Genomic DNA, 72089 nt, shown 5'->3' with positions numbered 1-72089 from the left:
AGAACTCAAATTTTGTATATAATATAGATTTAGCATTTGCCTATGTTTTTGTCTTACTTCTGAGTTTTCTGTTTTTGGATGATGATAGAAAATTGGCTGAGATTTCTGAACTTTCCATTTGCTATAGAACTCAATTTTTGTATATATATTTATATATTAGCTGAGATTTTTGAACATTCCATTTACTTTTGGTTCGAGCCAGAGATCTATGATAAATAAAGTTATAAAGGGCCATCGATTATAAGAACAAATCTGAGTTTATAACCATTTCTCAATGGTATGAACTAATGAAAAATTTATACATTATATATAGATTACAGTTTATGCAATTAGGGTGTTTGAATGAATGCCTCAATAGCGAATGATTCAGTAGATTTGTGCTGTTTATTATGTGTGTGATATATTGTTTTTTTCTTCATTATTTATATATTTCCATAAATTTATTTGTAAGACATGATGTTTATTAATCAAATCAAAGCAATTAAGTCTTGGGTGTAGGCTATATGCAATTAAATTCAAGTTAAATTTATGTCTCATGTCATATATAGGCTATTCCATATACTCTGTAGTTTCATTGAGTGAGGTATTTGCTCTTCAAGTTTGTTGATTTTGTTTACTTTTGAAACCTGCATCTTGCTTTCCATCTCCAAAATCAAGATATTCATCACATTCAATTAATGCCAATGTTTCTGTAACTTTCATGTTTTTCATCACTTTGTTTTAATAGGCTTTATGTGTATTGAGCTCCACTAAATACAATTCCAGATAATGATGTAGCAAAGTTGCAAAGAAAACCCCTGTTTTTGGTGGGAAAATTGGAGTTTATTCACAAGTTGATTGCCCAATTTGCACAAGCTTGATGTACCCCAATTCATCAGGTGTGTTGACAATTTGTAGTTTTGGCTCACAATGCTTAAATCTTGTTTATTTTTCTTTTACTAGTGATCTGAATAGAGATAGTTATTTTATCATTTTATTGGAATTTAATAAAGCACTAATAAAAATTAGGAAGATTTTCTTGGTTGCAGAATACTTAAGCACAACCACCATGAGAGCTTGGACAGATGAGAGTCCTATAAGTTCAGAATGGGAACCCAGGTTAGCAAGAATATATACAGAAAATGCATATTGTATTTTACTGTTCAGAACATATATATTTTACATGGAAAAAGTAAACTATTTCTTACTTTTGAACTTGGGAGTGGTACAAAAATACACACATATGTTTAGACTGAGATGTCTGAGTATCAATGAGAGCATTTTCGTTTTTTTCAAATGTCAAAATTCCTTTATACCTTACTGGTAGAGAAGTTGTTCTTGGTCATTGAAATTTACAAAATATTCTATATATATATTTTCCTATTTACTCAAGGATGAAACTTGTGTATATAAATTTATCTACTTGAATCTCTGAGACAAAGCTTAGAAATTCGATCATTGTGATAATTTTGCTGAAAGCTTTTATACAAATAGTATGAATATGTATTTAAGTTTGATAATGAAAAGTGTATTTATTTCTTTCCGTGGTATCATGATCCAAGCTAAAATTTCTGTAATTTTGCACCCATAACCTCAATTTGAGATATTACTTTGTTGTGATATGACTTATGTGCATCAAAATACATCTCACTTATCAATAGAAGCAAACCACTCAAAAAATTTATTTTGGAACATTGTATGCGGTGTCCTCTCTTGGAAATAATTTCCATAGCATTTTTCTTGAAGTAATTTGTGATGCTAGATAATAACAATAAAATATTTCTTTGTTTATTTTGCAGATGTGACAAGCGAAATAGAAAATGATACTTAATTTTGAAGGCTTTGTGTTGGACAGCTGTAGAATATTTTGTGCTGAAAGTAGTAACTTTTCAATATGTTGAATATTTAAGACTACTTGAATACTTAAAGAACATTTTGTTGTTGATGACTTTGTTGAATGTTTTAAACTAATTTGTGGATTGTTAATACAATGTTGAATGTTTTTACTTTTTGTTATTTGAAAACCAAGTTCATTTGATGATGCTAGTATATATTAGAAAGCTAATTTTAATTATATAAATAAAAAATAAAAATATAATAGAATAAATTAGTGTTATATAAATGAATATATAATGAGAATTTAAACATATCTAAATATTAAAATAATACAAAAAATGTGTTATAATATCTATTACAATAACACTTTTTATAAGTAAAGAATTTTGTTATGCAAACTTCATTATATAACACAAAAAATGTGTTATACTAAAGTGTAGTATAACACAAATTTATAAGTATTGAAATGTGTTATATAATCGACTATAAATAATATAATTAAACACTTATCTGTTTATTAAAATAACACAGAAAGTGTGTTATCGTTGACAGTATAATAACACATATGGATAACAATGATAAAGTGTTATGTAAAGTACCCTGACCTACGATAACATAGTCGGTCTTAACACGTCAAAAAGTGTTATGGTATGTTTTGATAACACATTTTTGGTCTTATTAAAAGCATTTTTTCTTGTAGTGCCATTAGATTCTATTCTTGATTATCATCTCATTTCTTGTCGTATTTTTGACTTCGTGTCGTTGGCCAAATCGAGGGTCAACATTCTGGTGCTTTCATTGAGAGTTTGATAAAAAGCTTTAAGAAAATCAAATGGCAAAGACATCTAAGAAAGCTGGACCGGCTGCTAGCGCTGCATCATCTCAACCTCCTCCTCCTCCAAATGTGGCAGAGAATGAACCACATTTAGAATTTGAAGAGGAGGAGTTGGATACGGAAACACTGAGGGCAACACTGGGGGTGTTGCAGGATGAGTTGGCCAATCAGGAGAACGCAACGGAGACAATGGCACTGTAGCAGAGAGAAATTGAACGTCAGTGCTAGGAGCTGAGTGAGCGGAAGGCGGGCATGGACCGTCAGCAGAGGGATGCCATGGCCGCTCTTGAAGCATCCATTCAATTGGCTCGAGGACAGGCAACGCTGGCCTCTCAGCCGGATCAGCCACCGAGCGCACCACCACAGTGGGCTCCCAATCCAAGTCCTCCGCTCCAGCCAGTAAGCCCCTAAAGGTCGAAGCAGCCATTTGTGGCTCAGGATGATGTCTCAACTCGGGGTCCTGAGCAGTAGCCTTCATCTCAAGCTGGTCGAGGTAATCCCCAGCGCCACAGGCAGAATAGGGCCGGGCAACCGCCCTGCAGCCCTAGACGCCCAGGGGACGAAGAGCCAAATCCATCGAGTAGGGGCAACGTCCTTCTGCCAACACAAGGAACAACGAGTCAGGCTCTGTGGTCAGAGGCCCCCCATGACATAATAATGCATGGGGACCCAATGACCAGCGCAGGCCTCCCCCTAACGCTCGGGAAATTCTAGCTCGAGGAGGAAATAGCATGAACAGCCGGTCACGCCATAGTCGGCCACAGTTTAGAGATGTCCATGACTATAATGAAGCCGATTTTGGTAGAGGAAATGCTGGTCGAAGGAATGAGGAAAGAGGTGGAGACAGAAGCCCTCCACCTAGAGAAAATAAGCCAACAAGCCACAACGCTGGGGGGCAGCCCAGACAATACAACGTCTTTGATCAGCTAGAAGTTAGCGAGCAGAGGCGCAGGGATGAAGATTTGAGGGACGTGCTCAATGACCGTCGTGAAAGGCATGATGAGTACGCTTCTCTGGCACCGGTCGCCCCAGCGATCCCAGAAGCGGTTCAGGCACAGATTGATGCTCTGAACTAGACAGTCCAACAGCTGGTCGGGGGTCGAACATCCCACATAGAGTACGATTGGAGGAGGGGCACTCCATTTGTGCAAATGATTGCTATGGTGGAAACTCCCAGCAAATTCAAAATGTCTGTATTGCCAAACTTTGATGGGTACAAAGACCCAGTATCTCATGTCAACAAATTTGAGATACAAATGGACATTCAGAAGGTGTCGGACAATGCCCGTTGCAAGATCTTCCCTACAACATTGTCTGATACTGCCTAGGAGTGGTTCTTTAAGTTCCCTCTTGCTAGTATAGTATCCTGGGAGATGTTCGTGAAGGAATTTTACGGAAAATTCTATGTGGGTCGCGTACACCCCACAGAGGCCAACCAGCTGGTCGAGATACGCCAGAAGGAGGGAGAGCCCTTGAAGGAGTATGTCCAGCGCTTTATGCGAGCAGTGGCTGGAGCCAAGACAGTGGACGATGAAGGAAAAATGATGGCCCTAACTGCTGGGGTTATGCGCCATTCTCCCCTCTGGAGTAGTCTAAGAAAGAATGGGGTAAAGAGTAGCCAAGATTTTTTGGATCGAGCTGATCGATATATCAAGGTCGAGGACGCGATTGCCACCGAAGTAAATCTCCCATGAAAGACAAGGGGCCAAAGGAAGAACCCGCCAAGGCCGCCAACGGGTCGGAGAAACCCAATGGCAACGACAAGGGCAACGGGAACGGAAATGGTAGAAATGGTGGAAAACTGGCAAACAATGAGCCGTCAGCATCTGAGAATAAGCGCCCTAAAGGCAATAGATACGAGCCGAGATTCACCAACTACACGGCCCTTGTCGAAAGTCGAGCAGAGGGTTACCAGGCGACCAGCTCTAATGTTCCTTATAAGTGACCTGCACTTATAAGGAAGGATATCTCCAAGAGAGATACCACAAAATTCTGTCGTTTTCACAACGACTACGGACATGACACCAATGAGTGCAACCAGTTGAAGGGAGAAATTGAGTTCTTGATCAGACAGGGACATCTAAGGAGATATGTGTGAGCCATAGGAGGATCTCAGCGAGAGGCTCAAGGTGGCAGCGAGCAGGTGCCTGCACGCCAACGCTCGCCACCTTTACAGCCAGCTCCCATGGCAGGCACGCTACTCACCATCTGTGGTGGCCCACACCTTGCAGGGGATAGTGGGAAGGCATGGGAATGTTACGCTCGAACCCTACACCATGATCAAGACATCGATATGATGAGTGTGGAGGATCGAGCACCAAAGAAGGCTCGAACAGAGGAGGAATTAATAACCTTCTCCGAGGATGATGCCCAACATGTGCAATTCCCACACTCCGATCCGCAAGTCGTTAACGTTCAAATTGCCAACATGATCGTTAAGAGGGTGTTGGTTGACATAGGGACCTCAGTCAACATCCTATACAAGTTTGCACTGGAACGAATGAAATTGTCCGTCAAAGACTTGGAGGCATGCAACCAAACCATCTATGGTTTTTCTGGCAAAGGGCTCGCCCCAACTGGGTCGATTAGGCTCCCAGTTACAGCAGGTACTGCACCTGCTAATAAGACATTACGCACTACTTTCATAGTAGTTGATTGTCCTTCGGCATGTAATGCTGTAATTGGGAGGCCAATTTTGGTCGACCTATGAGCCGTTACCTTGGTATGGAACCTGGCCATGAAATTCCCAACCGACGCTGGGATAGGATGCGTGTTGGGAAGTCAGCAGGAAGCGAGGGAGTGCTACAACGCCTCGATAACAAAAGCGAAGAAAGGTATATCAAGGGAAGTTGCCGGAAAATAGTTGCGAATGGCGGCTGATGTACAAGCCCAATCGGGTGATGATGTCACCAAATAGGGCGTTGCCCAAAGTGAGGACAGAGATTTAGATCCTCACTTTGGGGATTTTGATGAAGAGATAGGACCCATCGAGGACCTTGAAGAGGTCCAACTCAATGAAGAAAATCCGACCAGGGTTGTGAAAGTCGGTAAAAATTTAGAGACAACAACAAAACAAGCACTGGTGGAATTTTTGAAGGAAAACTAGGAAGTCTTTGCCTGGTCGCACAAAGACATGGTCGGAATAGACCCTGCAATCATTAGCCATGTCCTGAACATAGAAAAAAGTTTTCCACCAGTGCAACAGAAAAGGAGGCTCCTCGACAAAGATAGATCAAAGGCTCTAAAGGAGGAAGTCGAGAAGCTTAAGGAGAATGGATTCATCAGGGTAGTGTTTTATCCATCATGGGTCTCTAATCCCGTACTAGTTCCCAAGACGAAGGGAAAATGATGAACATGCGTGGATTTCACAGACCTTAATAAAGCCTGCCCAAAAGATTGTTTTCCACTCCCTAGGATCGACCAACTGGTCGATGCCACTGCAGGGCATGAGATTCTCTCATTCATGGATGCATACTCTGGGTATAATCAAATCAGTATGCACCAACCCGATGAGGATCACACTATCTTTTGGACTGACACAGGGCTTTACTGTTACAAAGTAATGCCCTTTAATTTGAAAAACGCTGGTGCGACTTACCAGCGACTGGTCAACCACATGTTTAAAGAGCTGATCGGGACAAACATGGAGGTATATGTCGATGACATGCTGGTTAAGTAGAAGTAGGCAAAAGGGCATATAGGGGATTTGCAGGAATGCTTTAACGTCATGAACAAATATCAGATGAAGCTGAATCTCCTCAAGTGCTCCTTCGGAGTAGAATCAGGCAAGTTCTTGGGATTTATAGTAAACTCAAGAGGAATTGAGGCCAATCCCGAGAAGATAAAAGCCCTAGTCGATATGAAATCACCAGCAAAGATCAAGGATGTTCAAAGCTTGACCGGAAGAATTACTGCTCTGAGTAGATTTATTTCCAAATCGACAGACAAATGCGTCCCATTTTTTAATCTACTAAGAGGCAACAAGAAATTTAAGTGGACAGAGCAGTGTGAGCAATCTTTTCAAGCATTGAAGACGCACATGTCGCAACCACCGGTCCTATCAAAGCTGGTTGATAAAGAAACTTTGTTGATCTACTTGGCCATCACAGAATACGCTGCTAGTGCTGTCTTAGTAAGAGAACAAGAAGGCGTGCAAAAAGATGTTTATTATGTAAGTAAAAGGCTAATTGGAGCGGAGCTGCGGTATCCACCTATTGAAAAATTAGCCTATTGCTTAATCTTAGCCTCCAGAAAGGTGCGACCATACTTCCAAGCTCTCCTGATCATGGTTTTGACCGATCAGCCTCTACGGCAAGTTCTGCAGAAGCTGCAGGCAGATTATTGAAATGGGAAGTTGAACTTGGGCAGTTCAATATCTCTTACTTGCCATGAGCAGCAATAAAAGGGCAAGCCCTGGCTGACTTCATTGCAGAGTTCACTGGGCTGCCAGATAGAGAGCAGCCAGAAGCACCTGAAGAACCTGAGCCTCAAAACCAAACTCCTTCATGGAGGTTGTTCACGGATGGCTCCTCTAATGAGCATCACGCAGGAGCAGGTGTGATTTTGATAATGCCTGAAGGGCATCGATTTCACTGTGCAATCATGTTTGACTTCACTGCTTCCAACAACGAGGTCGAGTATGAAGCACTACTCGCTGGGTTACGGTTGGCCAGAGACATGGACATAAAGGCACTTGACATTTATAGTGACTCTCAGCTGGTAGTAAATTAGATCATGGGAGAATATCAAGCCTGAGGCTTAAAAATGGTTGCTTACTTAAATAAAGCAAAGGACTTATTGGCGCAGTTTAACAAGTACACCCTCCAGCAAGTATCTTGCGACCAGAATTCAAACGCTGATGCTTTGGCCAAATTAGCAAGCGCGAAGGATCTTGACACTCTAAACATAGTACCAGTTGAGCGATCATATATACCAAGCATCCAAGCAGAGGAGACCTCTTTGGTGATCTAGGCAGCCGATACATGGGTGGCACCATACATGGAGTATCTGACGCAAGGCGTATTACCGACAGATAGAAACAAAGCTAGGACCCTTCAGTGGCAGGCTATTAGGTATATCCTGGTCGATGGAATTTGGTACCGAAGGGAATACTCAATGCCACTCCTCAGATGTATTTCAAAGGAAAAGGCCAAAGAATTGATGAAAGAGGTCCACGAAAGCTTTTGTGGGGACCATGCTGGGGGGCAGAGCTTATCGAAAAAGATCCTAAGGCAAGGATACTTCTGGCCAACAATGAATGAAGACTTGATGGAATTTTTGCAGAGGTGCGACAAGTGCCAGAGGTTCTCTAAAATTCCACGAGCAGCCCCTAATGAGCTAAATAGTTGCAAAGTTCATGGCCTTTCACGGTTTGGGGTATAGATTTAATCGGATCTCTGCCCACAGGAAAGGGCAGCGTCAAGTATGTTGTGGTTGCCGTCGATTACTTCACTAAATGGGTTGAAACCGAGCCACTCGCAACCATAACGACCAAAAAAGTGCTGGATTTTGTGATAAAAAACATCGTATGTCGCTATGGATTGCCGAGGAAAATTGTCTCAGAAAATGACACACATTTTGATAGTGATCTGTTCACAGATTTTTGTGAACGACATGGAATTATCAAAAGCTTTTCTTCAGCCGCTCATCCCTAAGAAAATGCACATGTCGAAGCAGTCAATAAAACACTAAAGGATACTGTTGACCACAGATTTGGCCAGCGACGTGTAGACGTCAAAACTACAATAAACCTTCAAGAGAAAAATACGACACAGATAATTTTTATAGTGGTTCAGCCCTAATGTGTTGGTAATAGCCTAGTCCACTTAGAGTTATGATTATGAATCTACACTCAAGATCAGATGAACCTGAGTCAACTGAGTTTCTTCAGTGCAGATGAAAAGAATACTTCTCTCAAAATACCAAAAATCTCTTAGGAAAATCATAATCCGAATCCTCTCAATGATGCCATGAGCTTTGTATTTATAGGCCCAGGATCGTACAACTGAAAAATCCCTCATAATCGGGATCTCTCTATTACCCTCAAAATATTTAGTTAATAATAATATTTAAAATACAACAATACATAACTTCTTCGGGATAATCTGAGAGATTCCCGCGCAGGCACGAATGATTCTAGTCTAAGTCATTGCTGGAATTTTGCTTGCATAACAATAATCTGTTCAGTAAGTCGGCGTCACTTCTTGGAGAGAAACTGGTCGGCCAAACACCTCACCGGTCAGCCAAACACTTGACTGGTCGGCCAAACACTTAACTGGTCGGCCAAGCACTTAACTGGTCGGACAAACACCTGACTGGTCGGACAAACACTTGACTGGTCGGACAAACACCTGACTAGTCGGCCAAGCACTTGACTGGTCGGACAAATACCTGACTGGTCAGTCAAAAATCTCCACCGGTCTGACAGAAACTCTACCAAGTCGGGCAGATCACTCCTAAGTTAGGTAAGCAATTTCCATGTTAGTAACATCGCCAGACTAATCTCAACCCTCTGACTCAGCCATTCCTTGCCATTTGTCACTTCTATTGCCACGTCATTGTTTTCAAATTTTGGGGATAAAAGATACTCTGAAGAAAAGACTTGAAGAAACTAAGGGGGCATGGCAAAAACAATTGCCTAAATTCCTTTGGTCATACAGAACTTCCCATCGAATAACGACTGGCCATACTCCATTTTCCTTGGCTTATGGATATGAGGCTATGTTGCCTGTTGAGTTAGATCCGTCGTCGCATCACAGAATAACATATGATCAAAGCTCTAATACCCAGCTATTGATGGAATCCCTTGATTTGGTCGATGAAAGGCGAGAGCAAGCCCAACTCCGAGTAGCTGCTTACCAGCAAAAAGTCGCCCGGTATTTCAATTCTAAAGTGCGTGAAAGGAAATTCAATGTCGGAGATCTAGTACTTCGAAGGGTTTTCCTTAACACCCGCGACCAGAATGCTGGAGTACTCGGACCTAATTGGGAAAGACCATACCAGATTGAAGAAGTCCTCCATCCAGGCACCTATAAACTTGCTAGCTTAAATGGAGATCTCATTCCTTGGTATTGGAATGGAGAACACCTGCGCAAGTACTATCAATAAACAATTCTTCTTAAAGAATTGGCTTGTATTAATTTTCCTTTTTACAAGTTATGAAAAAGGGTTGGTCATTTTACGTGACTGATCACTTATAAGTGTAAGATCTTATTGATCACTCGTACAGACATGTTTTGTCCATTTATTACGAGAAATATAAGGGACTGTGCCCAGCCAGTCATTCTTGCCAATTATTGTATTTATTACAAGTATTTGCTCATTACGTGTGTTGTTTTGGTGTATTATCGTTTTAAAATCTTTGCTCCGATCAGTAATGTTCGAACATGTTTTGGTCAAGGCAAGTGACCAAGGACCTAAAGCTCCTCAATCACTTGGGGGGCATATAAGGCATCTAGTAAGCAAAGCATATCAAAAGGTATGTAAACACATGAGCAAAATAAGTGAAAGCATGCTAAGGTACTTAGAGTATTTTTCAAAATTTTGTTATTTTGTTAAATCAATCCAAAGTACTATGCTAAGTTCGGTCATGCGAATAGATATTATAATAATAACATAAAAATATTATAATATCAAAAGGAATTCCTTTACACCGCGAGCAGCAACTGCTCGGATGTAATTGTTTGTTAAAAGTAAAAGCTGCCCATGCAGCAATAAAAATTATAAATTAAAGTAATTGTCTTTACATCACGACCCGTAGGTCATGTATTAAAAAAAAATAATAACAAGAAAAATAAAAAAGACTACGAGCTCGAGGATCTTGAGGAGCGTGCTGGTCGACAGTGGCGCCAGCTTCATTGTTTGCGCCGTCAATCCCCGTTGCCAGTGAAATCTCTGGAGAAGCATGAATTTTAGACCTTTCTTCTTCCTCCAGGCGAATGGTGCATTGGGATATTAGAGTCCGTCTCAAATGCTCAGACAAATTGCTGAAGTCGGCCTTCTGATTGTGCTTCCAAAACTCGTAGAAGCAAAGGTGGGTGGCTCCCTTATACTTCTCCAAGTTTTTGGCATCAGTTTTTTTGAGCTCCTTTACACGCCTATCCAGCTCCTTCGTCTCCTTCATGCTCGCAGTCAGATCGAGCTCAAGCTGTTTGGATTGTTGGTGGTTGGGTTTGGCACTCTCTCTGAATTTTTCTTTATCTTCATTGGATTTCTTTAGGGCGGCCCGACTTTCCAATAGCTCCTCAGTCAGCGTGGCTTTCTACTCGAGCAGTTCATCGTTCTGCTTATTCAGCTCTGTGTTTTTCTCAAGCAGTTCACCGTTCTACTTGGCCAATTTAGTGTTCTTCTTGAGCAGGTCAGCATTCTTTCCCTCAAGCGCCTTCATTGCCTTAGCGAGTCTGGTGTCAAAGTTTTTGGTCCGGGAGACCATTTCACCCGCGCGACGCTAGCTAGCAGTCATGGTCAGCAATCCCTGCGACCAGATGAAAAGAATAAGGTGATGGCAGAAAATTAAAAGCAAATTACTCATTTACAGAAAGAAACTTACACTGATTATATCATTCAGCCCTCGATTTATTATTTGGTCGGTTTCCATGGAGATGGTACCGTCAATGGCCTCTTGACTACGTTTGCATTTGGAGAGTTTGTATATTCTCTCCCTGGCCGAACTGACCACGGTGCTGGACAGAAAGCCTTCAGGCTGAGTGCGATGTGGCTGGTCGGAAGGCTCTGGAGGAGTGGAGTGCTGATCGACTAGTGGAGTTGAGGCCGACTGGTTGAGTGGAGATGGAGGTGGCGTGTTTTCCTTTGAAGGAATAGCTGCTGAAGGACCCTCAGTCCGGGCCTTCTTTGAAGCAGTTTTGCTGCTCTCCCCCCGAACCCTCTTGCTGTCTTTCTTCCTGCCTGAGGAAGCAGCAGCAGCCTTGTAATGTTCGAACACGTCTTCAGACAACATATCTACACAAAAGGAAACAATACGAGCAGTGAGACAAAATATATAGACGGAACTAAAAAAGAAAGTAAGGAGATTATAAGTAAAGTACCCGTGCTACAACTAGTGGTCACAACATTACTTACTGAACTACTTCTACCCTCACTTACTGCCTGGAAGAAATCTGAATTTAAGTTTGGAGTATACTTAAAGTTGCCATCCCCGTCAAATAAGTTATAGAGAATTGGAAAACTATCTAAGAATGAGAAAACATTCGTTCTCATCTAAGGACTCGTCGATGGGAGCAGAGGGTTCAGTGATTTTCTTTTTTCCCTTCCCTAGTGGGGTAGGGGGGAGCAGCAGCTCGCGGGGTACTGGAGGGCTCCCTGATTGTCACTCCAGTCGTCCTCCTCCTTTGAGGTTGCGACACATCTGAGTGCTGCTCGGGAATCTCCTCACCGGTGGCGCTCCCCACTATTGACTCCCTCACATCCTGGTGAGGTGTCAAAAGCCCGACCAGCCTCAGGTTAGCCTCTGTGACCAGATGTTTGACGCTCTTCTCTACGTCAGTCATGCTGGCCAAGAGTGCTAATCGGACTTCCATGTCTGGAGTGGGAGCCGGTCGTAGCCACGGGCCTGAAATGCACTACAACTCTAAGGGAAATGCAGGAAGAATTAAAGGAAAATAAACAACCAAGGGAGTAAAAATATTACCTCCTTGGGTGAAGGCCAGGTTGTTGGCAACCATGTCTGTAGTCAGAAAGTACTCTAGATGGAACTTCCCCACATTGGATATGAAGGTGTTATCACTCAAGAAAGTGCGGGACGTTTTCTGGTGACAAAAATGGAAGAACCCCATGTTTTCTTGATTGGGGTTGGATTTTAGGTCGAACAGATAGTTGACCTCGTATGGTGTGGGGACAAGCCATTTTTTATGGCTATAAATGATATAGAGTCCAGAGAGCATTCTACACCCGTTTGGGGTTATTTGGAAAGGAGCGACCCTGAAATAGTTGGCCACTCCTTGGAAGAAAGGATGGAGAGGCAGGATCGCTCCTGCCTTGATGTGATACCTCAAACAGGCGCTTAAGGCACCTCCAGGCAGATTTGCCCGTTGGTCTCTGGTAGGTTGGACTAGGGTCACCCCAGGAAGTCCGTACTTCTTAATGTAATTTGCAATCATCCTAATCGTTACTCGGCTAGGTGGGGCAACGTACCATTCAACATCTGGTTGAATGACATTTCAGAGTTGGGCTTGAGTTTGGATTTCAGGGTCGGGGGTGTTTTCTTCCCGACCACTAGTCGAAGGAGTTTTAGCCCGAGGAGTAGGCTGATTTAAAGGGGAAGCGGATGGCTTCTTTTTCTAGGCTTTGGACTTTACTCGACCCATATTTTGAAGTGGGGGCAATGGAATGTTTGGGGTGACACGAGAAAAAGGGATCTCTGGTATCAACAGCGCCGGTTGCTCCTCATCCTCAAGCAATTGGGCCAGCAAATCGTCGTCGATAGGCCTCTCACCTCCCCACGGATCTTCCATGAAAAGTTGCGAATAGAAAAAGGGGGAGGTGAGAATTTAAGGCCTAAAACCTTATGTTTAAAAGTTAGAATAACGCTGCTCGTGTATAAAAGTTAAGCTTTTATACGACCAGCAGCATTCTGATAAACAACACTATATTTCAAGTGAACAGTTTGGAAAATATATTAAAAAGCAGAAGTGAAAAGTTTTTCAGGAAAAGCTTTTTCGACTCTGTAAGGGCGGGAAAAACTCAGTTTTTCAGCTAGCTTAAAAATCAAATTTTTACTTCGATTTTACGCCCTAAATCTACAATCTCAACTACCAAACTGAATCCTAACTCCTATAAAACATTATTTCACTACCCTATCGAACATCGGTCAATATGCTCGTTTACCCCAAGACAATTTCGGTCAAGAACATTCAAGAGCTCATACACGAAACAGATAAAAAATGGTTTTGCATGGCATCTCAAACGACTGAAAGATTTTGGAAACTTACTTGGATGAAAGTTAGAGTACGAACACGAACGTTTTGAACGTTTGAGCAAAAGTTTCTTAGATTAGTGATGAAAGCTTCTGGGTTTTCTTGGCTCTGATGGTCGAAGTTCTTCAGAGTTCTTGAAGAAGAGAAGATAAATGAAAAGTAAAAAGTAAAAATGTGATCTTGGGGCATTATTTATAGTGATCGGGGCACAGAGGTAATTATGGAATTACTTTTTTCAAAGTATGGGGAAGTGCAATAACCGTCAGACAATTTTTTTGGGAAACCGAAAAGACTTGATTGGACATGATTAGTTACCTTTTTCGAGAAGGCATGGGCGGCTCTGAAAGATTTGGTGGGGTACGCAAAGAGTCGGTTTCCTAAGTTTACTTTATGCAGGTCGCAGTAAAATAAACTTGGGGGGCAAATGTTTACCCAAAAATGGCTGCTGATGACGTGGCAAGAATTTCTCACACGTGGTTGACATCTGGAAGAGTCGAAATGAAGAGGTGTTGTTCGCTTGTCGACCAGCTCCCTGATGTTTTATCAAACCTCACGAATAGATGCGACCAAACTCGTCGTATGCTTCGGTTTATTTCCTTAAAAGATTGTAATCTTATAATAACTACATTGATTATTTCCTCTTTATTGCCTTGATACACGAATATTAAGGATAGTTAACGCCCATTGGCCCATGTAAACCCCCTTAAGCCTATAAATATGCATGAGAGAGCTCAAGGCGGGGACTTTTGACTTTTGAACCTTTCTTTTGAATACTGAGAGAAAGAGCATACAGTGCGATTATCCTCCAAATAGTTGTATTTCCCCTAAGGCTTGTGAAATTCAAGAACCCTAGTTCTTTGATCACGACATTGAGATTCAATATTAATAATAACACTAAGTGGATGTAGGTCATTGCCATTCATTGGGGCTGAACCACTATAAATCGTTTGTGTCTGTTCTTTACCATTAGGTTCTATTCTTGATTATCATCTCATTTCTTGTCGTATTTTTGACTCTGTGTTGTTGGCCAAATCGAGGGTCAACAACTATAAAAATTGTATTTTAATAGATAAAAATCATATCAACTTATTTAATCCAAAAGTAACTATTATAGTATGATTAAAAGTAAATTCAATAAATAAGTTAATTTCATACCTAAAATTATTTGATTATTTATTAAATTTCAGTTATATTTACACCATCAAAGATTTTAAAAGGTTAATTTTTAACCTGTTAAAAAATAGTATGTTATATAAATATAAGATGTTAAAATTTATTAAATTTAGTTAAATTGACATAATAAATGATAAAATATACATCTGAAAAAGTGTATATTTAACAAATTTTTTTTGGTATAAGGAATTTTATTATTTTTCTATTAAAATTAACAGTTACAACTAACACTGTGAAAACATTATAGTAAAATATCTAAATTAAATTCTTTATTTCATTATTATGTCTTCTATATATAAAAAGTGTGTATTTAATGATTTTTTTTGTTTTAACGATATTTTTTTTACTTTATCATAAAATTAAAAATATTTAATTGAATATACCTTTAAAATCAATTTAAAAAATATGGTAGAATAAATATTTAGTAATTATATTAAACATTCAAATATTATAAAATATCATTTTTATAAAAGTATTTAATACATGACTAGATATATAATTGTTACACCCAAATTTTGAGATTAAATAAATAGCCTCAAAATGTAGGCTAAAAAAGAGTAAGCTCGAAAATAACAAGTATTGGCTGCACACTTATACAAATTGATGAACGATTCCAGTTCTGCCATCAACGTTCGAGCATGAGTTGCAGGCTCGAATATACCCACCTTCTTCGAGGGATGAGTTCGACCGAATTAATGAATGAGGAGGAGGCAACAACTGGAATGATGAGCTCGAAGCTCAGCTAGTCACGAAAGCGTGTTAACACAACGTTCGAGCTCAATGACACATTTTCCACACGGAGAAGCTGTTAGGAAATCCCTATTTCATAGGGATTGGTTACCACCGTGTATTAAATCCTTATTTTCATGAGATTCTACTTTATTAATGCATTTAATTTATATTATTAATGCGAATATTTATTTTAATTTAAACGCTTGATTGTAACTTCCTTGAATTGGGGGGAAGATATTCCTACAACCAAGTCTATAAATAATCTGGAATGGAGCATTTGTATTCACGCACAAATTTGTACTGAGAAGAAACTCTGCCATATTTCTTTCATTTGAAGCTTTGAAGAGAATGTTCATAATAACAGTGACTCGTGGATGCATGCAGATTTTAACTGTTGAACCAAGTAAAAATCTCTGATTTCTTCTATTTTTTCTATATTATTGCTTATTGCTCTACATAATTAAGTTGACGCAAAGCGGTGTTAATAGTTTGGTGCTTTCGTTGAGAGCATTAAGAAAATCTATGTATTGTTTAATAACAACCTCCTGCATAACTTCAATGGCCACCTTGAACATCCTCGGAACTGGTGGGCGACCATTACCCCGAATCCCCGAGGAGCAGACTCCTTAGACTGAGAACCACCCTCGGAGGCCTAGAAAGCAGCTTGTGGTAAATCAAAGCCTCGATGAGGGGAGTGCATCATCGACCTCTAGGGGCGATCTATTCAGACCCCAGGCCTGATGAATATTTATATTATAACCCCGAAAGATACATACTAATCGTTGAATTGGAAAATCGTAGATTGCGTGAGTAGCTGGCCGAGGATATACGGTGAAACGATGAGTTGGCGAGGAAAGCCACTGAAGTACAGGTACCACCTCAAAGGGTTAGAGGATGACCTCGAGGGAGTACGGTTGCCAGGATGGCTGAGTAAAGGGCCTAACAGGCTCAACCGAGGCCCAGGACAAACATCGGCAATGATCGACTTGGAGAAAACACTCAAAACATTGCTAGGAACAATCCTATGGGAAATGCACCTGCTGGGACTGGGAATAACTAAGCTCCTTCGATAGCTCGGAATGATAACCTTGATCCTGTCAGGAACAACCCAGAGCCTGTCCGAGCCAACTCAGGACCTTCCAGACCAAATAACGGGAGGCCACTACCTTCGCCCATAAGGCATCCACCTTCTCCAATAAGGCATCCACCTTCACCAATAAGACATCCCTCTCCAGTGAGAGAGGCACCCCAATTAGTTCCTAATGGGAATCGGGCAGGGGATCGGGCACCCAAGAGACCCTCTCAGAGTAGGAGCTGAGACAGAAGCAATAGGGCTCGACCTGAGCACGGGGGTGAACGTGAGGCCCCGCAAGAGGCTCATCGGGGACAAAGAGCACCTCGACCATCGAGAAGTCGTATGTTGAGGTCACAAACGACTGGGGCGAGGGTGCAAGTAGAAAACTCAACTCGTAACAATCGAGCCACGCTAAAACAATAACCAGAGAGGAATGTCAACTTCCTTAGTTGAAGTCTGGATCTTAGACGGTCAGTGAGTGTGTATAACACCGAGCCCAAAAATAATGGGAATTACAAGAATGACTATCCTGACCTTCGAGATCATAAAAAATCAGAACTGGGGGCAAACTAACCTGCCAAACCCAGACTTACGAACACATTTAAATGACCGGAGAGAGCCTTTGCAGCCAATATATGGGAATCAGTATAACCCTATAGTGAATCAAGGAGCTGGAGCTCTTACAAACAATAACCAGCTGCCACTGATGCATGCTTCCCCTCTAGTGGATTTGGTCCGAGAGAGGATCAACCAACTTGAAGAGGCATTCAGGCATCTTCAAGAAGGAAAAAATAAGGACAAGGCTTATGCTTTCGACAAGGAGCTCGAGCCTTTTACTCCTCATATCTCAAACACCCCATTTCCTCATGGATTTAATATACCTCATGAGGCACCTTATGATGGGACTTCCGACCCAGGCAACCACATGAGCATGTTTAATACAGTAATATGAGCCAACAATGTTGGATACGAGCTAAGATGTATGCTCTTTCCAACCACACTCATTGGACTAGTGAAAATGGGTTTGACAAGTTCCGGAGACACTCGATCTCGTCATGAGAACAATTTTCTCGAGAATTCAAGAAGCAGTTCCAAGTAGTAAGAAGTATCAAGCCTGAGGCATCAGCCTTAACTAATGACAGGTAGCAGCCAGGTGAGTCGTTAAAAAGTTACCTGGAGAGATTCAACATATTAGTGGAACGAGCTTGAAATGTGATTCGTTAAAAAGTTACCTAGCGAGATTTAACATAGAAGTGGTATGAGCTCAAAATGTCGATGACCAAAGTCATCTCATGGTGGTATGAGATGGAGTATTGCTAGGGAGTCTCCTTTAGGATGACATGCAAAGAAAACCCGTGAGGATGATAACCGAGTTCAATACTCGGGCTTAGAGGTTTGTCAATGTAGAAGAGGTAAGGTCGGGACTTAAGCTGACTCCTCAACCCGTAATAACTACAACGACAAATGTTAACTCAGCCACGACCTCAACTATGCCCTCCACATCACGACCCTCAAGAGATAACCCTTCCAAAAGAAAGAAGATTGAAGGGAATAACTTGGAGGTTGACGGGGGTAAGAAGAAAAAAAGGAGAAATATACTTCTCCATTTACACAGTCTATACCGAGCTCACAAATACTCGGGAGAACATATTCATTGCAAATGAAAATCAGGTCCCTTTCAAACGACCTAATCCGATGCAAAACCAGAAGTCAAAGAGGGATGCCAACAAATTCTACAGATTTCACAGAGACATAGGTCATACTACTAATGAATGCAGACAGTTAAAGGACGAGATCGAAGGTATGATCTCAAGAGGATACTTTGGCCAGTATGTTAGAAACAGGAACTCAACCCAACCTTCGCCTAGACAGAGGGAAGCTCCTACACATCTTGCCCAACAGACTAAGGCCCCACATGCGAGGGAGGATAACTGACCTCCCCTGATCGATGGAGAAGATGTAATAACCATCGCGGGGGGATCACATATCACTGGGTCGGGTAGAAATTCCCAGAAGAGATAAGCGATGGATATCCCTATGAACCTGAACCACACGCTCTGAAACAATAGAGGGTTGAGTCCCAACCCATTACATTCACTAAAGAAGATGCCTCACATGTCCAATTCCCCCATAATGACCCTTTGGTCATTACCTTCCAGCTCGCCAATAAGAGGGTGCACCGAGTCCTGATTGATAATGGGAGCTCGGTCAACATCCTCTATAAGGCCACTATAAAAAAAATGGGACTCTCTGTTCGAGACCTAAAAGCATGTGCAAAGATGTTGTACAGATTTCTCGGAGAGGGAATAGCCAATACAGGATTTATTGAGCTCCCAATAACATTTAGAGACTATTCAGTCTTGGTAACCAAGATAATGGAGTTTATCGTAGTAGACACCCCTTCGCCTACAATGTACTACTCAGGAGACCAGCCCTGATTGGGCTGGGGGCAGTTTCGTCTGTGAGGCTCCTGGCCATAAAATTCCCAACTCCCAGTGGCATTGGGACGCTGAAAGGAGACCAATTGGCCACCCAAGAATGCTACAACATCTCAATGAGGGGGAAGGGACAAACAAGTGCACAAGCACTTGTTTTCATCCAAGAGATAAGAGAGACATTGTATGAGGTCGAAGAAGAGATCGACCTTAGGATAAAGGAGGACAGGGCCGATCTCAGGCCGATCGAAGAGCTAGAGAACAATGAGCTCGATGATAAGGATACCACTAGGGTGGTGAAAATAGGGAAGAACTTTCCAAAGGATGCGAGATAGCAATTAATCTGCTTCATGAGGTAAAACCAAGATGTGTTCACATGGTTGCACTCAGATATGATTGGGATCAGCCCAAACATTATAAGCCATGTGTTGAACATAGACAAAGGCTTCCCACCTAAACAACATTAAAGGAGGCCCCTAGATGATGAAAGGAAGAAGGCCTTAAAGGAGGAGGTCGAAAGACTGAAGGAAAATATGTTTATCCAAGATGCTTTCTATCCCGATTGGATAGCCAATCCATTGTTAGTTCTGAAGCCCAATGACAAGTGGAGAACTTGCATTGATTACAGAGAACTCATCAAGGCATGTCCAAAGGATTGCTTCCCCTACCTCAATTTGATAAGCTCGTGGATGATACCGCGGGTTATGACATCATGTCATTCATGGACGCATATTCTGAATATAACCAGATAGCCATGCATGCCCCCGAATAGGAGCATACGAGCTTCATGACCAATAAAGGCTTATACTGATATAATGTGATGCCCTTTGGGCTCAAGAACGCTAGAGCCACATATCAAATATTGGTAAATAGGATGTTTGCCGAGCAGATAAGGAACATCATGGACATATATTTGGATGATATGCTGGTCAAATCCAAGCATAACTATAACCATGTTGACGATCTTGCAGAATGCTTTGCTATACTCTAAAAGTACAACATGAGACTTAACCCATAGAAGTACTCATATGGAGTATCTTCGGGAAAGTTTCTCGGATTCATAGTAAATGCTCGGGGCATAGAGGAAAAACTAGATAAGATAAAGATGTTAATTGATATGCCTTTGCCTCGAAAGCATAAAGATGTCCAGAGTTTAATTGGACGAATGGCAGCCTTAAGTAGGTTCATATCGAAATCTACACACACATGCCTTCCGTTCTTTAATCTTTTGAGAGGAGGTAAGAAATTTAAATGGTCAGATGAGTGCGAGCTCACTTTTCAAGGCCTTAGAAAACACCTCATTAAACCACCAATATTATCCAAACTAGTCACAGGGGAAATATTGTACTTGTACCTCACCACAACCGAGCATACAATTAGCAATACTTGTTCGGGACAAGAAAGTACAAAAACCTGTTTATTATGTTAGTCAAAGGTGATTGGGGGCAGAGTCGAGATATCCATTAATTGAAAAGCTAGCCTTGTGCTTGATACATGCATCTCGAAAACTCCAACCTTACTTTCAGGCGCATCCTGTACATGTATTGATTGATAACCATTGAGATATGTGTTGTCGAAACCTGAGGCATCCGAAAGACTGTTAAAATGGGTGATCAAACTTGGACAATTCGAGATCACATATCATTAGAAAACACGATAAAAGGACAAGCCTTGGCAGATTTTATAGTTAAAGGTACAAGAATCACCAACGAGGAAGTCATAACCCTAGGTCGTGAGCTGTAGAGACTTTACGTCGATGGGTCTTCAAATGAGAACGGATCGGGGGCAGGAATTATCTTAATCACTCTGACAGGAAATTGTTTTCACTCAGCATTACAGTTTGGCTTCGAGGCGTCAAATAACGAGGCTGTATACGAAGAACTATTAGCAGGGATTCATGTAGCTTTCGAGCTTAAAGCGAAGGCCATCACTGCTATAATGATTCCTAGTTGGTTGTCAACCAGATTTTAGGAGAATACCAAGCTCGAGGAATCAAAATGGCAGCTTACTTGGACGAGGTAAAAAAGAAGTCGGGCAATTCGTGTTTTACGCCCTTGAATAAGTTTCGCGAGGAGCAAAGTTCAAATGTAGATGCTTTGGCTCGACTCGCCACAACCAAGGAAGCCGATACACTCAATGTGGTGTTGGTCAAATTTCTACCAGTACCGAGCATAGCCGAGCCTGAAGAAGATGATGTCAACATGATAGACTCGCAACCTATCTGAATGACCCCCATAATAGACTACCTCAAAACCGAGAGACTCCTAGCAGACCGGAATAAGGCTAGAAAACTTATGTGCAAGATACCCAGGTATACCATCTTGGAGGGAAAATTGTATAGAAGGGGGTATTCTATGTCATTTTTAAGGTGTGTAACTCCACCCGAGGCTAGAAATTTTTTAGAAGAAACCCATGAAGGATTTTGCAGAGACCACACTAGAGGTATAGTCTATAAAAAAAGATAATTAGGCAAGGATACTATTGGCCTACGGTTAAAGCAGAATCATTCAAATACATCAAGCATTGTGACAAATGTCAGCGGTTCACTTCAATCCTGCGATGATGAGCTCCCCGTGGCCATTCGCGGTATGGGGAATTGACCTCATAGGATCCCTACCAACAAGGAAAGGGAGAGTAAAATATGTCGTTGTCGATGCTGATTACTTCACTAACTGGACCGAGGCCGAACCTCTGGCCACTATCACCTCGAAGAAAGTCTTGGACTTTGTGGTAAAAAGTGTAATTTGCCGATACGGGGTACCAAGGAAAATAGTATCAGACAACAGAACCTAGTTTGATAGCGAACTATTTACACAGTTCTGCGAGAAGAATGGGATAATCAAGAGTTTTTCCTTCGTAGCCCATCCACAAGAAAATGGCCAGGTCGAAGCTGTGAACAAGACTCTGAAGAGCTCCATTAAGAAAAGGCTCGAAGAGGCTAAAGGAAAATGGCCAAAAGATTTACTACAAGTCCTATTGGCTTAGAGGACAATAGCTCAAACCTCAACATGCCACACCCCTTTCTCCTTGGCTTAAGGTTGCGAAGCTATGCTTCCTATTGAGGTCGAAATCCCAACAATCAGAAACGAAGCATACAACCAGACCTCAAACCAATCTTAGCTCAAAGAAACTTTGGACCTAATCGAAGAAAAGCGAGATGAAGCCCAACTTAAAAATGCTGCATATTAGCAAAGGGCTACAAGGTACTTCAATAAGAGGGTTCGAAATAAAAAAATTGGATTGGGAGATTCGGTGCTCATGCGCGTGATTTTGGCCACACGATACCCCTCTGCAGGCGTGCTCATGCCTAATTGGGAGGGACCTTATCAAATTGAATCCATTATTCGACCTGGTATTTATAAACTAGTGAGATTAAGTGGAGAATCGGTCCCACGAGCTTGGAATAGTGAGTATCTACGACCTTATTATCAATAATGTAGGAACGATGTTTATTCAGTTGTAACCAAGCTTGTACTTAATTATTGTTTTTCATTAATAAAGCGCTGATTTTTATTCCAATTTTATAATTTTATTGTTATATTTTTGCAAGCTCTCAAGATTCAATAACCTAAGATTACAATCATAGGATATTAAGGGGGCATAAGTGGTATACAATCATACCATAAGCTTGAAAATATAACATCAATAAAAATAAAACAATAGCAGTGTATGGATTGTTAACCAAGCACAAATTAAACAATAACAGTGTATGAACAATTAACCAAACACAGATTAAAAAATTATGGAACAAACTAGCAAACTCTAATCAACATAATTGAAAGTTGGAATTCTAGATAAACCAACAAAAGTCATGAGTTGAGGCGAGGCTAGAAATTTTTGCAAAAGAGTTTCAACCTCGTAACTTCGAGACCATACTTGAGGATAAAGAAAAGTTACTATAGTGGAGCAAAAAATAACTAGACTAACGAGGTTACATAACCAATAATTATCTTTTAAACAAACATATGTGGTAAAAGTAACATTCGATCTTGATAATAACTAAGTCGAAAAAAGTGCAACCGAATGAACTATGTATGAATACATGGAAGCTCGAGCTTAAGCACAAAAGTATTTGTATAGATAAAAAAATATAAACACAAGCATTTTGTAGTATGCTCGAAATATTTCGACCTAGAAATATGACATCCTATTAAGTAAAAACAATAAAGGTAGATAAAATGCATAAAGATTTCGAGAAAGAAATTTGAGCATATAAAACTACCATTAAAATATAAACCTGCCAAATAACTCAAACTTTGAGTTATAATTGTCTTTGCCCCAAGGGCATTAAAAAAAGAAAATTACAAAGGAATAAAAAATTATGGGTCACAACCCATGTGTTGGCCCTCAAGGATTGGCAGCTCCATCAACCACAGTCCCAGTTTGCTCGGTGGCCTCCACCGCTTCCTATGCTTCGAGCCTGGCCTCTTCCTCCTCCAATCAAGCTTGCCATGTGTTGACAAACTTGGTCTCCTTGACAGACATGAAGCTGGTGTCAAGGTCGGGATTTGTGGCCCAAATATGATACATCTCCATGTCAATGACGTGATCTTTTTTGGTCCTAAATTCCTCAAGAATATGAGCCTTTTCACTCTTGATGAACTCAAAAGTCATATTCTTGTCCTACTCCACCTTGGCATTTAGCTCTTGGACCCTCTTGATCTCTGCCTCCTTGGCCTCCATCTCCTGCCGAATCGTTTCCAGCTCCTGCTCCTACCGAGCCTTTTTGAGGTCGTCTTCAGCTCTGAGCTATGCATCTTTAGCATCTTGGGCGTGTACCTTGCTCGTCGCAACCTCACGGTTCAGGATATAATTATGCTGAACAAAGGTTAGTAGGGCTTGCAGTTAAAAAATGATGTTAGAGATAAAGAAATAAAGAGTTGACAAGGAAACATGGAGCCTATCAATTCTTAAATGATAAATTACTGAAGAAAGTAACTCCCCACTCTTGTCGAAAAGAGTGTTGGCACTCTGGTAGGTCATCAAGAACTTCCACTGGGGAGCCCCGAGGTTGGTGAGGCATTGACCCACGTGAATCAATGCATTAGAACCAAACTGAACTCTAGGAAACAGCATTGCCGACCACAAACTCCATGATGTAAGTCGAAATAGTGAGTTTACGGTCTCGGATTAGAGGCTGGGCAGGGTGAACTTGTTTTGGTTGGCTCGCAGGAGGAGGGGCCACAACTTCTGGAAGGTCTAAAGGATCGATGACAAGGCCCATGTCGGGTTGCTTCAAGACCGATGGGGGTAGCTCAGACCTTTTGGTGAGCTTAGAAGGGAGATCCCCCTTCGAGAATGCCCAGTGGCGTTTGTTTCCCCTGTAAGCCACAAGTTGGTTGGTGATGTTGTTAAGATCCGAGTCCATCTTTCCTGAAAAAGAGAAAAGTAAAACATCAAGAGCTGATTATATGTTAGAATATATGATTGAGACGTCTAGGTGAAAGAAACTAACTGGAAGAATCAGTCAAGCTTGAACCAGGAAATCCCTCTGTCCTCAGATGATTCTAAAGGGGTTCCCTCTCTTTAAGTGGGGGACATCCTGGATAGGTCTCTATAATCATTGGTCCCATACTGGACATCTATCCCATCCCAAATTTCGTTTAAACTATAAATAGTTTTGTATTTCCCTAACCAGCTATCAAACCTATGTACCTTAAGATCTACCCTCGACTAGACAATAAAATTATTCCCGCGGTTGTTAAAAAGGACAACAACATTGGGCTCTCATCGAAGAAGTGTGGGAGACCATTTGGACAGCTCTAATACGACTTTACCTCCGTTGGATGATCTCACGAAAGCCTCATCCTGAGCTTCAGTTCCTGAGCATGGAGGATCAGGTAGGCAAGGAATATAGGTTCGAGTGTGCGAGCTCGAGGGTTTCCTTTTGGAGGGAATCTTGGTGGTTGGGACTAGGATGTCTTCCCATCTTGCAAACTTGCAGATTCCTGAGTCATCCGTGGACTTACCCTCGCCAAGGAGACTACATAGCCTGAGTTTATCCTCATGAAGGAGGTAATTGAGGGACCGCCGACCATATGGGAGCTTGAGGATTTCCCCCTTGTGGTTATTCATGTCCTTAGTAGGCTGAGGACGATGATAGTTGGTTGAACAGTCGAATGGAAGGAACAATGTAAGCTCGAAGTATAAAGGTTTTTTATATTAATAAGGGAAATTAAAATGAATTATGACAAAGTACTTATGGATTCGTTGGAAGGAATAAAATCTAGAATGAAAGATGCCATTAGTCCTGAAAAAGATGGTCTTTCAGTTGGGAGGATGGTTTGGGATGTCCTTGAATATCGCCATTTCCATCGAGTAGCTCGACAGATAATAAAACCCATCCCCGCCATGAGCCCGAGAAGGGTTACTCTTGAGGCAGAGGAGGTATAGAATCTCGCGCGTCAAAGGTCCATCCCACTTCATCTTCTGGTAGAGTGACCTTAGGGCTGCTAGGAACCTATAAGAATTGGATTGGAGTTGGAACTACGCAATGCTGACATAGTCGGTGAAGCTCCAAAAGTACTTTATCAGTGGCAACAATGCCCCAGCTCGCATATGTTCACGACTCCAGGCCACGAGTTTGGATTTCCTCTCAAGGTCATCTTCACCTAGAGCAAAACAGCTCATCTTGTCGAAGCTGGCCGACCAACAAACCAACTTGCCAGATAACTTTAACCCATGACAGGCAATCAATTCTGAAATCTGCCTGGTGGAGGTGACGGAGCTTTGATAATGTTCAGCCTCAAAGAAAGAACTATCCGAGACTGGGATAGTCAGGGCTTTGGTGATGGTGTGTGTGGTGGGGTGGTTCAAACTGCTCTCCATGAATTCAAAAGAGAGCTCGCCTGGGGAATAGGCTACGGTGACCCTACACTTGGGATCTAATGGAATTGGTCGGATTTCAGGGTCCATGTCAGGATACACTACAAATCAAAGCCTCTTCCTTTTTCCCTCTTCGACCTCATCGATCTGACGTCGAAAATGGGCACATATATCTTCCCATTCGAAATGTTTCTTGTGCTCCTGGATTAACCATTGGTTTTGAGAAAATGGTGACTTAGGTTGCGGAGATGGTGGGTGATAAGGGATCGCAAGCTCGGGCCCCCACTGATTCTCTGAAGTTTGCAACATCTAACAAGAAAGAAAAAGGTGAGGGTCCATTATTTAAAAGAGTGGAAAGAATTAAGATTCGACAACTCGAGTTTGCAAGCTCGAAATAACGAGGTTGCATTAATCAAGCCTGAAGGCTCGAAATAGCGAGATTAACTCAAATTCCAAAACCGAGCTATTAAAAGTTTGGGGCATCGAGAGTAGACCCACGTGAGAGTGAGGTAGTTATTGTGAGTTTGGAGTATCCGAGTTTCTAGGAAAAAGTGGGCAGTTACCCAAAAATGAGATATTATTAGGATACGTGCGTTAAAACCCTAAATCCATAACTTTTTTTCTCAAGCTACATGAAACCTACTACCTATTACCCCATAACCTAAAAAAAAGGGTTCCATTTTTATTTGTTTTCACTAAAACTTTTGCCTAAAAACATTTCTAATCACTAGAAATATAAAAATTGAGTGATAAAGTCTGGCGAACTTACACAAGGTAGATCTTTGGAATGAAGAGATCGTAGATTGAAGAAGGGGAAGCATAAATGATCCCACGGAGCCGAAAGTGGTGAGGTTGCGTTGCTTCTTTGGTTTGGAAAACATGCAAAGAAGAAGAAAGCTCTAGTTCGTGTTTTCTTTTATGAAAAATAAAAGGCAAAGTGGGGAGATAGAAGGTGGAGAATGGGGTTAAATATGCAAAATAGTGGTACACATTGGGCAATTTGAGCCCTTGATTCGGGTTAAAAAGTGATCCAATGGATCACGATTCGATTTCAAAAGTTGGCTGCAAAAAGAGAATAGGAAAGGACGTGTGTAGATAAAAGAGTACTCGAGTACTCTCAGTATGCAATCCCCTAATGACACGTGTCCATACTCAAGTGTGGTAGGTGAGCACATTTTCCGAAAGTGAAGTTCAAAAGTTTTCTTATCAGAGGATTCAAACCAAAAATTTTGAGGGGGAAAAGTTACACCCAAAATTTGAGATTAAATAAATAACCTCGAAATGTAGACTCGAAAAGAGTAAGCTCGAAAATAACAAGTGTTGGTTGTACACTTATACAAATTGACGAACAGTTCCAGATCTGCCATCAGCGTTCGAGCATGAGTTGCAAGCTCGAACATACCCACCTTCTCCGAGGGATGAGTATGACCGAATTAATGAAAGAGGACGACGCAACAACTGAAATGATGAGCTCAAAGCTCAGCTAGTCTCGAAAGTTCTCGAAAGTGCGTCAGCACAACGTTTGAGCTCAAGGACACATTTTCCACACGGAGAAGCTATTAGGAAATCTCTATTTCATAGGGATTTGTTATCACTGTGTATTAAATCCCTATTTTCATGGGATTCTTCTTTATTAACACATTTAATTTATATTATTAATGCAAATTTTCATTTGAATTTAAACGCTTGATTGTAACTTCCCTGAATTGGGTGGAAAATATTCCTACAACCAAGTCTACAAATAGCCTGGATGGATCGTTTGTATTCACGCACAAATTTTTACTGAGAAGAAACTTTGCCAAATTGCTTTCATTCGAAGCTAATTCCACAGAAGTTTATTAAGTCCCCTAGAGCTTTCTTTAGGCTCCACGGGAGGTAAGCCCAACCTTCAATCATAGTTCACAACCACTACAAGAGTATATCCTCGTGGAAACCTTACTTCTCGAGGACCATGTTCTAGGATAATGCTCCAAGTCTTATTACAAGGTCGTCTCCTCCATTCATTTCCTCCAGGTCTTTGAGAAGCCTCTCTGGATATGGACAAGGGTTGCCAAGTGTCAAGCATAGTGACCCTAGACCACAAGCAACCATCTGACAATTACTGTTACACAGATCGTGGCGTCAATCCCATATAAGAGACAAGTAGGATGTCTCACGATGCCGCTTGACATGGGAAAACGTGTTTCTACCCTCCTTACATTGTTAGGAGCATGTTTCCCAATAAAGCAGTGGGTTGAAATACCTTGTATTAGGCCCACTAAGATATGCAGGGCCCCACTAGATCATTTATTGGAAGAATTACCATTTATTGTGTATTTAAGCTCGCATTAAGGGAGAATAATTGTAATTAGACCTCATTAAAGAATTAATTTCCCCAGCCATCTATAAATAGGGCTAGGGCACACTTTGTAAAGGATCCTGAATTCTATTTCTTACTTTCAGAGCATGCCTATATGCTGCCTGAAAACCTCCATAATAACTTGACATTTTCAAGCTCTTAGCATCCTAAATACAAGTGACTCATGGACTAGGGTTGATTCACAACCAGAACCACGTAAAATATGAATCTCAATCTCTAATTCTTTAAGCTTTAAGTTTATTAGTTGTTAGCGAAAAAGATAGTCAACATTTTGGTGATTTCATTGATAGCTTGAAGAAAGCTTGAGTTGCAGCAATGGTTAACACTAGAAGAAAGCTCCTTAAAGATGCTCTACCCACCGCTGCCATGGGAGGAGAACCAAGCCGACCACCTCCACCAGCTGCTCCAGAGGTGGCTGACAATGAAGGTTACGACAGTGAGGAATGAGATGACTACGACAGTGAGTACTCACAGTCGTACCAAACGGAGAAGCCACCAGAAGTGGTTGCACTAAAAAGCCAAATTGCCTCCCAGGAACGGGAGATGGAGGAATTTTGTCAAAATGAGTTTATCGGATTCAAAATCCATTTTGATATCGAATTTACCCAATAGACTTCCACTTATAATGTTTATATTCATATTGGGAACATAGAAAAAATTAGTTAGGGTCACTCTCTTTCCCTAGTGAAATACAAATCAATGCAGCCCATTCCAAGCACCTTGGATCTCTTTTCATTTCCCATTTGGACTTCAAGTCCCTCCTTTACACTTTCAAAGGTTTTGAAAAGAGTTTTATCATAGGTTACATGAATGGTGGCACAAGTATCATATCACTATCCTTGCACCTTTTCTTGGTTGCATTAACTTTACTCAAAGTTGCAATGATCTCAACATCAATTGCATTGACATGTTTACCTTGTCTTAAGGTTGCATTAGTCTCATCATTACATGCATAAATTATGTCAATTTTCTTTGAAGTTATCATACATTCCGTATTGAATGCATTATGCTCAACTAGGGTAACAATGCATTCCTCATTGAATGCATTCAAAGGACTAGCGACGCGTCGCCTCCTTGAGGTGACACAACGCATGTCTCTCTGACTTGGTGCCCCAAAACTTGTCTCAAAATATCCCCAAATTCCTCAAAATTTTTTTGGGTACTCTTATAAACTCCAAAGAAACACTTTGGACCCTAAAATATGATTTATAGATGCTTATACCAATAGTCAACTCTCACATGTTGACTTTAGTGAAACCGTTATGGTTTTTACACGTCTTCGTGCCTAACCAATTTCACTATATATTTAACTAATCATCACATAAGGTCTTTACCAAGTCGAGAGCACCATATTTCTTGGGACAAACAAGTTGGCCTGACTGCACAAGTAGTTGATTCCCTATGCTTGGAATGCCGAGCACCTTCGTCGGTATTACCAGTAATGCAAGCAGTTTATGCATTTTCTAATTTTACTACTCATATATAGCCTACGTGCACTTAATGAGAATCGTGTGTACAAAACATGATAGATGAAATTCGGAGAATTTTCTTGTATTTTTAATTTGTTATTTAAGTTTTACTACCCGAGGATGTACTCGCTCGTTGGCATGGACAAGTAAATGTAGACCAGTCTTCAATCACTTAGGGCATAAGTGGGATAGTCACCCTACAAGGATAGCCACTAGCGAATCATGACCTAGGGAACTCAATTTGAGGAGCTCATATGGAGTGCCTTAAAGTAGACCTAGTGTTGTAAATCTTGCGAAAGTTCCCAAGAAGTATGACCTAGGGAACTCAGTTTGAGGAGCCTATATGGGGCGCCTTAGAGTAAACCTAGTGTCGTAAAGCTTGCGAGAGTTTTCAAGAATCATTCCCTAGGGAGCTTGGTTTGAGGAGCCTATATGGGGTGCTTTAGAGTGAACCCAGTGTCACATAGCTTACGAGAACAAATGAACCTAAATTGCATAAGAACGAGAACTCAATTCACTTCCTGAGGACCAAGCGCCTGCGAAGCAATATTGAGTTCCCGAGAAAAAAAATTGTAAAGGGCTTTCAAGCCCTCAGTCGCCTAGACTCGGGCACAAGTCCCAAGTATCCTGATACATCATCCAAAGGCACAAACCCCCATGGAGGCAGATGTCTCTTCTAGTGGCGGAGATAAGGATCGATCAAGTCTTGGTACTCCTTCTGAGTCCAGGGACGATTTGAGGTGAGTACGCACCTAAGAAGTGATGGAGAAACCCAAACTTGCTCGGGATTTACCTATCTCCCATAGGCATACCATTATAAATTACTATGGGGGATTTATCTTGGTCTTGGGAGGAGGATTTGATGCCTGCCTGAAACTCCTCCTCAAGCTCCTGGTCCAACCGAGCCTCCTGAGTTGCTTAGGCTGTAATAGCATTCTCCATGTGCTCCTCATTTATCCGCTGATGATACTGGTTTTGGGCCAGTCCATCGATGTAGTTGATGTGGGCAGCAACCACTGCTCGGGTCTTGGTGGAATTCATGTACTTAGTGAGGTCTAACTTTTTGATACGTTGTCCTCTCTTGAAAAGCCCCACAACAACTAGGTTCTCCTCCGTTACCAGTTGGCTCAGCTCCAGCTCCACGTCTGGAAGGGCGTTCATCGCTTTCAGACAATCTTGGAATGCCTGGACATGGAGGGTACGATGGAAGGGACCTAACAAAAGGAAAACAACTAACTAACAAAGAATTTTACCAACCCCGCAGAACAAATACTCGGAAGGCGATAAGGAACTTACCAACCTTGGAGAATTCTAGGATAAGAGTTGGGTTGGTCCGTAGTAGGAAGCCATTAGTGAAGATAAAATGGTCTTTGTATTCACGTGCATGGTTCTCATTGAGGTGAGGAGCCTTGTACATCATATTGCCATACTTCATCAACATGTAGAACCCGTCGAGATTAAACCCCTTTTTCTTTGGGCAGACCTACAAGCTATAGTGATATACGATCTATGTCGGAGAAGGTTCAGGCCAGTTCCTCTTCTGGTATAGGACATACTGACCCGCGAGGTGTTGGTATTAGAAAAATATCAAAATATGCAGCAGAATGTAAGGGGAGAGGATTTTCAAAAAAATATTAATACCAGCCAGGATAGTACATATATACATATATTAAATTAACACATACTTGGAATAGAGATTACCTCTCGTAGCCTATCAAGTGTCCTTGAGTCTTTTAGTAAAAATCAACGATCTTCCTATCCTTGTGAAAACTCACACCTTAGCCTTCCAAGTCGTTTCGTGCGGTAACGTAGGATTTATAAGTTAATTTTAGGCTCTCTAGATGTACTCAACACATGAGATCTAGAGATGTTTGTAAAGAGAGAGGCTATGAAAACTTCTAGAATTCCAGTTATAGAAAGTTATACCGTTTTTTTAGAGAGTCCGATAACCTAGAAACAACTGAGTTAGAAAATAATCGCTTCTTTTCAGGTTTATAAACATAATTATACTATTTTAATATCATTGTTTAATTAAATTAAAACTGATAAGTTATAGCCTATTTTAATTATTTAATTTAAATCATATTTAAAAAGAATAATTAAATAAACAAATAAATTTGAAATTCAAAATTCTATTCCCAGAGATGTGGCAAGACATAAGTGGCACCACTCATGCTTTATTCGTGATTTTCTCATTTGTTTGTTTAATTAATTATAAGATAATATATTTATTCCTAGAATAAATATTAGTTAATTCAAAATTAACCTTATCTTAAAAACTATTAGTTTTAAATAATTATCTTATACTAAGATGATAATTAAAATCTCCCAAATATTAATTCAAACATAATTAATATTTATTTTAACTAATATAAAGTTTTTCAAATAAAACTAATTAGTTAATTAATTAATTAATTCACAATTAATCACTTGGCCATAATTATCACATAATTATTCCCTTGCCCTTGAAAATTAATTCTTTTACAACTTTGTTCTTTCTCTATTAATCTTCCTTATAACATCCTTACCCTTGACAGTGTAGGACAGGGGGGACTCGGGGACCGTGGACCTATAATATGAAGCTCCAATAAACTAGATTATTAATTAAACTCTTTAATTCAATAATTTTATTTATTAATTCCATGATTACTCCACTATAAATATGGAATTGCACTCTAAGTATTTATAGAATTATATTTATAGAGTTTTCTCTTATAGTCCATTAATATAACCAATAAATGTAGTTTTGACCCCCCATTTTTTGGTTCGTTAATTAGAACTGGTAGAAATTACCATTTTACCCTTCTAATTACCTCTTGTTCCTTAAGTACCATTAATTCACTAGCGAATAATTAATCTATATTCATAGCGTAGATTTGAGCTCTGTAACTATTCAGTTCCAGAATTAACCCTTAGGGGAACCAATATTCACTCTGTTAGGAAGCATGGATTCCATTATTGTAAAATCATGTTCCCAACCATTCATGATGTTGAATCTCCAAATCAAAAGTCACTATTCTCATTATGTCAAGAAACCTTAATAAATGTATCAAAAGATCAAATAAGCACAAACAGAAGTTCATAATTACTCCGGATTTAGACTGATCTACAAATGATCTTCTATTATGATATGAATTAAGTCTTTATGGCAAACAATAAGTTTATAAAGATGGTTAATTCATATCGGTCCTGTCATATATAATCACTATATATGATCTTAATTCTCTCGTACTAATACAAGATCATATTCTCATAAATGAGTATGGAATTTTATGATATTTATACGAATGATTTAATCAATAATTATAACATTCAATTATAATAAAATTATACTTTTATTTAAATCAATACAATTTCTTTCCACATGCTTTTAGGGCATAAACCCTAACACGAGGACCCTGTAGCCGTTTGGGGATAGTTGGAACAGAGTAATCCTTAGAAACTTTAGAAAGTTAATGAAGTATTGATGGATAGGTAGGGTTGCTCCTGCCTGGAGGTGTGACTGGCTCCAAGGCCCGAGACTGTAGACGCTACGGTGTGATCTCTCTGTCTCCCAGCATAGACAGACGAGATGGTCAACCCCAATCCTGTAATATCTTATGATGTTGGACAAAGCATCAGGATGTTTTAACTTGCTCGAGATTTGCTCTGCCTCAAACCCCGAAGCCTTGTACACCACCGTAAGGTGGGGGATGGGAGCCTCGCTTTCCTTCGGCTCTGTCATAAACTAGTCGCTTCACGCCAGCCTCACCGCCATCAGAGCAACCTCTATCACTACACATGCCCTTGCTTCCTCCAACTGTCGACCACATTCTCGGGCCATCGTTATCAGTTCTTTGTCAAAAGCATGGAAACTGTGCTGATGTAGCTCACGAAACTCCTATGACATCTGAAACTCCTATGACCTAAGGAAAGTTGGCCGAAACATGAGAGTACCCTAAGATAACTGCTCGGGGACAAGGAAGAGGAAAATATTCTATGAAAAAAGGAGTGCCCCCGGAGCACCAAAATGGTCCCTAGAGACACCACCAGAAGCTCAAGAACACCGTCGAAATCTGGGAATTTCCCAAAAATTGATTTGGCATCAAAATTGCAAAACGACCATTTACAGTTGGGTTCGACACCAACCAGGGCCCAGAACAAAGCTAAAAAGAGGTAAAATAACCTATAATCCTAAAGCTAACCTAATAGCCTAAACACAAATATTTAGAAAACCCATAATTTCACAAGTAAAAGCAAATGAAAAACAGATTTGGTGGGGAGAACTTATTCGAGAGATAGCATCGGTAGGTACTTAGACAAGTTTGAACGTGCATGTATTGCGTTCGATTTGCCCAAAAATACCAATATTTCCTCCAACCTGTCGGAATCGAAGGCGAAGAATTTTGGGATTGAGAAGGGGGTTCTACAAATGAGAGTTCTTAGGCTCTAAATTGAAAATTTTGAAATGCAAAAGTGAGGGAATGGAGGAAAACCTTCGAATATATACCAACAGGAGCGGGAAAACTTTGTTGATCACCTAGAGAGTAGGTACTCTAGCACGATCCAATGGTTACACTTATCAAGCCACAAATCATACTCGAAAAGGTGAAAGGACGTCTCAGGTGGGTGTAGAATAGACGTCTTGGGCACGAAAAAGACCCCCCATTAAATGCCATCGATTGATGGACCTAGCAGTAGGACGTCGACATGTGGAATCACCTTTTTTGAAATATTAGGTCTCGAGGATGCCTAACCATCTTGGCTCGAGTACATCCTTCGAAAATAATTCCTCTCAATTAAAGTCTCCACTGCTCAAGGACTAGCGAAAACATGGGGGCAAATGTTGTCAGTGTTTTCACGATGTTACACGTGGCACACATTAAGAGGAATTAGGATTCCATGGAAGCTAATTAAGTCCCCTGGAGCTTGCTTTAGGCTCCATGGGAGGTAAGCCCAACCTTCAATTATAGTTCACCACTATTGAAGGAGTATGTCCTCGTGGAAATGTTACTTCCTGAGAACCATGGTCCAGGATAATGCTCCAAGGCTTACTACAAGACTGTCTCCTCTATTCATTTCCTCCAGGTCTGGGAGAAGCCTCCTCCGGATATGGAGAAGGGTCTCCAGGTGTCAAGCATAGTGACCCCGGACCATAAGCAACCATCTGACAATTACTGTGACATAGATCGTGGTGTCGATCGCGTACTAACGACAAGCAGGATGTCTTACGATGACACCTAACATGGGAAAATGTGCTTATACCTTCCTGACACTATCAGGAGCGTGTTTCCCAATAAAGCAGTGGGTTGGAATACCATATATTGGGTCCATTGAGATATACAGGGGCCCACCAACTCATTTATCTAAAGAATTACCATTTATTGTGTATTTAAGCTCCCATTTAGGGAGAATAATTGTAATTAGCCCTCATTAGGGAATTAATTGTCATAGCCATCTATAAATAGGGCTATGGCACACTTTGTAAAGGATCTTGAATTCCATTTCTTACTTTCAAAGCACGCCTATACACTGCCTGAAAACCTCCATAAGAGCTTGACATTTGCAAGTTCTTAGCATCCTAAATACAAATGACTCGTGGACTGGGTTGATTGACAACCAGAACCACGTAAAAATATGTGTCTCAATCTCTAATTCTTTAAGAATTAAGTTTATTAGTTGTTAGCGAAAAAATTAGTCAACATCTTCAATAAGTCAGTTTGTGATCTAAAATATTATCATATTATTATTATTTTAAAAATCATAGACAATGTTTTGGTATAATTTTTATTTTAATATGTTTATGTCATTCTTTTATATATAATATTATTTATTTATTTAAAAAATTATGGTAATCATAAAAACATAATAAAATTATGAGTTTTTTCTTAAATACACATTATACATATATTTTTAACATTTTTATGTTCCATAATTTTTTTTCTTTCAATTTTACTAATTAAAGTTTTAAAAGATTCAATTTTAAAGTTTCATAATTACAAAAATACGGTTTTATAACAAGCAACTAGAAAACAACTAAGAATAAACTAGGAAACAACTCTAGAGCAACTAACAATATCTACCCAAAATAAACTAAAAAAAATAACTGAAAAATAATTTGAAAACAACACGAAAAATAATACACATTAGAACAACTAAACATAAAAAAAAACCTAAAAATAACTAAAAGCAACTTGAAAACAATACAAATATGGAAAAAGACAAACATAAAAATGTAAGAATTTACCTGAAATAGTGAAATTGAAAAAAACTTTGTTAAAACGAAAAAAAGTAACATTTTATAAACAAAATCAAGTATTTGTTTTTGTAAAATTTACATAAAAATAATTAATAAAATTTTCAAATAAAACTAAACAAACGTGCATTACACGTTTCTTGCACCTAGTATTATATATTTATGTTAAAAAAATTTATTAGATTTAAAATGTCTCTTGAGATGCTTTAAAAAAAGAATAATTAAAATAAAATTAACTCTAAATATTAAGTTTATAATTTTATATTTATTTAATATAAATTCATAGTGAACTTTGTAATATAATACAAAATATTTAATTTAACACCATCAAAATATTATAGTCAAATATCTAAATTAATTTTTTTATTTATTGTTTATATTATACATATTCATATATTTTTTTATTAGATTTACAAGTACTTCATAAAAATGAATAATTAAATTATAATTACCTAAAAATATTAAGTTTACAATTTTATATTTATTTAATTGAAATTCATAAAATGTTTTTTAAGATAATATAAAGTATAAAATTTAAATTTAAATTTAAAATATATTATATATCATATAAATTATAATATAAAAAATACCATATGCTAATAAAATTTAAACAAATTATAACACATGCCTGTGCTAAACCCTTAGCAACAAAATTAAATGTATCATGTCGCCAGTTATGCATTTATTAAATAGCTCATTTTTTTCTTTTGTCAAAAAAAAAAAAGATCATTTTTTTATATGAAAAACACATTATTTAAAAATATATCATATGTGAATTAGCTAAATATTTATTGCATGTAATTGTATATCGACACAACATCACTAAGTATTTCACTCCTATAATAAAGCTAAAGTGTTCATTTATTTCCTTCGCTGATCAAAGAAATATTACTTTTTCCGGATAACTTTTTTTTATCTCGTTCTTATTATGCCATAATTTTAAATATATAATATATACTAGATACAAGACTTGGTTTTATTTAAAGAAATTATTAATATTTTATTAAATTTATATTATTATCATAAAAATTTTAAATAAATAAAAAATATTATATATAAAAAAATAACATAAGGTATTAAATAAAAAAATAAAACTAAACATTATTTATAATTTTTAAAATATATATATATAATATCATAACTTTTTTAAATATAAAAGATAATTTTTTAATAAAAATTGAGATTATGTATTATATATTATTATGATAATATTTTATAATATTTCAATTCATATTAGTAAAAATTAAGATTACATATTATTATCATAATACTATTTTATAATATTTAAATTTATATTAATATAATTATTAAATATCTAATTTTGTATTATATATTATTATATTAATAATATTTTATCATATTTGAATTTAAATTCATATTAATATAATTATTATATATGTAGTTTTATATTAAATATTATTATAATAATAATATTTTATAATATTTGAATTTATATTCATATAATTAATAAATATTAATTTTTTAGTTAATTTTAAAAATATATTCTGTTAAATATTCATAATATTTTATTAAATAAACCAAAAAAAATTATTATTTACACACTTTTTACATATAATAGATTTAATAAACAATTTACAGTTTTAGAATAGATTATTTTTTGAAAAAAGGATCGTGAATGAAAAAGGTCCACTGATTTTATTTATTTTTTAAATATTATTTAATCTTCAATTATTTGAAGACGTACAATGAGAGCTGCCGCAAATGAGCAAGTGGTTTCTTTTTCACATTAAAACACAAGTATTTTATTAGTTTACCACACGACAAAGAATTCGATGCTCCAAAAGAAAAAGTGCAATTTTTTGTGGAAAAAAAAAACAAAAGAATTAATGTACAATTATATTACGTGAATCACATTCTAACTAATTGGTTGTGGCCAGCAGTTGGGGCATCTTTATTTCCATTTTTTTTACCATTGCAAGTTCCGTGTTTTATCCTAATTAGCATTTTAGCATATTGGAATAACAAATATATCCTTTTTCTTTAAGGAGAATTCTGGCGTCCCTCACAGAACCGAGTCCCATAATGTAGGTCCCATTATTATTCTAAATGTCAAAATATGATAATTGCAAACAATTTATATATGTATCATTTTGACCTTTGGTAACCAGTAATGTGAATCGAGTGAGAAAAGTTTGTTTAGGTGGCTATGAAATGTAAGAGTAATACTGTAAATGAATGTGCACAGTAGTGTACATAAGAGGATAATATAGTAAATTTTGTTGAAATATTGAGCTATTTACGAAATTGGGTACGTAATAGCTTTGCTGCTACTAAGCGATTAATTATAGAATATACGAAACATTATTATAGTGAAACGTAACAAAACTTGATACTATTTGACTTGTTTTTATATGATTTTTCTATTAAGTTTCATTATATAAATAAGCACATTCTAATAGAGAGAAAAATATTTAAAATACCCTTCTAATTAATTTTTTATATTTTTTATTTTTCTATTTTAATTTTTCTTTGAGAACTAGAGTAGGTGAAAGTGAGAGTGAGATTTGTTATTTGTTAATTAAAAGCTCGACAAGTTGAAGATCATTCAAATGAGAGACCAAGTTATTATCAATTGCAAAGTGACAAATTATTTGCTTCTTATGTCTTTGTCTGAGGTAAACCAACATATGAAAAAATAATGATAAGACATATTTAGGTAGAATGTTTGAACATGGTATATTTACATGCAATATTCAAAATTCAATATATCTCATCAGTTTGGGGATGCAGTGTGTCCCCAGCAACAAACTCATGAGTTACTCCTTCTAATCGAATCAAACTACAATCAGCACTCTTCTTCACCTTCTTCGACTCCCTCCACCTTCTCATCTTCACCACATCCTCCCACTACTCTGCGTTCACATACACGCTTGCCATGATCGAATACACACCGCCATCGTCCGGTTTCAGCTGCATCACACGCTCTGTTGCTTTTTTAGCAACACCAACATTCCCATGAAGCTTGCAACCTGATAGTAGCCCACCCCACACGAACACATCACCCTCATTGGCATCTTCCTGATCATCTCCATTGCTTCGTCTATCAGACCAGCCCTCCCCAGCAAATTAGCCATGCACCCATAATGTTTTTGCTATTGACAAACAATGTACATAGATTCCATCTTATTGAAGAGCTTTCTCGCTTCATCTACTAGACTTTCATGGTTGCAACCCACCAACACTCTTAGAAAGCTAACCCCATCTGGCATAACTCTGGCTCTATCATTCTAAAGAAATAGTTTAGTGATTGCTTGCCAAGACCGTGCATGGAAAACCCAACGAGCATTGCATTCCATGTACACAAGTTCTTGTCCAAACTCGAGTCAAATATCTTTTTAGCAATCTCTATACAGCCACAATAGGAATACAACTCGACTAATCATGTAACGCCCTGGTTACCCCAGAACAGTTACGGTGAACCAGAAATTTGACCCGCTACCCGAGTCCTTTGGTTAAAAACGTGCTCTAAATGTGATTAACAGGTTAAGGTAGAAAACTAATAAAAGGAATGGATATCTTTCATTACTAACTGCTCTGCAGAGCTAATCAAAACTTACAAGTTGTTCTCAGTACAAAAATGGTCATTACTGTTTCAAATTTACAACCCCGCCGACCTAAGCAGCAAAAATAGGGTGAACCCCCTAGTTCCTCTGAGAACACCTTGGCCGTGGTGGTCAAGCGACCGCATATGTACACATCACCACCTAAGCTCTCCATTCAAGGTTGGGTGAGCTTTTCTTTCCCTTTACCTGCACCACATAGCACCCATGAGCCAGGGCCCAGCAAGAAAAGCATAATAAAAAATGATATAATATCAACAATGATCATAATAATCATTCAGGACCATCAGTCCGAACAAATAGGTGACAGTCGCAAAATTCACAAAAAGTGGGGACAGCCCTCTATAGCCATGTGACGATAGGGCCACTCGGGCTTAACTGATAAGAGAATCTTTCATAAGTTTGAACAGGATAGGTGTATGGTGAGTAGTCACCAACATAACCCTCCTCATGACCATAGAGTCATAACCCTGGAACAGCGTTCCCTAGCCATGTGACAAACAGTCACCGGGGCCATATGCCCTGGCTCTGAATAACTGTTCTTAGACCAGACAAGTGCTTATAAGTTCATCGACCTTAGGGACGGTCCAGCAGTAATACCCCATATGAGTCATTCAACGCTGATATCGATTAGATCTCATCTTCATTCGACCCTGCGTTCAAGACGCTCATGCCATTTCTGACTCTTAGGTCAGTGTCCCTGACTAGTCAGTACATATACAAATAATCAACATTCACTAGCATATAATATGCAACCCATGTCCACATTTATCAATCAACATGCCTCACTAGCCAACATGCATGTCATATATACGCAGGGTGCAGTTTTCTTACCTCCTGTTCGAGCGAGAATTAACAATAAGAACGACCCTTGAGAACGATCAACCTTTTGGTCCTTTAGCGGTTACCTGGTCATAACCAATTATGGGATTCCATCAATAAAATGAATAATAAAGGGTTCCCAAACCAAAACCTAGCCTCCGAGACATCAAACAGTACTAAACCGGGTAGTAGGATCGACCTTGAGGCCTAAGGCTAGCATCCCCGAGCCAAAAAAACCATTTCTGCCCAAAAAGCCACTAAGGGTCGCGACCCTCCTTGGCCATGCTGCGGCCCGCCCCTCAAACAGAGGCGGCCTACTTCAGCACTCTTCAAGGGCCGCAGCCCTCCCTGGCCATGCCGCGGCCCAACCTCCAGTTCAGCCAAAATCCCTGTTTTTCTTCCCTTGCGATTTCTCTTGGAACCAACCTTTCAAACCAAGCTTAAACACCACTCAAACCTCCAATACAACCCCTAAAATTGATCTATTACACTCCCTCATCAAAACCCAAGTGAAATCCCAACCAAAACTTCCATCAAGTCCAACTATCCACAACAAAATCACAAGCTGTAAACTAACACCAAAACAAAGCATATCAGAAAACTAATGCCTGGAAACTTACCTCAAACTCAGGTTGTGATGCTCTTCAATGGTGGAACACTCTCCCAAACTTCCAAGGTCTACTTCCCAAGCTTGAATCTTCAACAAGAGCTCAAAAATCACAAAGGAAATGGAGGAAGGAGAAGGTACGGGTAAGCTCAAGAACTTGCTCTGTTTTTCTCTCTACTTCACAGCATAAAGGAATTTATATTTATCCTAGGGGTAAAAAGACCATTATACCCCTAGGTCAATTATGGGTTTCTAAAGGCTCCTAAGGGAAAATCTGTCCTTTCCAACCTATCTCATTAATCATAATTAGCGCTCTCCAATTCCCGCTATTCTCAATAATCCCAAACACCAATAATTCATAACCCGTTACCCTTTTACTCCCGGCAACGCTCTAATCTTTAAAATCACCCCGAGACCCAACCCGAGCCTCTAACTTAAACCCGTTATGACCAGACCGCTAACTAGTAATACAGGATCGTCTCATGCCGAATAGCTTGAACAAACCCACATTATAATGTGGTCTCAACACATATCATTGACATGCATGCAATTATACAATTATACCCTCAACGGGCCAAATTACCATCACACCCCTATAAATAAAATGTGGACTCACATGCATGCATTTAACATCATATTATAATATAATTCACATATACATGCATAATATCATTTAATGGCTTAATTAAGCAAGTATGGCCCTCCCGGCCTACTAATCCCGCCATTAAACCACATCGGAGAAATCGGGGCATTACATCCATCCCCTCCTTACAGAAATTTCATCCTCGAAATTTACCTGAACTGCTCGGGATACTAATTCTGCATGTCTGACTCCAGCTCCCAGGTCGCTTCCTCGACCTTGCTGTTCCTCCACAGTACCTTAACCAAAGGTATCGTCTTATTCCTGAGGACCTTATCCTTTTTGTCAAGTATCTGGACAGGCTGTTCCTCATAGGAGAGATCTGCCTCAAGCTCCAGATCTTCATAGCTCAGAATATGATTAACATCAGGCACATACCTCTGAAGAGCTGAGACATGAAATACATTATGCACGACCGACAACGCCGGAGGCAAAGCCAACCTGTAAGCCACCTAACCTAACCTCTCCAGGATCTCAAATGGACCTACATATCTGGGGCTCAGCTTGCCTTTCTTCCCAAACCTTCTCACCCCTTTCCACGGTGAGACTCTAAGGAAGACATAGTCTCCTACCTGGAACTCCACGTTCCTGCGTTTGGGATCCGCATAGCTCTTCTGTCTACTCTGAGAAGTAAGCATTCTAGCTCTAATCTTCTCAATGGCCTCATTGGTCCTCTGAACTGCCTCAAGACCTAAGTATCTCCTTTCACCTGTCTCATCCCAATGAATGGGAGATCTACATTTCCTACCATACAACATCTCATAAGGTGCAACTCCAATGGTAGACTGATAACTGTTGTTGTAGGAGAATTCTATCAAAGGCAGATACTTACTCCAAGATCCATTAAAGTCCAACACACATGCTCTCAGCATGTCTTCCAATATCTGGATCGTCCTCTCAGATTGCCCATCTGTCTGAGGATGATAAGCGGTACTAAACTTCAACTGTGTCCCCATGGCCTTTTGCAAACTCCCCCAGAAGTTGGAAGTAAAAGTAGGGTCCCGATCTGACATGATCGACCTAGGCGCACCATGGAGTCGCACGATCTCTCTCAAATAGAGATCTGCATACTGGTCAACTGTATATGTAGTCCTCACTGGTAGAAAGTAAGCTGACTTGGTGTAGCGATCCACTATCACCCAAATAGAATCATGTTGATCAACAGTCCTGGGTAAGCCCACCACAAAATCCATTGTGATGTCTTCCCATTTCCATTCCGGAATATCCATAGGCTGCAGTAACCCTGCCGGCCTCTGATGCTCAGCCTTGACCTGCTGACATGTCAAGCACTTAGCCACATACTCTACTACATCTCTCTTCATCCCTGGCCACCAATACAACGATCTCACATCCTGATACATCTTCGTGGTGCCTGGATGCAAAGAGTAACGTGTAGTATGAGATTCATCCAGAATCTCTCGCCTCAATGCAGTGTCTAACGAAACACATATCCGCCCCTTGTATCTCAACAAGCCTAACTCAGACACTGTATAATCTCTGGATGCTCCAACCAGAACATCCTCTCTAATCTTGATCAGCTGTGGATCACTCAGCTGACCCTCTTTAATTCTCTCTAACAGCATAGACTGTAGTGTAATGTTAGTCAACTGGCCCACCTGTAACTCTATACCAGCTCTGGTCATATCATCTGCTAACTCCCTGGCCATCAGCCTCATACCATGAATCTGTCCCGGACCCTTCCGGCTCAAAGCATCAGCTACCACGTTGGCTTTTCCTGGATGATACAGGATCTCACAATCATAATCTTTTACTAACTCCAGCCAACGCCTTTGCCTCATATTCAGATCTTTCTGGGTGAAGAAGTACTTTAGGCTCTTGTCGTCTGTATAAATTTCACACTTTTCTCCATAGAGATAGTGCCTCCATATCTTCAGAGCAAAGACCACAGCTGCTAACTCTAAATCATGAGTAGGATACCTCTTTTCATACTCCTTCAACTGACGAGAAGCATAGGCAATTACCTTCTCTGATTGCATCAAAACACATCCCAAACCCCGTTGAGAAGCATCACAATAAACCACAAACTTCTCCTAATCTGTTGGAAGACTCAGGATCGGAGCTGTAATCAATCTCTGCTTCAGTTCCTGGAAGTTGTTCTCACATTTATCTGACCACACAAATTTCTGATTCTTGCGTGTCAGCTCAGTCAATGCACCGGCTATCTTTGAGAAACCTTCCACGAAACGTCTGTAATACCCTGCCAATCCAATGAAACTTCTAACCTCAGAAGCATTATTTGGCCTTGGTCAATCTCTGACCGCTTCGATCTTCGCTGGATCCACTTTAATCCCCTCCTTACTGACAATATGCCCAAGAAAGGACACCTGAGACAACCCGAACTCACACTTCTTGAATTTAGCAAACAGTCTGTGTTCCCTCAGTCTCTGTAGAACAAACCTTAAGTGATACTCATGTTCCGACTCTGACTGAGAATATACCAGAATGTCATCAATAAAGACGATCACAAACTGGTCCAAATAATCCTTGAACACTCTGTTCATCAAATCTATAAACGCAACAGGGGCATTAGTCAATCCAAATGACATAACTAGAAACTCATAATGCCCATACCTGGTATGGAATGCAGTCTTAGGTATATCTCCCTCCTTGACCCTCAACTAATGATAACCAGAATGAAGGTCGATCTTAGAGAATACTTTCTTGCCTTGCAACTGATCGAACATGTCATCTATCCTTGGCAAAGGATACTTATTCTTAATTGACAGTTTATTTAGTTCCCTGTAATCAATACACATTCTCAGAGAACCATCCTTCTTCTTTACAAACAGAACTGGCGCACCCCAAGGTGAAAAGCTAGGTTCGATAAAACCCAAATCCAACAGTTCTTGCAACTGCACTTTTAATTCTTTCAGCTCAGCTGGGGCAATTCTGTAAGGTGTTCTAGACACTGGCTCCGTCCCTGGTGCCAGTTCTATGACGAACTCAATTTCTCTATGCGGTGGCAATCCAGGAAAATCTTCTGGAAACACATCCAGAAACTCACAAACTAACCTGGTATCTTCTGGTCTCACTGGCACGACCTGAGTGGTATCAACCACACTGGCTAAGAATCTAATGCAACCTCCTTGCAATAAATCCCTAGCACTCAATGTAGAAATCATAGGAATATGAAGTCCATGCACAGCACCAACAAACACAAAAGGATCCTCACCTTCAGGCTCAAAGGTGACCATCTTCCTTCTGCAATCAATGGTTGCCCCATACTTTGCCAACAAGTCCATACCCAGTATCATATCAAAGTCAGTCATAACCAACTTTATTAAATCCACTGACAACTCTCTGCCCTCCACTGTCACTGGCAAAGATCTGACCCACCTCCTGGATACCACTAACTCTCCAGTGGGTAATAAAGTACCAAACCCCACAGCATAAAAATCACAAGGTCTACACAGTCTATCAATAACACTACTAGCAACAAAAGAATGTGTAGCACCAGAATCAATTAACACATTATATGGGGTTCCAGCACTAAGAAGCTGACCTGTAACAACTGAGGGAGAAGCCTCAACTTCTGCTTGAGTCAACGCGAACACTCGAGCTGTGCCCGAGCTGTCCGCCTTTCTGGGTTCTTCTTTTCTTGCCTTAGGGCAATCCTTTTTAAGATGACCCACTGCTCCACAAGAGAAGCAGGCCTTTGCCCTACATTCTCCCAAGTGACGCCTCTTGCATCTGGGGCACTCAGGATAAGACTTCCAGGCTTCACTTCTTCCTGGATGACCCAAAGAAATACCACGGGGCCTCCTGTCAGGACCTGGAACTGGGAAGGTGTCAGGAACCTTCCTCTTCTGATCACTAGGGCCAACACCCCTACCAGAACCCACAAATGGAGGACCTGGCCTCCTGAAATCCTTTCTGGCTGCACTGTCACGCCAGATCTTGATCTCTGCACTCTCAGCTGTGAGTGCCTTCTCAGCCACCTGTGCATAGGTAGTAACCCCTGCCACAGTGGTGATACGTACATCATGGGCTAACCTGGGCTGTAGCCCCTGAAAGAATCTCTCTTTTCTGGTCCCATCAGTGGGCACCAGCTCCTTGGAAAACTTTGCCAAACGATCGAACTTCAAGGCGTACTCAGTGAGTGATAAGTTCCCCTGAAGTAGCCTAATGAACTCCTCGGCCTTCGCCGCTCTAATAGCATCATTATAATATTTTTCATTAAATAGAGTTTGAAACTCTTCCTAAGTCAAAGCATTAACATTCTTGGTATGGGTAATCACTTCCCACCAAATCCGGGCATCCTCCCGAAACATATAGGTTGCACAGGCCACCCTCTCATTACCAGATACCGTCATAAAGTCAAAGATAGTGGTAATCATGCTCATCCATTGTTCAGCCTTGGCAGGATCTGCACTGCCCTCAAATACTGGAGGTTGTTGCTTCCTGAACCTTTCATAGAGAGGCTCCCATTTATTCCCAACCTCAGGCAGCTGCCCAGTTGCTGGCACCGACACAGGAGGTGCCTCTGATCCACTAGCCACTGTAGGCACTTCCTGCTGCTTCAGGAGACGTAGCTCTTCTCCCTGTTTTAATATAGTAACCTGCAGATCACTGACTATCTATTGCCAGTTAACAGGTGCTGGCTGTGGAATCTGTGACTGGTCATTCTCCTGACCCTGGCTGTTATTATTATTCTGGCCCTGATCACTCTGGCCAGCTGTAGTATCTGTCTGCTCTGGATTCATAATTCTGTCACTGACACCTTGGTGAAATAATGATCAATACCGCCAGTCAGGTAGTAATAACTAAACCTCTTATCGCCTTACGGTCCAAGATCAAACAGACAATTATCACATTCCACAGTCATACACATATATAGGCAGATACATGTTTATAGCATTCAACACTCAGCATGTATCACATTATGATTCACAATCAATCATACTTATAAGTATGTTCCAGCAATTCCCAGTAGTAATAAGCACACAGTTGCTGAGGATACAATATTTTAGGGCACGTGTTTAACATAGTGCTTCATGCATACAGGTAAAGCATATATGCTGTATTTAAGCAGTCATGCACATAACTACATAAATAGTTACCAAACCATGAGTCGAGCTTGACTTCAGTGATGTGTGTACATGCCCAGCCAGTCTACAGGAACCCTAACATTGGCATGCTCTGATACCAAGTTGTAACGCCCTGGTTACCCCATAACAGTTACGGTGAACTGGAAATTTGACCTGCTACCCGAGTCCTTTGGTTAAAAACGTGCTCTAAATGTGATTAATAGGTTAAGGTAGAAAACTAATAAAAGGAATGGATATCTTTCATTACTAACTGCTCTACAGAGCTAATCAAAACATTTACAAGTTGTTCTCAGTACAAAAATGGTCATTACTGTTTCAAATTTACAACCCCGCCGACCTAAGCAGCAAAAATAGGGTGAACCCCCTAGTTCCTCTGAGAACACCTTGGCCGTGGTGGTCAAGCGACCGCATATGTACACATCACCACCTAAGCTCTCCATTCAAGGTTGGGTGAGCTTTTCTTTCCCTTTACCTGCACCACATAGCACCCATGAGCCAGGGCCCAGCAAGAAAAGCATAATAAAACATGATATAATATCAACAATGATCATAATAATCATTCAGGACCATCAGTCCGAACAAATAGGTGACAGTCGCAAAAGTCACAAAAGTGGGTACAGCCCCCTATAGCCATGTGACGATAGGGCCACTCGGGTTTAACAGATAAGAGAACCTTTCATAAGTTTGAACAGGATAGGTGTATGGTGAATAGTCACCAACATAACCCTCCTCATGACCATAGAGTCATAACCCTGGAACATCGTTCCCTAGCCATGTGACATATAGTCACTGGGGCCATATGCCCTGGCTCTGAATAACTGGTCTTAGACCAGACAAGCGCTTATAAGTTCATCGACCTTAGGGTTGGTCCAGCAGTAATACCCCATATGAGTCATTCAATGCTGATATCGATTAGATCTAATCTTCTTTCGGCCCTACGTTCAAGACGCTCATGCCGTTTCTGACTCTTAGGTCAGTGTCCCTAACTAGTCAGTACATATACAAATAATCAACATTCACTAGCATTTAATATGCAACCCATGTACACATTTATCAATCAACATGCCTCACTAGCAAACACACATGTCATATATAAACAGGGTGCATTTTTCTTACCTCCTGTTTGAGCGAGAATTAACAATAAGAACGACCCTTGAGAACGATCAACCTTTTGGTCCTTTAGCGGTTACCTGTTCATAACCAATTATGGGATTCCATCAATAAAATGAATAATAAAGGGTTCCCAAACCAAAACCTAGCCTCCGAGACATCAAACACTACTAAACCGGGTAGTAGGATCGACCCCGAGGCCTAAGGCTAGCATCCCCGAGCCAAAAAAACCATTTCTGCCGAAAAAGCCACTAAGGCCCGCGGCCAACTTCAGCACTCTTCAAGGGCCGCGACCCTCCCTGGCCATGCAGCGGCCCAACCTCCAGTTCAGCCAAAATCCCTGTTTTTCTTCCCTTGCAATTTCTCTTGGAACCAACCTTTCAAACCAAGCTTAAACACCACTCAAACCTCCAATACAACCCATAAAATTGATCTATAACACTCCCTCATCAAAACCCAAGTGAAATCCCAACCAAAACTTCCATCAATTCCAACTATCCACAATAAAATCATAAGCTGTAAACTAACACCAAAACAGAGCATATCAGAAAAATAATGGCTGGAAACTTACCTAAAACTCAGGTTGTGATGCTCTTCAATGGTGGAACACTCTCCCAAACTTCCAAGGTCTACTTCCCAAGCTTGAATCTTCAACAAGAGCTCAAAAATCACAAAGGAAATGGAGGAAGGAGAAGGTACGGGTAAGCTCAAGAACTTGCTCTATTTTTCTCTCTACTTCATAGCATAAAGGAATTTATATTTATCCTAGGGGTAAAAAGACCATTATACCCCTAGGTCAATTATGGGTTTCTAAAGGCTCCTAAGGGCAAATCTGGCCTTTCCAAACTATCTCGTAATCATAATTAGCGCTCTTCAATTCCCGCTATTCTCAATAATCCCAAAAACCAATAATTCATAACCCGTTACCCTTTTACTCCCGACAACGCTCTAATCTTTAAAATCACCCCGAGACCCAACCCGAGCCTCGAACTTAAACCCGTTATGACCAGACTGCTAACTAGTAATCCAGGATCGTCTCATGCCGAATAGCTCGAACAAACCCACATTATAATGTGGTCTCAACACATATCATTGACATGCATGCAATTATACAATTATACCCTCAACGGGCCAAATTACCATCACACCCCTGTAATTAAAATGTGGACTCACATGCATGCATTTAACATCATATTATAATATAATTCACATATACATGCATAATATCATTTAATGGTTTAATTAAGCAAGTATGGCCCTCCTGGCCTACTAATCCCCGCCATTAAACCACATCGGAGAAATCGGGGCATTACAAATCATGTAGTAAAGAAGGAGTCTAAATGAATCACATTTGTGCTAATGTAATCGTGTATAGTATAGCCTTGTTCTAAATCCCCCAGCTGGGCACACGCAGAGAGAACCAAGACCAAGGCAATGTCATCTGGATGAATTTGTAATTCATGAATTTGATAAAAGAGTCAAATTTTCTCCTCACACTGATTACTCTGCGCATAACTGGCTAATATGGTACCCCATGAGACAGAGTTTCTCAGGTGCATTTTGTCGAACAATTTACGGGCACTCGAAATTTCACCTGCTTTGACAAACACATCAATTAGAGTGTTGTAAGAGACAACATCCCTGTGTTGAGGGTCCTCATCGAATACCTGATACGCGTCAGAGAGGCAGCAGCTGACGGGGTAGACGCGAATGATGGTGTTAGAGACAAAATAGTCTATGTTGAAGCCAAACTTGAGGAATTGGGAGTGAAGAGCTCAGGCGATAGAAATGGCGTCGATATTTCCAAGGCCTAGCTGAGCACAGACGTTGAGGACGAAGGGGAAGGTGTGAAAGTAGGGAGGGAGGGAGAGGCGGCGCATGCGGGAGAAGAGGAGGAGAAACTGTAGCAGCGAGGAGAAAAGAGAGTGGGCTCTCATGATGTTGTTGAAGGAATATTTAGATGGGTTTTGAATGAGGTTGAAGAGAGAGAGGGCCTAGCTCAATCTGCGATTGTTATTGTTGTGAGAAAGTGAAGTTGCAGAGAAGAGGAAAGTGGTGAGCAATAAGTGGGCATGAGAGGAAGAGAGGAGGCCGGTGACGATGGAGTGAGCGTGAAGTTGATGGAGTTGTTTGAGAGTAGTGCAATGATTCAGTATCACTTTGCTGACATTGTTGCTATTGTTGTAAGAAGTAGTAGCTCTGAGTAGAATGAGAACAAAATACCCTTTTATTTTTGGGGTTCCCAATCCCAGTCTTAGTCCCACCATGGTGTTTCAGTTGAAAACTCCATGAATTTTTCTTGAACTAGTTATTCTAATAAGATCACTTTAAAATCGGGATATATATTTTTGGAGCCTATATTTGGGTGTTTGGAATTAGTAAAAAATAAACAATATATATTTTTTTCGGAAAACAGTAGCTGGTTCATTTCTCAACTAAAAGGGTATCAAAGGGTATATATGTATTTTAGCATAGTTTGACCCAAAAGCCACAATCCAACCGTCCACCCTATATCCAATGGCTCAAAAATGCATGAAGGATTAAATCCTTCAAATCTAACTGAGGGACTAAAGAAGTCCCTTTTTTTTAAATAAAACATGTTAGAATGTCCCATAAAAAAATATATAAGAATATTATATTATTTATAAAAGCATGAAGTAATTCATGGCTACAAATCATAAAATTAGCAAATTTTATAGAGATATTTTTTTATTTAAAAGATGATTTTAAATTTCTTTAATTGTGATTTTTGAAATTAATATCTTTAATTAATTGGTAATGTTTGTAAATAATTTCTTATTTAGTTTGATATTCTCACGATATGTTTATAAAATGAATTTGTTTCTTGATTTTATAAAGAAAATATTATGTGCTTATTTGAATTCATTTATGGAATATTTTCTATTGATTTAGTGTTTTCCAAGATAATTAAGTACATAAAACACAATATTTGAGAAATTAATTGTTATTTCTATCTTGAGAAATTTGATTTGACTCAAGTATTAGCTGTCCCCGCAAAATTTGTGTATGTCAGATCGATATCAACTAAATTGGAAAATCTTCATTAATCAAGAATATCTTTAAATATTCTTGCTTTTATTGGAGATTCTTTCTCAGCCTTTCTGAGCACGAAACAGTCTATATAAATAGGCTTCTAAGGCCTTGAGAAAAAGTGAACTCTTAGGTGTATAGTTATGTGAGTGAATCGTAATATTTGTGAGGGTTCATAGTTTGTATTTAAGATCATTGTATTCGCGTGTTCTTGTAGTAAAATGAGTGTTTAGTTTTATGGTGAGTCTATACCACATTCATAAGTGAATAAAAGTTGTAATTTGAACACAATTCTTATAGTCTTCAGGAGAATATTTTTACAAGCCTTGCTTTAGGAGGATGCAAGCACTGACTGCCCATTGAAGGGAGTCAAAGTGGTTAGGCGTTTCAATCAAAATCAGATTAGTGAACAGAAGTACAACAAAGTTGCGAAAAATCTCAAGATGGAGTCTTGTTTTGTTTAAATCAATATTTTGTACTTGTTGTTCTTTATTAATTTGTTTTATTCTTTGGGCGTGGTCCCAAGGAGTAGGTTATCCGAAAGAGTTTCTGAACCTTACAAAATTTGTTATGTTCTTTATTTTTTTTGCACTATCTTTTATTGTGTTCATTTTTTATCGTGACAAGTTCTTATTTAGTCCCGACAGATTTAAAATCTGTTTCAACACTCAACTACCATTCCACACCTTAATTATTTGACTTGGTTTAATTAATTTGGTAATTACAAAAAAAAAAAAAAATTTCAACTTGTTATAAAAACAAAAATGTTATGGATTGTAGGCAAAGGAAAAATGGTTTATACCTTTTTAGACCCTGTGTTTTGACAAATTATTTTTTTGACCTTGTGTTTTGTAAAATGGTTCAAATAGGCCCCTAAACCTGATTTTGATGAATAAAAAATTGAATATAACAACATAGTTCTTAGGCATAATGATTATATTTTTGTTCTGAGTTGTTAGTTTGATAAATTATTTGTGATTTTAGTTCAAAAAACTTTGATCAAAATCGGGTTTAGGAGTCTATTTGAATTATTTTAGAAAACACAGGGTCCAAAAAGTAATTTGTCAAAACACATGGTACAAATAGGTAATGAGTCAAAATACATGATCTAAAAAGGCATAAACCCAAGAAAAAAATATTGATGTTAATATATATATATATATAACATTCTTACAAAGTGATTTTTATTTTCCAAATTTACGACATAATTTTTTTTTCAATTTTATGACGTGTTTTTCAAAACGATTGATGTTTCAATTTTTATAAATAAAAGCAGTTGATGTTATACCATAAATAGTTGAAATTTATTAAAAGACAATAGAATTTCCCAAAAAAAAATCATAAAATTGAAAAGAAAATGAATATTTGATGTCTTATTTTTTTTTTTTTAGAAATAGTATGTAGTATAATTTTATCATTAAAAAAATAAAAAATAAAATACCAAAAGAGCTCAACATAGAACAAATTTTTTGAGTAGATATTTATACGGAAAGATAAGTGATTGTACATGAATCATATGATGGTAATCTTGTCAATAATTTGCACCTTTTTTTTCTTCACAGAGAGGTCGTTTTATTATAATGGTTAAGATGGTTACACGTTGAGGTGCAAAATACTTAACAACTACTTCTAAATGTTGAGATTGATTAAATATAATGGTTAAGATGTTTACACAATGAGGTGCAAAACACTTAAAAGTTTTCACTTAAGGTGAAATAAAAATGCGAGATTGTGTAGAAGACATCTAAAAGTGACTTTTATGGGTCTAAAGTGATAAATGAGGTATCCACACATTCAAAAAAAGTTTGGTAGTATTTGGAGTAATTTTAGGACCATTGGAGATGTCCAAAGTCAGAGGAGGTGGCGATGCGTCGACCCTAAGTAGTGTAGCATCACTACAATGCGAAGGGCTTCAAAAGCCTCAATAGGCGATACATCGCCTGCTAGCAGGCGACGTATCACTTGGGCGATCTTTTAGGGCTGTACAATTATGTAAAATGCTCCAAATGATGTGTTTTAAATGCTCTAATCCTATTAGTTAGACTAATGACAATTCCTACACTATAAATATTAATTATTAGAGTTGTAAAGCCTTGATCACACTTTCGAACTCTCTCTCTCTCTAGCTCTCAAAGACCAAAAGTTTTCTCAAAGAAACTCATCAAGCTTTGCTTGACTTGCATGAGTTTTAAGGCAAGTTAAATCTCAAATCTCATTCTACTTAGATGAAGCTTCAAGAAATAAGGGAATACTTGGAATAGAGATTTTGGACAACAATATTCTTATTGTGTATAAGCCTTAGAAGTTTCCCATGTTTCAAGATTCAAGTTGCTCTAAATCAAAGGTTGTATCTATCTAACATAACTTTGTTTTGTGTTACTCTATTGTGTTTTCATTGTTAATATTGATGATTAAATATTTCTAAGTTCATCTTATCATCATTTAATCACTTAGTTTCTTATAATCAAGATAGTCATTTATACTATGAACATGTTTATTTGATTATCAAGATTTGCATTCATACTATGAATAAGGTTCTTGTTTAGCATTTAGGGTTTCAAATATTGAACTATTCCCATTATTAATTGTTGATTTGATAAGTGTAAAGCCATTTATTCCCAACAATCAAAATCTCTAATTCTAATTACTTTATTTTTGTGTTTTACATAATAAAAAATGAGGGAAATCTGTTCATCTTCTACAATCCTCAAATCCTTGTTTCAAGATTTGGTTTGTGTTGAACACATAACCATGAAAGATCAAAGAAAGTTCTATTTGGAAATGCTCTACATGAATGTGGATATGGATTCAAATTCTTCATCAACAAAGGATGAGACAACTCAATGGGATTACATGCCTAAGGAGATTGGTATCATTAAATTCCTTATTTCTAAATGTGTAGATTTCAAGAATTTGAATTAAATGTGTTTGCTGCCATATCTTTCTGAGTTTGAGTTTATTTCTAATATTAAGAGAGTTAATGAACAATTCAAGGGTGATTTTTATACTTGTTTTGTTTGTAAAGTTATTGATCATCATGTGAGATATGGTAATCGTAAAACTAACCATATTGAGTTTAGGGTTAAGGCAATTGATGTTGAGATCATTACAATTCTAAATTAATTTAATTTGGTCACTTTAATTGATGATGATATATTTATGACTTTGATTAAATTTAATGCATTTAATGAGGAATGCATTGTAACCCTAATTGATAATAATGCATTCGATAAGGAATGTATGATAACCCTAAAGAGAATTGACATAGTTCATTCATGTAGTGATGAGACTAATACAACCTTAAGAGAAGGTGAACATGTCAATGCCATTGATGATTAGATCATTGCAAAAGAAAGTTAAGATACTAAGGTCAATGCATTTGATGTTGAGTTCATTGCAAACATATGTAAGGATACCATGTCCAATGTATTTGATGTTGAGATCATTGCAACCTTGAGTGAAGTTAATGCAACCCAAGGAAATATGCATGAATGGTGGTATGATACTTGTGCCACCATTCATCCAACCTATGATAAAACTCTTTTCAAAACCTTTGAAAGTGCAAAGGTGGGACTTGAAGTCCAAATGGGAAATCAAAAGAGATCCAAAGTACTTAGAATGGGCTGCATTGATGTGTTCTTCACTAATGGAAAGAAAGTGACCCTAACTAATATTTTCTATATTCTCGATATGACTAGAAACATTGTGAGTGGAAGTCTATTGAGTAAATCCGTTATCAAAATGAAGTTTGAATTTGGTAAACTCACTTTGACTAAATTTGGCACTTTTGTGAGAAAGGATTATACATGTGATGGAATGATCAAACTTTGTGCTCTAGATATTGACAATAATGATATGGGACTTATATCTTGCAATGTAGTTAATTCTAATTCTATTACCTTATGGCATAATAGACTTGCTCATATATGTTATAACACAATTAAAAGACTTGTTAAATGTGGATTGATTTATTGTGATGTGAATGAGAATGATAAATGTAAATTATGTCTTAACTCTTAAATGGTAAATAAACATTTTCCATCTATTGATAGATGTTCAAACTTGCTAGATTTAATACATAGTGATTTATGTGAATTGAATGACATGTTGACTAGAGGAAGAAATAGATACTTCATGACTTTTATAGATGATTTCTCTAGGTACAATTTTGTGTATTTTCTTAAGAGTAAGTATGAGGCATTTAATGCATTTAAAATCTATAAAACTGAAGTAGAAAATCAATTGGAAGGGAAAATAAAGACTCTTAGAAGTGATAGAGGTGGTGAATACTTTTTCAAATGATTTCAATGTGTTTTGTGAACAAGATGTCATTATACATGAATGCACTGCATCATACACTCAACAACAAAATGGAATATATGAAAGAAAGAATATGACTTATCTTGAGATGATTAACTCTATTCTTTTGCATGCTAAATTGTGTTATAATTTTTGGGGTGAAGCTTTGCTTGTTGCGTGTCATATATTGAATCAAATTCCTATGAAAAAGAATAATATGTTTCCATATGAGTTATGGAGAGGAAAGAAGCCTAACCTAGACTATCTTAAAGTGTGTGGGTGCCTTGCTTATTGCAAGAGTATGAAGCCTAAAAGTACCATGTTGGGTCCAAGGGCCGTAAAATGTGCATTTGTTGGCTATGCCTCAAATAGCAAGGCCTATAGGCTACTATAATTGGAGTCTAATATGATAATTGAATCAAGAGAAATGGAGTTCTTTGAGAATATGTTATATTGCGATAGAAATTCTCAAGAACCCTCAAGTGTTGGAGAATCTCTTAAAGAGAAAGATCCAAAGGTTGATGAGCAACCTATATTCCATCGGAGAAGCTAAAAGATTAAAGAGTTGGGATCAATTGAGAAATGTTCTCAATTAGAGATACTCTATGGTAAACTTGAAGAAGTCACATGGAAATTCCTACAATTCTTCAAGTTGAGGATGATAAAAAAATATACCAAAAAGCAAAATCTTTGGGAGAGTCCACTTTTTGGAAGGAGGCATTAAATGGATTCAATTATGTAAAAACACACATGGGAATTGGTAGACCTTCCACAAGGTTCAAAACTAATTGAGTGCAAGTGGGTATCTCGAAGGAAATATCACATCGATGGAGCATACAAACCTTCAAAGCTAGATGAGTAGCTAATGGGTTTAAATAAAAGGAAGGATTCGATTATTTTGATACATATGCACCAGTTGCCAAGACAACTACATTAAGAGTTTTATTTACCTTATCATCAATATATAACCTTTATGTTCATCAAATGGATGTCAAAACGACATTCCTAAATGGAGATCTACATGAGGAGATTTATATTTAACAGCCAGAGGGTTTTGTTCTAAGGGGAAATAAACATAAAGTGTGTAGGCTTGTTAAATAATTATATGGTTTAAAACAAGCATCAAAACAATGGCATGAGAAGTTTGATAAAGCCATAATTTCGGATGGGTTTAGACACAATAATGCAGACAAATGCTTATAATCTTAAACTTGTGATGACTACATCATCTTGGTGTGTCTATATGTTCATGATATTTTGATTTTGAGTAATGAGATGAAATGAATAATAGAAAGGAAGAGGTTTCTTTCTTCCACTCTTAAGATGAAGGACCTTGGAGAGGTTGATACCATCTTGTTTATAAAAGTGAAAAGAAATATAGTGGGATTATGCGTTAAGTCAAGAAAACTATGATGAGAAAGTGCTTGATAGTCATTTCAAAATCAAAGAAGCATATACACCATTTGATTCAAGCATAAAGTTTGAAAAGAATAATGGTAGAGCAGTGGCTAAACTTGAGTGTGCAAGTGCATTAGGGAGTCTAATGTACGCCGCTCATTGTACAAGCATGGATATTGCATATGTAGTTAGTAAACTAAGTATGTTTACTAGCAATATAAGTATGGAACATTAGAAATAAATTGAGAGAGTTCTAGGGTACCTTAACAGGATCAAGCAGCCGGGCCTCCAATATTCAAAGTTCCCAAAGGTACTTGAAGGATATTCCGGTGCAAGTTGGATATTGAGTGTGGGAGATAATCTCTCCACAAGTGGTTGAGTGTTTATGCTCGGAGGAGGAGAGGTTTCTTGCGGTTCTAAGAAACAAACATGTATTTTACACTCAACAATGGAGGCCGATTTTATAGCTTTATCTGTAACCGACAACGAGGTTGTGTGGCTTAGAGATCTCTTGTTGGATATCTTAATCTTCGCAGATGAGGTATTGACAATCTCAATATATTTTGATAGTCAAGCCACACTAGCTATAGCTTATAATGGCATATATAATGGAAAGTCTTATAATGGTATAAGACATGAATATGTGAGACAATTGATTCGAGGAGGAATCATATCAATCTCGTATGGTAAGACGAGTTAGAACTTTCAAATCCATTTACAAAACCTCTTGCAAAGAGGTTAGTAAGTTCCACTTCAAAAGGGATGGGACTAAAAATCCTAGAATAATATATTCACCAATGATGGCAGCAAAACTCCAAACTTGTGAACATCAAGGACAAGAGTTCAATGGGTAAGAACAAGTTATTGGGTGAATAATTTCAACACTAACAAAGTCTTGAGTTCCATCCAAGGATGGTTAGTGTTGGTTGCTATCGAGTGAGGGTTAAGCATAGGGCATTTAATGAAGTTCACTTTTGTGCAACAAGCATCTCTGTGTTTTTCGAATACGCGTTCGGCCCCTGTGTTTTGTTAAATAACAATTCAGATCCCGTGTTTTACAAAATGGATTAAAATAGTATCCCAGACCCGATTTGGTCAAAATAATTTCAATTATAAGATTAATTGTTGAGTCCTTAGCGATGCGATAGTTTCAGAGAAGCGGAGAAAGTGGTCGAAGAGCTGAAAATGAAAGATTATATTTGAATTTTTTTTGACCAAAATTGGGTATAAGATACTATTTTGATCCATTTTATAAAACACAGGGTCTGAATTGTCATTTAACAAAACACAGGGGCCGATCGCGTATTAAAAAAAACACAGGGGCTAAACTAGTATTTTTCCTCGATTTAATCACTACATACAATTCAATCCTCTATTAATGGTTCATAATTAAAGTAGGAATTAAATACCATTTATCCTCTTTAATTATATCTTGTTTCCTCAAGTACCATTAACTTTACTAGTGAAGGTTAATTCATAAACTGATTTATGAATTTTAGCTTAATAACCTTGTAGTTCCAAAAGCCAACCCTTAAGATAACCATTATTCAATTCCTCTCAGAAAGGTATAGATTACATGTCTGTATATTATGTTCTCAGCCATCTACATCAATGAGTTCCCAAAACAAAAGTTTTCAGGTTGGTCATTCCGAAAAACCAAAACGAGTGAATCAAAGAACTCATATGACATAAATAAGAGTTCATATAACTTTAGGATTAAGATCAATTTGTATATAATCATCTTGTTGATATGTTAAATTAATACATATAAAGTAAATGATATTATTATGTATTAATAATATATCGGGTCCCGTTTATATATAACCACTTTATACATAGTACCTCCACTAAGATGTCCTACTACATCAATAATCTGAATCTGGATTACATGTATTCATAATACTAGTGAACTGTACTTATAGTATTTAATCCAAAAATTCCATATAACTTTGTTTTACTGCGAACTATTCAAATTTGTTCCCTACAATCTTAATCCTCTCGTACCAATACAAGATTGCAGTCACAATAACGAATTTGGAAATTGTCTTATATTCATATAATGTTATTCTAATAATAATAATAAACAATAAATATAAGCTAAAATTCATTTCAATTATTTATTTCATAAAACATTATTCAATAGATATGCTTTAAAAAGAAATAATCCCAACAACATTCCACTTGCCCTAAAGCAAATGAGGCATCTTCCTGAAACCCATATTGCTAACATGATCTTTAAAATACTTGGTAGACAAAGTCTTAGGAAAAGGATTGGCAAGGTTATGTCTTGAAGCTATCTTCATAACTGCTACATTTCCTCTGTGAACAGTATCCCTGATCAAGTGGTATTCCCTCTCGATATGCTTTCCTTTCTTGTGACTCCTTGGTTCCTTCGAGTTAGCTACCGCCCTACTGTTATCACTGTACAAGACTGGTGTCTTATCCATCTCTAGAACTACTTCCAGATCATAATAGAACTTTTTTAGCCACACAACCTCTTTAGTTTCTTCACAAGCCGCTATGTATTCAGCTTCCACGGTAGAATTTGCGATACTAGTTTTTTTAATACTAAGACAGACCACAGCTCCTTCACCAAGTGTGAACACTGATCCAGAAGTTTAGTTCTGACTATCTCTGTATGATTGATATTCAGAATCAGTGTATCCAGTGAGGTTCAGGTCACCCTGTGAATATGCAAGTATATATTCTCTAGTTTTCCTAAGATACTTGAGAATATTCTTTACTGCAACCCATTACTCAATCCAGGATTGGATTGATAATGACTGACTATCCCTACTGCATAACAAATGTCAGGTCTTGCACACAACATGGTATACATTAGGCTGCCTACCACAGAGGCGCAGGGATACTGTCTCATATCCTCTTCTTCTTGAGGTGTCTTAGGACACTGCTCTTTAGAAAGGACAATTCAATGACTGGTTGACATATCACTCTTCTTGGAATTTTGAATACCAAATCGCTCCAGTACCTTATCTATAAGTAGCTTGAGACAGAGCCAAAACTTTGTTTTGTTGATCCTAAAGTATCTAGATGCCTAGAACATAGTTTTCATCTCCCAAATCTTTCATTTTTAATTGCTCGGCTAGCCATTTCTTTACTTTTTTCAATGTTCCTACATCATTTCCAGTAAGTAAAATATCATCTATGTAAATAATAAGGAATACCACAATGTCATCTTTGATTTGTTTGTAGATACAAGGTTCATCAACGCTTTGTTCAAAACCATATGTTTTGATTGTGTCATCAATTCTTAGATTCCAATATCTAGAAGCTTATTTTAGTCCATAAATGGACTTAAGAAGCTTGCAAACCTTTTTCTCTTGACCTTTTATTTTGAACCCTTCTGGTTGAGACATATAAATGGTCCCGTCAAGATAGCCATTCAGAAATGCTGTCTTAATGTCCATTTGCCATATCTCATAATCCATGCAAGAAGTTATGGACAAGAGTATGAGAATGGATTTAAGCATGGCCACAATAGACAAGGTTTCTTCATAATCAACCCCTTGTCTTTGAGTGTAATCCTTGGCTACAAGCCTAGCCTTGAAACTTTCAACTTTCCCATCTGCTCTTCTTTTCTTCTTGAATATCCATTTGCAACCAATATGAATAACATTTTCAGGAAGATCTTCAAGAGTCCAGACGAAATTGGAATAAATCGATACCATTTCCAAGTTCATGGCATCTTGCCATTTTTCTTTGTCAGAATCTTACATTGCATTTCTGTGTTTTTCTAACTAGAACTTATGGCTTTTTCTGGTCATTTTTCATTGCAAGCAATTGGTGATCTATTTACTTGATCTGATACCATCTCCTCCAATAGAGCTTTACTGCGAGGCTTATGATTGTTAATATAGTCATATTCAAGAAAAGTAGCATTTTTCAATACAAATATTTTATTTTCTTTAGGAATATAGAATATAGCACCTCTGATCTCTTTTGAATATCCCACAAACATGCAAAGTTCAGTGCAAGATTCCAACTTTCCAATCTTTCCTTTCAGCACATGTGTTGGACACCCCCAAATACGAAAATGAGTAAACTAGATTTAGTACCATTCCATAATTCTAACGGTGTCTTCTTGATGGACTTGGATGGAACAAAATTCAATATGTACATTTCACATTGAATGGCATAGCCCCAGAATGACAGTGGCAATGATGAATAGCTCATCATTGATCTAACCATGTCTAATAATATTATGTTTCTTCTTTCTGAAATACCATTTTTCTGTGGCGTTCCAAATGCAGTGAGTTGGGATTGAATTCCATGCTCATGCACGTGGTCTTCAAATTCATAATCCAAGTACTCTCCTCCTCGATCAGATTGATGAACTTTCAGTGATTTTCCTAATTTCTTTTCAGCTTCAGCGTGGAATTCATTAAACTTTCCAAAAGTTTCAGATTTCTTTTGCATCAAATATAGGCAACCATATCTTGAATAATCGTCAATGAAGGTAATGAAATATTCAAACCCTCCTCTCACTTGCACATTAAGTGGTCCACATACATTAGTGTGTACGAGTTGGAGTGGTTCTATGACTCTTGAACCTTTTGCAGAGAAAAGTCTTTTGGTCATCTTGCCTTCCAAACAGGATTCATAGACTAGAAGAGAACCATCAGTTAATTATCTTTAAGGTCCCTCATTTGCTAGTCTGTTAATTCTATCCAAACCAATATGCCACAATCTCATATGGCATTGATATGTTTCACTGTCGGAATTAGTCTTTTGATGTTTAATACACCTTGGGTTTGCAACTTTAAACATTTTAGAGTTGTATACAAATCATTTTTTTGCTTAAGTTTGTACAGCCCATCATCAGATTTTTCATGACATATTTCAATACCAGATCTTGAGATAACAATCGAATTATTATTGAAAGAAATATCGAAACCTTTTTCATGCAACATAGAAACTATAAAGTTCCCAATTAATAATCATATTAGTAATCAAAACTAAAAAATTTCTAAATCATTAGTTTTCTTGTTCTAAATAGAAATCAAAATCTCTAAAATAAGAACAGACTAAAATTTTAAATTGTTCATAACAAAAATTAAAATTCTAAATAAAACTAAAATCAAGATCCATCTCTATCCAGCATTTGGCGCATAGTTAACCTCTTTGTGGAAATATTCTTAACATGCGATGAAGAACAAGCAATAAAAATATAGTTAGTGGCATGTGTGTGTACATTAATCACTAGAAAAATATACGTAAATCATATTTACCTTCATTTCTTTCAAACGATTAGACATAGCAGCTTCTTCAGCTTTGTCTATAATCGAGTGTCATATATCATAGGCGTTCTCAATATGTATATGTATTTTCCTATCATTTCGTCAGACAAGCTATAAAGTAAGCAATAACGAGCCAAATGATTAGACTTACTCCAATCACTATATTTTCTATGTTCTTCATAGCCATGTGAAAAGGATGGAACTGATGGGGGCTCTTCAATCTCCGCATTCATGAACATTTTATTTTTGAGAACGATCATCATTCTCAAAAACTAACAATGCATGTCATTTAGATCAAATGTGAGAGTTTCGATGAAGATATCAATGGTATGTTTAGGAGATGGCCTAATTGTTGAAATAAATAAATAATATAGGAAATTAATTCAACAAATATTACGAACATCAATAAGTTTTTGGAATTGTAAATATGATGCATGAATGTAACAAGTTAAATAACATATAAAAACAATTATTAATAATTCTGCAATAAATTAATTTGAAAATTAATGGACCAGCCTTAGGATAGGTCATACTAATCTCAAATTAATTTTGAGACTATTCTCAAATCCATAAGTGAAAACTTAAAAGAACCTATTTTCTCTTTGACTTACGAACAACCTCTAGTTCGGTCAAGATTAACTAGTCCGCTCAAAAGCCTAGTTAACCTTTGTGAGTGTAACCCATTATTTTAGATTAATGACTTAACTCAAGAGTGTGCCTTAGGGCCAGTAAAGCTTGCAATACATCATTCAATCCTATTCTTATAAAGAAGTTAAACTTGAATAATAACACAGTCAGAAACCATCCTTCGGGGGAACGCAAGCAAAGGTGCCTCGATGCCTATTCCATGAAACATCAGTGTTAACTAATAATGGAGACCATATAAGTTATTCTTATGACTCCTGCTCCCACTCACTATTTTAGAATATTTTGCAGCAAGTACCAAGAAGACACTTAGGGGCTCGGGGTTGGATTTACACTTTTGCAAATAATTTTAAATACAGAAAATACTATGGCCCATATGGCATAAAATTTTGTATATCTAGAAAAAAATAATAACAATTCCTAAGCCCAAAACTCCATATAGTTAATGACTCTTAAGAACAAACAATCATCAAAATAAACATCCATCCTTTCATCACATATTACAATAATATATGAATACATATTATACCCACACAATAATTATTGTATGCAGAGATTAATGACCGGTCATGTACCAATTGTTGGTGATTGGTTTATCATGTGCGCAGCGAAAAACACGGGGTGGTGGGCCAAGAGATTTTAATTTTTTTTTTTTTATATAAACAGTCTTTAAATAATAGATCCATTAATATGTAAAACAATAATCAAAGAGAAAGAAAAAGATACGGATTTACCAATTGTAGAACAAACAAGAATACTTGCTATCTATTAGTAACTCCAACGAATATCCAATCCAAAGAAGCCTTTTGAATACTCAGACCAAGATCTTCCAAGATGTATCTCTACACCTCAAGACGTGCGTGGGCACGTAGAGTAATGATGGGAAAATTTATGATTCACAAGATGTACTCAATTTATGAGATCTTAGAATATTAGGTCTAAGACATTTTTTAGGGAGAGAAAAATATTACATTATACTTTTCTCTTTGTGAAAATCTTAGAATTTTCTCTCTATAATATTTTCTCAATTAAGCGTATCTTGTGAAACAATTTCTATCTGATAGATTTATAAAAGAATTAATTAAATTTTAAAATTCAAAATTGAAAATTGAAAATTCAAATTATAAAACAATTATTAAATAATTAAAAGAAATATCAAAGATCCAATCTTGGACCTTGTTATACGCCAACTACAATTTTCAGGAATGTGTGCCAACCACTTTCTTATAATTATTATTTAATAATTATTTATTAAAAAATATTTAAACTTGATAACTTATCTTATCAGATTAATTAAAGAATAAATGTCATTTCAAATTCAAATCCATTTTAAATTATTAGAAATATTTTCCACATTATTTAAATAAATAAAACTAATTAATTCAAAATTAATTATCTTAATTATTTAAATGCTATTTTCGAAAATGTCACTTTATTTAATAAATAAAATTTGAAAAAATGTATTAATTTCGAAAATAAATATATTAATTAATTAATTTTTCTCAATTACATATTTGACGATGACGAACAAATTTCTTGCAAATATGTTAATTCCCTGATTTTTCCTATTTTTAACTCTCACCTTGAATAGTGTTGATAGAGCCATCTTGGAGACCTATGGACCTATAATTTCAAGCTTCAAGAAATTTAGATTATTAATTAAAAATCTTTAATATAATTAACTTAATTTATTAATCTCAATATTATTTCACTAAAAATATGGGAATGTACTCTTGTCATTATAGACATTTATTTATTGAGTACTTTTAAATATATAAAAAGTGTCCATCGATTTAATCACTACATACAATTCAATCCTCTATTAATGGTTCATAATTAAAGTAGGAATTAATTATCGTTTAACCTCTTTAATTATATCTTGTTTCCTTAAGTACCATTGGCTTTACTAGTGAAGGTTAATTCATAAACTGATTTATGAATTTAAGCTCAATAACCTTTCAATTCCAAAAGCTAACCCTTAAGAGAACTATTATTCAATTCCTATCAGAATGGTATAGATTCCATATCTGTATATTCTGTCCCTAGCCATCTACATCAAGGAGTTCCCAAAACCAAAAGTTTTCAGCCTGATCATTTTGACAAACCATAATGAGTGAATAAAAGAACTCATATGAGATAAACAAGAGTTCATAATAACTTCAAGATTAAGATCAATTTGTATATGATCATCTTATTGATATGTTAAATTAATACTTTAAAGTAAACAATATTATTAAGTATTAATAACATATTGAGTCCTGTTTATATATATCCACTTTATACAAAGTACCTCCACTAAGATGTCCTACTAAATCATTAATCCGAATCTAGATTACATGTATTCATAATACTAGTGAACCGTACTTACAATATTTAATCCAAATATTCCATATAACTTTGTTATACTGTGAACTACTGAAATTCGTTCCCTACAATCTTAATCATCTCGTACCAATGCAAGATTGCAGTCACAATAACAAATTTGGGCATTTTATGATATTCATATAATATTATTGTGATAATAATAAACAATAAATATACGCTAAAATTAATTTCATAAAACATTATTCAATACATATGCTTTAAATAGCACTAATCCCAACAGGATCACCCCTTGCATGTGCGAAGAATTTTTTGTGGTGATCTCGAAATGGTTTGAGTATAATCCCTCTTTCCTGTTCGATTAGCATAGGCTAATATGAGCGAATAGAATCTCGAAAACTAAGTCATCTCAAAATCCATCTAAAAAAGGCACATCTGTCATCTCAACAACCACGAAATCTTTTATGTCGTCTCGGAGATGAACTTTATCCCTAAATTTGTTAGAACTTCACCTATGTGAAGCTAGAGGTGGTATCGCCTCTCATGGGAGTTGGAGTTTTCTCCCTTGAAAGTTCATGAAATGGGTGAGCACAAGGCAATGAAAAGTGATAAGCGAAACAATGGGAAAATGAATGGTCAAGTGGAGGTGTGTAAGGTGTTACCGGTCCTATCATTAAGGAGTACTTGGTTCAATCTCTTACACACCAATAACTTCAATAAGACTTTATTATACTTTCACTAAGGTAAAGTTTAAATTGAAATATATTTTATTTTATGCACCGAAACGGTTAAGCTAAGAAGAGAGGATTATTTTTAACAAAGTGAGGGAATGTTGAGATTGATTAAATATAATGGTTAAGATGTTTACACGTTGAGGTGCAAGACACTTAATGATTTTCACTTAAAGTGAAGTGTAAACATGAGATTGTGTATAAGACATCTAAAAATGACTTTTATGGGTCTAAAGTGATTTAATAGGTATCCAAAAATTCTCAAAAACTTTGGTAGCATTTGGAGAAATTTCAGGACCATTGGAGGGGTCCAAAGTCAGAGGGAGTGGTGATGCATCGCCCCCTAAGTGGCGTAGTGTCGCCAAAATGCGAAGGGCTTCAGAAGCCCCAACAGACGATACATCGCCTGCAAGTGGGCGACGTATCGCCTAAGCGACCTTTTAGGGCCTTACTATCCAAATGATGTGTTTTAAATGATCTAATCCTATTGGTTAGACTAATGATGATACCGACATTATAAATATGAGTTATTAGAGTTGTAAAGCCTTGATCACACTATAACATCCTGGATAACGAAGATCGTTACACTGTGTGTTTGAAATAATTCAAGACTTGCTAACCAAGTCATTTAAATAAAAATGTGAACCTAAAGTCATAAACAAGTTAGGTTTAAAAGATTTTGGTAATAAACAGATAATTTTCATTAAAATAAATGTTTAGTACATGGGATCCCAAAACAAGGTTTAGAGGACATATTTACAAAATTTCCAAAAGTTATAAATAATCAAGGCCACTCTAATGGAAAAATACACATTTTAGGTTTCCATTCCTCCACAATCCCTCGACTGTAATGACCTAAATTTGCTATTAAGGCTTAGGGCCTTGATTAGTGTGCCTGGAGGGTAATAAGTGAATTATTGTTATAATATGTGAAATTATGCGAATATGTGATAGTGATGCATGTTTAGTTGAATTAAATATGCACGTGGGCCCTGTATGGGATATTAGGGGTATATTTGAGAGTTTAGCCCATCGATGGCATAAATGTGATAAATGTGTTATGTTTGTGATATATCTGTGTAGCACGATCCGAGACAGTTCTAGGGAGCCGTTAGTAAGAAAGTCACAACGGGGTCGAGAATTCGACTCGGGGCGAGTCGAGGGGTATATCGGGTATGAGATATTTTTCGGAGTTATCGGGTAATGAAAATAAATATTTGGTGATATATTCAAGGATAGAATATCTAGGAGAGAATATTGGGAAAAATTTAATATTTTGGCCTCGAGGACTTAGCGGGACTTAATAGATGACTAAATTGCCCTTGGGTCAATTAAGGATAGAGGCTAAGCTTAAGGGGGCAGCTTGATCATTTTGTAAGGATAATATTAGACTTAGATAACTCAAGAAACTGTTGGAACTAAGTAAAAGGAACAACTCTCTGCTTTTCCTCTCTAGGCCGGTTCATCATTTCTCCCTTTGGTGTATGAGTTTGGGAGACTCTAATCAGGAATCCAAGGTTTGGAGCTTGAAGTGGGTGAGCTTTGAAGGTTGAGGAGCAAGAGAAAGCTAAGAATCACCAGCTGAGGTAAGGAGTTTAACTTTAAAATCCCTTGAGTTTTAGTAGAATTATAGCTGGAACTATAAGATGCATGTGAACTAGAATTCTAAGTTAAGTTTGGTTGAGGGCTGAGTTTTATGGTTGCTTGAACTTGTTGTGAAGCTTAGATGGTGTGGTAGGGAGGTTCAAGCTTAATTTTGAGTTTAAGTGTTGACCTGAGGTGATTTTGGAAGTGATGGCTCGAAGGGAAAAGCAAGGAAAATGGTGTTTTCTGGGTTTGGAGGTGAGGGCCGCAGCCCTAGGAGGGGCATGCCGCGACCCGTGTGCATGCGAGGCCTTGGGAGGCCATGGAGTTCGAGGCGCGCCGCTGCACTTGGCCAAGCATGCTGCGGTCCGTGTGTGTGTCCAAAGAGGTGTCTAGTCGCTGTTTTGAGGCTAGCCGTGGCGCTTGTGGGGTGGGCCGTGGCCCTAGTTCAAGGTGCAGGGATTTTAGTGGGTTTTGACTTGGGAACTTAATTGCAAAGGCTCGGGAAGGATTTTGTCACCCAGATTGATAGAATTCAGGGTCTCGGAGATTAGAATTGTGGTTTGAAGTTATTTATTGGATTAGAGTTTGATGGGTGGATATTGTTAATGTGTTGTGATTAGGGCTTCGGCGAGGGTCGGACTAGGGAACTGTGCTCGGGATATCGGTGCTTAGAAAGCTCGGGACACAGGTAAGAAAACTACTATTCCCATAGAGCTTGTGTTGCAGGGCTTGGCCCTATTTGCTTGTGTTGCGGGGCATGGCCCTTTGATTGAATTTATGTGTGTTATGATACTTGCTTAGTATATTATATGTATTGATGATGGAACGGCGAAGGCCGAGAATGGAAAGGGGCCGGGAGCAGCATTTATCACGCGGAGTGCGAGTTGCCAGGGTAAGACCCTGAGGGATACCTAGGATATCCTTACGGTTTAGACCGCAAACCCAGGGCCTGGTAAAGTGCCTGGGATGACATGGTTGTACATGTATGACCTGATGTTGACTTGATTTTGTATTAAGTATTTGATATACATTTATTATCTGCTTGTGAGGGTTTTCTTGTTGGGCTTCGACTCACGGGTGCTCTATGGTGCAGGTAAAGGCAAAGGGAGAGTCGATCAACCTTGAGTTCGGCGAGCGGGACGAGCGGCGCCTACATGTCCGGTCTGTCTGGTTGTCTTGGTCAGGGGTATTTTGGGAGATGTTTGTACAAAACCTGAATTTTGTCGTTTAGTCGACTCTAACAAGATTTTGAGTTGTAAATATTTCTAAACAATGTTTTTGGGATCCCAAATGTTACAAGCCTTATAATTTTTCAGTGAAAGGTATATTTTTAAGTTTGTGACTCTGATTATGATTTATTTACACTTTCGTCTTAAAACCTCGATTAGTGAGTTAATTGCACATTTAAACTCACTTGGTAACGATTCTAAGGCAGTAGGACGTTACAACTTGGTATCCGAGTGAGCCAAGGTTTATTATTTCTGGAGAATGACCGAACATGTACGCTCACTGTCAATTGTAAGCTCGACTCAGGGTTTGTTGGTATGATTGACTATTATGTTAAAATATGTGCTTAAATGCCTGTTTGCCTGCTTATTTGATATGGAGCATGATAAGTTATTCAATCTATGCATGATGTCAGGGCATGGCCCGTTGTGTGTGTGATATGTTATTTGAGTGTTATGTGGATTGTTGCTTGTGGTTGACTGATGTGAATGGGAGGTGGTTTTGGATGTTGTTATCATGCCTGATGAACGGCATCATTGGTTACATGCATATTTGCTGGGATGCCTCGTCAATCATCTAGAATCCGTGGCAGTCGGGCCGAGGATAATAACTAGGGTCAGGACCCTCCACCTGCCCCACAGAATTGGCTGCAGATGTTTGCTGAAATGGAAGCAAGGCTGCAACGAACAGAGGAAGAACTTCACCAGCTGAGGTAGCAGGCCCCTCCATAGGTTACAGAGTTGCCGATTCAGTAGGTTATGGCGCCAGCGCTAGCTCAACCTGTAGTGGAGAATAAGTGGGAACCCTTATATGAGCGGTTCAGAAAACATCATCCTCCCACCTTTGAGAGTGGACCAGATCCACAGCGGGCAGAGCAGTAGATAAATATGATCTCCTCCATTCTTGATTTCATGAGGGTTGAGGGGAATGAGAGGGTAGCTTGTGCAAGCTACATGTTCAGAGAGGATGCCCACATCTGGTTGGATGTGGTGGTCCAGAGGAGGAATGTGACCATTATGACTTGGGAAGAGTTTAGGAGCATTTTCAATGAGAAATATTATAGTGTGGTAGTCCGAGCTGTGAAGGTTGATGAGTCTATCAACCTAACTCAGAACTGGATGACCGTGACAGAGTATGCTCTGAAGTTTGATCGTTTGGCGAAGTTTGCGCCAGATCTAGTACCGACAGATGCAGCGAGAAGGGACAGGTTTGTACGGGGATTGAATGTTATGATCGCCCGTGATGTAAAGATCACTTTGGATCCAGAGACTGCTACTTATGCTCAGGTGATAGACAAGGCCCTTACAGCTGAGGGGGCCGAGGACCAGATTTGGAGAGAGAGCACTGTTAGGCGCGATGCCAGGAGGATAGTGCCTCCTTTTATTGGATCCAGCGGGGGTAGTGGCTCCAGTGAGCAGAAGAGGAAGGCCCCAGATACCCTTGTTCCTTCCAGTTCTGATAGGAGGGCACGGGGTGGTTTTAGTGGCCGTCAGGGCGGAAGTGACAACTAGAGGAGTTTTCCAGTGTGTCCTCGGTGCAGATGACGACATCAGGGTGAGTGCAGGATTAGGGACTGCTTTGTCTGTGGGAATGCCAACCATCTGAAGAAGGACTGCCCATAAGCCAGGAAGGAGGAGCCAAAGCAGGGTGACAATCTTGCTCCTACCAAGACTTTGACTTAGACTGAGGCGGAGGCTAGCCCCTCAGTAGCGACAGGTCAGATCTCTAGTGGTGGTACCCACTCGTTTGATTCGGGAGCTACTCACTCGTTTGTGTATGCTAGAGTGATAGATCAGCTGTGTAGACCTAGTGTTCTGTATGCTAGGGGTTTTCAGACCTTATTGCCGACTGGGGAACTGGTAGTTTCTAGGAGGTGGATTAGAGCTTTTCCAGTAGAGGTAGATTGTAGGGAATTGTTTGCTGACTTGATTGAGCTTGCGATGGATGATTTCGATATGATCCTGGGAATGGATTGGTTATCAAAGTATGGGGTGACAATTGACTGTAAGCGCAAGATGGTGACTTTTGAGCCAGAAGGGGAGGTACCCTTTGTATTTGTGGGAACAGCTGGTGGACCACAGGTACTTATGATTTTGACATTAAAGGCTAGAGACCAGATGTAGGGAGGTTGCATAGGATTCCTAGCGAGTGTTGTGGATACCTCTAAGGTTGTGTCGGTTAGACCGGGGGAGACCAGATTGGTATGTGAGTTCCCAGATTTATTTCCAGCAGATCTGCCAGGGCTGCTGCCGCAGCGGGAGATTGACTTTGTTATAGAATTGGTACCAGGAATGGAGCCAGTATCCAGGACACCTTACCGAATGGCTCCGGCAGAGTTGAAGGAGTTGAAGATCCAGTTGCAGGAGCTACTGAATTTAGGGTTCATCAGACCGAGCTTCTCGCCGTGGGGTGCTCCGGTGTTGTTTGTTAAGAAGAAGGATGGATCCCTCAGGATGTGTATTGATTATAGGGAGCTGAACAAGATGACCATCAAGAATAAGTACCCACTGCCTAGGATTGATGATTTGTTTGATCAGCTGCAGGGAAAGACAGTGTTCTCTAAGATAGATCTCCAGTCAGGTTACCATAGGATCAAAGAGGAGGACATACCAAAGACCGCTTTTCCGCACGAGATATGGACACTATGAATTCCTGGTTATGTCCTTTGGATTAACCAATGCCCCAATAGCTTTTATGGATATGATGAATAGGGTTTACAAGGATTATTTAGAAAAGTTCGTGATTGTGGATTTTTTTATATCCAAGATCAACTTGCAAAGTTTTTTCTCGCGCTTTTTTTCTCTCGGTGATTCTCATCGGCGCCATGGCAAAGGGATCAAAGGTTGGGGGGAAGGGCAAATAGAAGAGCAAAAGCAAGAGAACAGGTCCAACATCTGCTGATAGGGTCATCAAAACTCGATCTATGGATGCCATTATAGGGATTCAAGAATTGGAGATGTCAGAGGATGAGCAAGGAGCAGGCGTAGTGTGAATCTGTGGTGAATCTACTCCAGCGCCTCGAACAGGAATCTGTACGAATGTAGAAGAATGGTTATCAGCTTCCAAGCAAGTAATGCAAGATGTAAATATGGGTAAGACTATTCCATCTCTGATTTTACAGTCTAACTCTACTAATGTCACTTCTACTGGGGCCAAAGAGAAGAGTGTTGCAGGGAAAGGTGTTATGAATCAGGAGAGGACTTCAGGAGTCAAAATTGATGTTGAGGATATAGCTGAGGAGGTGAATTTTTGGCAATCTTCCCTAGTCTGCTATGTGCTTGGTGCTAATCCATCAATTCAAATTCTGGAGGGCTTTGTGAGGAGATTATGGAAAGATCAAGTAGACAAAGTTGGGATTCTCTCATCAGGTATTTTCATAATTCGATTTTTGTCCATGGAAGTGAGAGATAGAATATTGGATGGAGGCTATCTGTTTTTTGGGAACAAACCTCTGATAATGAAGCCTTGGAATCCTGTTGATGATTTTTCTAAGGAAGATATAGATTCAGTTCCGACTTGGGTTCAATTAGGAGGATTGGATATTAAATATTGGGGTGACAGGTCTCTTTTCAAGATAGTGGGACAGATTGGGAAGCCAATCCAAGTTGACTCCATTACTAAAAACAGAGATCGTTTAGCATATCCCAGAATTCTTATTAAGGTGACCATGACACAGGACTTTCCATCTCGAATCAGTTTCTTGAATGAATTTGATCAGGAAGTAGACATTTTTGTGGAATATGAATGGAAGCCCACTGTATGTACGAATTGCTCTGGCTTAGGACACGAAGCTCACGTATGCAGGAAGAGCAAGACAGTTAAGCAAGAATGGATTCCTAAACAGAGGGTCTCATCACC

General features: G+C 38.5%; 1 pseudogene; it reads right to left on the bottom strand.

Annotated features, from left to right (window-relative positions):
• Positions 1–38557: 38557 nt before the first annotated feature.
• Positions 38558–58908, bottom strand: LOC133825032 (pentatricopeptide repeat-containing protein At5g61800-like; annotated as a pseudogene).
• Positions 58909–72089: the final 13181 nt, after the last annotated feature.

This window comes from Humulus lupulus, chromosome 3 (genome assembly GCF_963169125.1).
Source record: "Humulus lupulus chromosome 3, drHumLupu1.1, whole genome shotgun sequence".
NCBI lineage: Eukaryota > Viridiplantae > Streptophyta > Magnoliopsida > Rosales > Cannabaceae > Humulus > Humulus lupulus.
The sequence above is the reverse complement of the archived record's forward strand: the minus strand, read 5'-3'. Positions and strand labels throughout refer to the sequence as shown.